The sequence below is a fragment of the Arachis hypogaea genome, chromosome 4, assembly GCF_003086295.3.
Source record: "Arachis hypogaea cultivar Tifrunner chromosome 4, arahy.Tifrunner.gnm2.J5K5, whole genome shotgun sequence".
NCBI classification, from domain to species: Eukaryota; Viridiplantae; Streptophyta; class Magnoliopsida; order Fabales; family Fabaceae; genus Arachis; species Arachis hypogaea.
The window spans coordinates 122,368,567-122,440,655 of NC_092039.1; the positions used below are offsets into that span (position 1 = coordinate 122,368,567).

Consider the following 72,089-nt stretch of genomic DNA (forward strand, 5'->3'; position numbering starts at 1 on the left):
CTAACCTCCTCTAGACCGGATATTGTTCAAAGTGTGGGTGTATGCTCAAGGTTTCAATCTCACCCAAAAGAATCCCATCTTTCAGCCGTTAAGCGCATCATTAGATACATTAAGGGAACTAGTGATTATGGCTTTTGGTATCTAAAATCTAATGATTTTTGTGCAGTAGGGTTTTGTGATGCAGATTATGCGGGAGATAGAGTGGATAGAAGAAGCACATCAGGCATGTGTTGCTTCCTTGGGAGATCACTCAACATGTGGTCAAGCAAAAAATAAGCAACCGTAGCCCTATCCACAGCTGAAGCTGAATATATTTCTGCATCTGCATGTTGTTCACAATTAATTTGGCTAAAAACGCAGTTGGAAGATTACAAATTAAAGATCAATAGTATACCCTTGTTTTGTGATAACATGAGTGCTATAAATATTTTAAAAAATCCTGTTTTGTACTCAAGAACTAAGCACATTGAAATCAAATGTCATTTTATTAGAGAACATGTGCAAAAGGGTACTATTGTTATTCAATTTGTAAAATCTGAAGACCAACTTGCTGACATTTTTATAAAACCCCTCTGTGAAGACAGATTCTGTTTACTAAGAAAAAGCTTGGGAATGATAGATTTGAGTTCTATTGATAACTTGTGAAATTTTGATTCTGTTCAGATTTATCTCGTGGGAAAGCAGGAGATAAAAATCAGAACGTGTGGAATGGGCTTTGAACAAGGGGGAGGCTGTGCAGAATTTAATTTTCATGGGCCCTACCAAATCTCTTTGACCCCACCATGACAGTTCTGTTAGTTTTTTTTTTTAAATCACAATCTCTTTGTTGTCTCATCAAATCTTGTTGGAAGAAGCATGGTGTCAAATCAAATCTTTCCTTTCAACTAATCCCTTGATTCAAGGAAACCACTTTTTAATTTATTTCAAATAAATGAAAAACACCTTGGTCAATAACCGCCCACCTTGTGCATTAACTCCCTCATATTCTCTTTCCACTCAACATTTACTGCGTCCCTAACCTCCCTCTTCACTCACTCAATTCGGTTCCATTCATCCCTTCATCTTCTACCTGTTCATTCTCATTATCATGAAAAAGAAAACTGCACCTAGAAAGAGTGAAAGAATTTGTCTCTCTCAAAAACCTTCCACTCCCCAAACTCACACCCATATACATATTCATTCCACTTCTTCATCCTCTCCCTCACCTTCCACCAAGCAACCCGAGTCCATGAGGCGCAAAGTGATAGCCCAGAAATTCTCTAGAAGGAGGAAAAGTGGAAAGAACAAGGAAACCAGCATTGAACAAGAGGAAGAATCACACACCTCACCGATTCCATCACCACCACCATCTCCACCAAAGAAAGCAACTCCCGGAAGGAGTTCTCAGAAGACCAAAGGTTTCGTGTTGCACGAGACTAGGGAACCAGCGAACCTTGGATCATTGGACTTCAAGAACAGATTTCACAAACCACACTCTCACTATGATCCTTCAAGGTTCTCTACATGTGCATTCTATGAATTCCACTAGGAAGTATTGGAAAAGCGGCATCTGTGTCTCTCATACTTGGTGAATCTTGACTCCCTGACTGCCAAAGGGATCAATTTACATCCTCTGTTTGATCATCTCAAATGGTCTCCATTGCTCCACATTCAGAAAATGGTATACCCAGGGTTGGTGAGACAATTTTATGCTAATCTGAGATTGATTGATGGTAGTCTTCACTCCTATGTGAAGCGTGTGCATATCACTCTGAACGCTGAGACCATCAGCTCTGTCCTTGGATACACGGATGAAGGACCGAGGGTATACATGATTGACAAATGGGATGCACAAGTTGGGGTCACATACAAGCAAGCTCTTCAACATATTTGTGAAAATCTGTCTGGACTAGACGGTACTATTCCTACCCACAAAGCTCTTGGATCAACCAACTCACTGCTGCACCGCATCATAACTCACATTTTGACCCCACAGAGTGGTTCACATAACAGTGTAACTATATCTGATTCTCTCATAATCTTTGCTCTTGTTACCACATCTCCTATTTTATTTGGTTACCTCATGATTAGACACATGTGGGAGTCTATAAAAAGTACCAAAAAGGCTAATTTACCTTATGGAATATTTCTCACGTGTATTTTTGAGTAGTTTAAGGTAGATTTAACAAATGAGGATGTAGAAAACAAAGTGTCTATGATCAAAGGAGGTGGAGCTGTTAAAGGAACCAAGGGCAAGAAATTCGTACCTTCAGATAGCGACTTTGAGAGTCAGCCTGAATCCTCCAAAGCAACCGAATCAATCAAGGAAGTTCTCACTGAATTCTCAAACATGTCTGAGCTAATGGTACAATCCCATAGGGCGGCTCGTAAGCTAGCCTATGAAAATGAAAGGGCTTGGATGAGATGCAAGGATAGAGTGAATCTGATGCTGGAAAACCTTGAGGAGGAGCTGGGAGTTGCTAGTGAAGAAGGCGCTGAGGAATTTGATTTTAATCTCTCTGATGATTAATTACTGTTTTCTTTTTGTTTGTTGATATTTGGCATGTTTAGGCTCAATCTAATACTGTGGTAGTTTATTTTGGTACTATAGACACATGACCCTGTGAAACACTCTTGACATTTTGGATATATTTTGCATATTCTGTTCTATATGTCATCTTTTGCAGGTGCCCCTTGATGACAAAAGGGGAAGAAAGTGCTAAAAATTAAAATCATGAAAACAGGGAATGAAATCTGTGTGGATTTATGATTGTCCTTGTGGAAAATATTGTGTTTTGTTGATATAATGCTTGTGATGCATTTGTTTTTATCATGTGGCTGCCTGGTTGTTAACATGTATTCTTGTGATTGAAGCAATGGATTTATCTTGATGAATATGCTTGCTACTATTGGAATAGGAATATTCTGATTCATCTTGGTAAACATGCTTGCTGAAAACTTTGTTTTTGGCAGTTCCTTTAAGCATTGGGTATGAAAATAAATGTTGAAAATTGATGTGATCATGCCATGATTAAAAATACTTTCTTACCATAAGTATGTTGCTCTGATTTGATTGGAAAATATTTTAAAACGGCAATTTATTTTCAAAGATATTTTTTGGTTAATTATGTTGTGAGTTTGAGCAGAAAATCAAATTATTGATAACAAAAAAGTTTTGATTATCATCCAATTCTGCTCATAAATCAAGCCATTCAACATCTTACATTGAATATGTTAAATAACATTGTTGCCTTAGGCTTGATAAAATTGTTACAGGTTGGAGCTTTCCTTCGTAAAATAACATATATTAAGGGGGAGTCTTGGGACAATTTGAAAGGGGGAGAAATACAAATCTTCAAAGGGAGTATTCTTTACTCAAAATCTTAAATTTCTTTCCATTTCAATTTTAATAATGTTTGTCATCAAGGGGGAGATTGATGAGTTTGGAAAACTCTAAATTAATATTTGTAATGACTAAACATTATTAATATAATTAATTACTGTTACGGCCCGGTCCAGAATCAACTTTGGGCCGACCCGACCCAAACCATACCCGACCCGGACACGCGCCCTCCAACCGACCCGGACACGCGTCCTGTACGGCTCCCACACGGCTGCAGGACAGCGTCCTTGGAAATGTGGGCCTGTCCCATAAGGGGCCCACTACTGACATGTATATAAGGGGAAGATTGGCTCTTCCCCCGAGGTACGTCACCTTACACATCACTTCCCCTGCTTGTACGATTTCTAACTTGGGCGTCGGAGTGTCTTTGCAGGTGGCACCCCCCTTCGTCCATTCACCAGCTCAAGTGCTCGCCAGCTCGGCTAGTCCGCTACCAGTGCGACCCAAGTTAAGACGTCCTCACCTACCCATCTTTCCACCTGTATACCCGACCTGTCCGGAATCCGACAACCGAACATTGGCGCCGTCTGTGGGGACCTCTTTGCCTAAATGGAAGTCGCGCCAGGTCCCGGCGACCGAGCTCGAGCAGCCGGAGCGGAGGGGGCAGCCTCCGTCGCCTCACAAAGGGGAGGCCGGAGATCCCCCCAACAACACGCGAGAACCCGACCATTCGGGGGAACGGGCGGCGATAGCGCCATAATAATGCAGGAGCTACGCCACAGGGTCCAGAACCTAGAACGACAGCTAACCAACCGGGAAAGGGATGGATGGTCTACCGATCCAAGCTACACCCCGTCCCCCGGGGGCGAGGAGGAAGAGAGCTCTCACCGAAGCCACTCACGGCGTATATCTGCATCCCGGATGGAAGCAGAGGAATCACCCATTCCAAGAAGACGGAACGACACGGTCATCTACTCTCGTGGCAGACAATCTCGCCGAACGACAAGAGGTCGTGAGGGCGGAGAAGGGAAATCCGAGAGAACACGACAACCTGTGATAATGGGTGTCACGCCGTTCCACCGATCTATCCTCGAGGTCCGGTTGCCGAAACACTTCGACAAACCAACGGACATGAGGTATGACGGAACTCAAGATCCTCTAGAACATCTCACGGCCTTTGAGGCTAGGATGAACCTAGAGGGAGTAGGCGACGAGGTAAGGTGCCGCGCCTTCCCGGTAACCTTAGCAGGACCAGCGATCAGATGGTTTAATGGCCTCCCTCAAGGTTCCATCTACAGTTTCTCAGACATCAGCCGCGCCTTCCTGGCCCAATTCACAACGCGAATAGCAAAGGCCAAGCACCCTATCAACCTCCTCGGGGTAACCTAGAGACAGGGAGAGCCGACCAGGAGGTACTTAGATCGGTTCAACGACGAATGCTTGGAAATCGACGGCCTGACCGACTCGGTGGCCAGTCTCTGCCTGACGAACGGCCTCCTCAACGAGAACTTCCGGAAACACCTTACCACGAAGCCGGTTTGGACGATGCATGAAATCCAAACGGTGGCCAAAGAGTACATAAACGACGAGGAAGTCAGCCGGGTCGTGGCAGCCAATAAGCGGCAGTCCGGTTACGGCCAGACCCGGCAGTCCGGTGGCGACGGGGAGAGAGCAAAAGAAAAGGTTAGGGAGGAGGCATCGAACAAAGCTCCTAGGCCGTTCCCTCGAGTCGGAAAGTTCACTAACTACACTCCACTCACCCTCCCCATTGTGGAAGTCTATCAACAAATAGCTGAGAAAGGAATTCTTCCGAAGCCCCGACCACTCAAGGACCGCACAGGAGGAAACAAGAACCTTTATTGTGACTACCATAAGGGATATGGCCATCAAACACAGGACTGTTTCGACCTAAAGGATGCATTGGAACAGGCGATAAGGGAAGGGAAGCTAGCAGCGTTCTCCCATCTCATCAGGGAGCCGAGAAGGCGCTATCGCGATCAGGATGAGGAAGGCAAGACACGCTCGATCAAACGGCGACAGGAGCCCGAAGACAGAGACCACGGCCTAACGGTGATAAACGTGGTAACGGCAAAAAACGCTGCACCAAAGTCCCGATCGGCACACAAGAAAGACGCCAGGGTTCTGGCGATCTCATCCACACCGGTGCAGAATACCAAAAAACCTCCGTCCATCTCTTTCGGCCCAGAAGATCAATGGTTCAGCGACGCCCCGGAAAACCCTCCAATGGTCATAACGGCCAGAGTGGGAACCGGCCTCGTCAAGCGGATCCTTGTCGACACCGGGGCTGATTCAAACATCATGTTCCGCAACGTGTTCGACGCACTGGGGCTGAAGGATGCCGACCTGACGACCCACCAGCACGGGGTTATCGGGTTAGGCGACCACTTCATCAAACCAGACGGGGTCATTTCCCTGCCGATCTCGGTAGGCCAGAAGCAAGGCCGAAGATCGGCGATGGCCGAGTTCGTGATCCTCCGAGACTCCACAGCCTACAACATCATCTTGGGAAGAAAAATAATCAATGATTTTGAAGCCATAATCAACACCAAGCTGCTAGTTATGAAGTTTGTCGCCGATGATGGATCCATAGGGACGATAAGAGGAGACCTCGAGACGGCGGTCGCTTGTGACAACGCCAGCCTTTCCCTCAGAAAGAAGTCCAAGGAAGCATCTGGCGTATTCCTGGCCGACCTTGATGCCAGAGTAGAGGACAACCCGAGGCCGGAACCAGAAGGGGACCTGGAGAAATTTAGCATCGGCGACGAAGGGGAAAAGTTCACATTCGTTAACAAGAACCTCCCGCATGAGTTGAAGGAGCCTTTGATTGAAATGATAAGGGCCAACAAGGACCTCTTCGCATGGACGCCAGCCGACATGCCGGGCATTGATCCACAAATCATTTCACATCACTTAGCCGTCAAGCCAGACGCACGCCCAGTGGCTCAGCGAAGGAGAAAGATGTCGGCGGAAAAAGCGGAGGAGGTAGCCAAGCAAACGGCCGGCCTCCTAGAAGCAGGCTTCATACGGGAAGTAGACTACTCGACGTGGCTCTCAAATGTGGTATTAGTGAAAAAACACAATGGCAGGTGGAGAATGTGCGTGGACTACTCTGACCTTAACAAAGCATGCCCCAAAGATTTCTTCCCACTCCCCAACATAGATGCACTCGTCGACGCTGCGGCGGGGTACCGGTATCTGAGTTTCATGGATGCCTACTCTGGTTACAATCAGATACCGATGCACCGACCAGACGAGGACAAAACGGCGTTCATAACGCCAGGAGGAACGTTCTGCTATAAGGTAATGCCATTTGGCTTAAAAAATGCAGGGGCAACGTATCAAAGGCTGATGAACAGGATATTCCACAACCTCATAGGAAAAACGGTCGAAGTTTACGTGGACGACATCCTGGCAAAGACAATACGACCTGATGACCTCCTAAACGACCTGGCAAGCGTATTTGCGTCCCTCCGTCAACATGGCATGAGGCTGAACCCTCTCAAGTGCGCCTTCGCCATGGAAGCCGGCAAGTTCCTGGGATTCATGATAACTCAAAGAGGGGTAGAGGCCAACCCGGAGAAGTGCCAGGCAATACTTCAGATGAAGAGCCCGGGATGTATCAAGGACGTCCAGAGGTTGGCAGGAAGGTTGACATCACTCTCTCGGTTTCTCGGAGCCTCAGCGGCAAAGGCCCTGCCGTTTTTTAACCTCATGAAGAAAGGGATGGCGTTCGAATGGACACCAGCGTGCGAAGAAGCCTTTCGACACTTCAAGGAAATCTTGGCGGCACCCCCCGTTCTCGGGAAGCCAAGAGACGGGGAACCACTATACCTGTATCTCGCCATAACAAGCGAAGCCCTAGCCGCAGTGCTAGTACGAGAGGACGGGAAGACCCAACAGCCAGTCTACTTCATAAGCAGGGCTCTGCAAGGAGCAGAATTAAGATACAGCAAGTTGGAAAAGCTAGCCTTAGCACTCCTAACCTCCTCGAGAAGGTTGAAGCAATACTTCCAGAGTCACCAAGTGGTCGTCAGGACAGACCAAGGGATTAGGCAAGTTCTCCAAAAGCCCGACCTGGCGGGAAGAATGATGACTTGGTCCATTGAACTCTCTCAATATGACATACGATACGAGCCCCGGCAAGCCATCAAGGCGCAGGCCATGGCGGATTTTTTGGTTGAAGTAGCAGGAGATCCAGGCGAAGACATAGGCACACGGTGGAAGCTCCATGTGGACGGAGCCTCCAACCAGACCTACGGAGGAGCCGGGATCATCCTAGAAAGTCCAAACGGGGTTATATACGAACAGTCGGTCAGATTCGAGTTTCCCATCTCGAACAATCAAGCAGAATACGAAGCCCTCATTGGAGGCTTAACCCTAGCAACAGAGGTCGGCGCAAAAAGGCTGGAAGTATGCAGCGATTCCCAAGTCGTCACTTCCCAAGTGAACGGCAGCTACCAAGCCAAGGACCCCTTGTTGCAGAAGTACTTGGAAAAGGTCAAAAGCTTGAGCCAAAAGTTCGACGAGGTCACGATCCAGCATGTACCCAGGGAAAGGAACACACGAGCAGACCTTCTATCAAAATTAGCCAGCACGAAGCCAGGGGAGGGAAACCGGTCTCTCATCCAAGGCATGACAAGGGAACCCGCGATCACACTACACATAACGACCCTAAGTCCTTCATGGCTAGACCCCATCACCAACTACTTAGAACACGGCCAAGTCCCTGGCGACGAAAAGGATGCGGTGAAGTTAAGGAGGGAAGCGGCCAAATACGCCGTCATCCAAGGACAGCTGTTCAGAAAGGGGCTCAGTCAACCCCTACTGAAGTGCCTACACCCTGACCAAACGGACTACGTCCTCAGGGAAGTCCACGAGGGCTGCTGTGGGCACCACATCGGAGGGAAAGCCCTAGCGAGGAAGTTGATCCGAGCTGGGTACTACTGGCCGACGATGATGGCAGATTCCAAAGAGTTTGTCAAAAAATGCATAAAGTGCCAACAGAACGCCAATTTTGCCAAAACACCGGCAAACGAGTTAAGCTTGCTGACGACTTCTCGGCCGTTCGCTCAATGGGGAGTCGACCTCTTAGGGCCCTTCCCTGTCGGCCCTGGGCAGGTCAAATATCTCATAGTGGCAATCGATTACTATACCAAGTGGATAGAAGCCGAACCATTGGCTAGCATATCCTCAGCCAATTGCAGAAAATTCATGTGGAGGCAGGTGATAACACGGTTCGGGATACCAGAAGTCGTCATCTCGGACAACGGCACACAATTTACTGACAAAAAGTTCACGGGATTTCTCAACGGCCTAGGAGTAAGGCAAAAGTTCTCTTCGGTAGAACACCCTCGGACGAATGGACAAGTGGAGTCCGCCAACAAGGTTATCCTTTCAGGGCTAAAGAGGAGGTTGGACAACAAAAAGGGTGCTTGGGCCGATGAACTGGCATCAGTTCTCTGGTCTTACCGAACGACCGAGCAGTCCTCCACCAAAGAAACTCCTTTCCGATTAACGTACGGGGTGGACGCGGTGATACCCGTAGAAATCGGAGAACCAAGCCCACGACTTCTTTTGAAAGGAGTGGAGGAAGCCGTAGAAAAGGACCTGATAGAAGAAGCCCGAGAAATGGCCCACTTGACAGAAACGGCGCTAAAACAAAGAGTGGCGCTCCGCTACAACACCAAAGTACTCAAGAGGGAATTCGAGCCAAACGACCTCGTCCTGAGGCGAAATGATATCGGCCTGCCGACCCCCGGAGAAGGCAAGCTGGCGGCCAACTGGGAAGGCCCATTTAGAGTCAAGAAAGTGATGGGAAAAGGAGCATACAAACTAGAAAGACTCGACGGCAAGGAAGTCCCGAGAACTTGGAATGCGGACAACCTTAGAAGATTCTACTCCTAGAAGACGGAGTGACCTGCCGACTAATCTAGCTAAGTAGTTAATTCGTCATTTGAACTTCATAGTAACTTTCAAGTCTTTTATGTGGATACCGAATAATATATACTTGTGCAAATTTTCTCTCCTATTTTGTCACTTAATTTTCCAGATAGACCACCACGTCCAACGACGGCATACGTCCCTGGGACTGATCACCCCGGGAACCCGTCAATCACAATCAACGACAACACAAAAGGCCATGAGCCATTGATATAAGCGAAGACGATAAACCAAAAAACGGTTAAAAGAAACGACAACACGAGCAAACGATAAAACGGTCGTTGATAAAAAGCCAACATAAAACGGCTAAACACCAAAAGCGTTAAACTGCTCGCAAGCCAAAAACGGCTAAAATTAAAATAGTTTACAAGTCATAACAAAGCGGCTACACAAAAGCTGTAAACACAAATTCACTTCTTAGGGACGTCGACGACCTTGCCATCAAGAATAACCTTGCGGACCCCGATTGCCGACGTGTCGAACTCAGGAGCAACAATCTTAATCTGAGCTTTGAGGGCTTCCTCAGTACCCAAGATTGCAGCCTTGCCCTGCTTCACGACATCTTTATACTTCGACTTCCATGTCGACAGCTCGGCCTCCACGGCCCGCTTTTCTTCTTCAACTTCGGCCACCCGCTTTTGCGCTGCGCCGACCTGTCCTTCCAGAGCCATCTCACGCTCAAGCAAACGTTCAATCGTTGCGTCCGACTCTTTTTGTTTCTTCTCGGCGGCCGCTAACTTTTGTTCAGCGGCGGTAGCTTTCTGTTCAGCAGTGGTGGCCTTCTTCTCGGCGGCATCCAACTTTCCCGAAGACTGAGTCACCTGCTCCCGGAGAGTTTCCACTTCTGTTTTTAATTCATTATTGGCCTTCCCAGTAGCCTCCAACCTCCTGCGAAGAGACTCCATCCCGGACAGCTCGAACTCGGCCTTCCGGGCTATCACGGCCCCACGCAAGAGAGTACGATACATCCACCTCGCCTGTCCGGCAAGGGATGACTCGTGGAAATACTCCTCGGTGCCAGGGATCAGTTGGGTGTCTATAAAGTTGGATGCATCAAAATTCCTCTCCATGACGGTGAGTACCCCTTCGGGACTTGAAGACGCTTTCCTTTTTCTTTTGGGGGTAGGGACGACCACCTCCACATCATCGTCAGGGGCAGACGTCGAACCCCCTTGACCTACCACTTCACGAGGAGGGGAGGAATGAACCGGTTTCTCGACCTCGACCTGGCCGGCTTGGGTCGAGGCCCCGGTTCCCCCAACCACGGCCCCCTGCCTCGGAGCTGTGCTGTCCTCGGGAGGAGCTGTAGACGTCTCAGCGGCAGACTGGTCATTATCTTCTTCTTCTTCACCGCCGCCAAGAAAAGTCTGAAACAAGTCGGGAAGACCCGTCACCGACGCAGACATATCCACTGCAAGAAAGTTGAAAGGAGGTTGGTTAATCGTCACAAAATATCAACAAAAGGGAAAAAAGACAAAGGGAAAAGTAAAAAGCTTCTCACAAATATAGTTACGGCCGGACTCCCGGTCACCCATAAGGAGATGGGGATTTACCGGGTTCTTCCCAAAAACCGCGTTTAGCACCTCGGCAATCTGCTGATCTACTGCCGACATGTTTTTATAAACTACCTTAATAAAACTATTGGCTCCTGCCCCGAAGCTCCAATAAGTCGGGATGAGCCGTACCCCCTCCAGAGACAACCAAAAGGGGTGACGACCTTTGGCCGGGCGGACCTTAAAATACTTGTCCTTAAACCCATGGTAAGAATCTTCGAACAAACCGAAAATCTTCCGACCCTGGGCAGCCCGGAAGGACATGAACCCCTTCCTATGTTTCCCCTCCTTGGAAGGGTTTGTGAGGTTGAAGAAAAAGAGAAAAACATCCACGGACACCGGCAGGTCGAGGTATTCACAGACCATCTCGAAACATCGGATCGAAGCCCAATTGTTCGGATGCAACTGCGACGGTGACACGGAAATTCGGTTTAAGAGCGCCATTTGAAAGGCTGAGAACGGAATGCGAACTCCGACTTGAGTGAACATGGTTTTGTAGAACCAAATCCAGTCGGCGACCTGGCGGGGTTGGAAGTTGATTTCATACAACCGCTCGTGAGCAGCCGGGACGAAGGTGTCATAATTGGCCTCCTCGTCGGTCCCGCCACACAGGTACCCGGCTCGTCGGAACTCGGTGAGCTCCTCTTCGCCCATCTGATTGGGTGACTCCCTTATATCAGAGACGACCCAAGCATATTGGTCGTACGCCGCGGGGTTAACGGATGCCCGGGAGACCGTGCGAGCCATACCTACATGGGGGTACCATCCAGTTAGTCTAAGAGATCGGCTGCTCAAGCCGAACACACACACCACCCTCACGACTTCCCGACTAAGACCAAACAGGACTAAATGGCTAAAAGAGCGAGAGAAAACCTACCCTGGAATGGTACTTTTCCCCCCAACACATCTACTCGTGACCAAAAAGCTACACAGTAACATCAAAAGAACCAAGGCAACAAGCATACCAAAAATAATGCACAAAGAGAGGAATGATTCGAGAGTTACCTAAATTGATGGAAAAAGATGATTGCGAATCTGGAGAAAATGCAAGAAACACGAACGGAGGCACCACAGCAACACCTTGAAACCTAGTAGCAAGGAGGAAGAAAGGAAGAGCAGGGAGTGTAGGGAGTGTGAAAAAGCGTAAAAACGTCGAAATCAATCGTTTGAAAACGGCCCCCAAAGCGCGAAACTGCTGGGGGTAAAATAGTCTTTTCGAACGGGGTTTTTACCCCATTATGAGCATTCAATGATCGGCGCAGGAAACGAAGCGATGAAACGGTTGTTTGAGCAACCAAGAGACGCGCGTTGAGGGGCACATCCTCCCCACGAGCGGCCGACCAGACGAGATGCGAGACGACACGCCATTGGTAGTTCCCACGACTACCATTGGCGCGTGGGGGCACTGTTACGGCCCGGTCCAGAATCAACTTTGGGCCGACCCGACCCAAACCATACCCGACCCGGACACGCGCCCTCCAACTGACCCGAACACGCGTCCTGTACGGCTCCCACACGGCTGCAGGACAGCGTCCTTGGAAATGTGGGCCTGTCCCATAAGGGGCCCACTACTGACATGTATATAAGGGGAAGATTGGCTCTTCCCCCAAGGTACGTCACCTTACACATCACTTCCCCTGCTTGTACGATTTCTGACTTGGGCGTCGGAGTGTCTTTGCAGGTGGCACCCCCCTTCGTCCATTCACCAGCTCAAGTGCTCGCCAGCTCGGCTAGTCCGCTACCAGTGCGACCCAAGTTAAGACGTCCTCACCTACCCATCTTTCCACCTGTATACCCGACCTGTCCGGAATCCGACAACCGAACAATTACAAAATTAATTTTGGATTAAATGTTGATTAAAATAATTTTGCAATACAGGTTTATATTGGGTCGAAAATTAAATGATATGATGCAAACCCAAGTATGAATTTATTCAGCATTGATATAAAAAATAAAATTGATTCTATGGCTGAATATTTGTTTTGGTATTTGGGTCAGTTTTTGTGATACAGGCCCAACTTAAATACTTATTACTAGACCATTGAAGATTGGTCCGAAATCAAGAGGAAATTGGGCCAGAATGAATTTTGTTGTTACTAGCCCAAAATTAAAATTGCATGAAGGTAAGCATGATTGGTCCGAAACCATTAAGCAAAGAAAACAAAGTTTCATTGCTTCCAATGGATCTCTTCTTTAATCATGTGATGGAAATCAAAATTTTATTGAGAAGAGTTAATGCAGTTCTTGGGACAATGAGAGAGAAAGTGTGATTGACATGATGGTGATAATCAATGCTACACGCTACTCAATCAAAGGGAAGTAAAAGCAACCCATTTTAATTAATTGATTCAAACACATTAATTGCTTTTCTTCCTATTCTCTCTTCTCTTTCTACTTGCTTCTCACCTTCGGTCATATCAACACAGAGAAAGCATGGAGGCTATGGCTACACACTGAAGAAAGAAGGAGCTACATGCATCAAGACCATCGAGCTGATGGCAAGAAAACATAAAAAATGTAGTGGCTGAGATTCTTATCACTTATGGTAAGATATGGTGATGAGATCTTGACTTCTCCATACCAAAAATGGTTGAAGGAGATTTCGGCCAGTAAGGAGAAGATCTTTGGGTTGGCTTGTCTTTGCTTTTGGGTTCACTCATCACAGAAGGTAGCTAGGGTGGCTACATGAGGGAGGAAGCAAAAGTGGAGCAGATGAAGCTATCATCATCATGAAGCATCAAGGGCTAGAAATTCATCTTGGAGAGCAAGCCAAGGATGGAGCGTTCGGATTGATGACCAAGGAAAGACTAGAGGTAATTGCATGTTGGGTTTTGCATAGGTTATCTCTTCTCTCTCTCTCTAGCCGAACCGGTTTTGTTCTTGGAGAAGAAGAAGTTGGCTTGGTTTTTGGCTTCAAATGTGGAGGCTTCCCTCTTCTATAAAAAGAGAGAATAGTCACGGTTTGGAGTAAGGAGAAAGTGTGAGAGTGCAAGGCACAGTGTTCTCAGAGCTACCTGAGCTAACAGATTTCTCTTCTCCTTTAACGTATTTTGTTTTGTCATTTTTCTGTTTAATTTTGTCATGTCTTGAGTCTCATGGAAAAAGGCAAACAGTGAGGTTTGTATGAAAAAGCCATAGAGCGGAAAAAGGCGGAGAGTGCAAAATTAAAAGAAAAGCCATAGATGTTCTTAGAGTTCCTTTGTACATCTGTGTTGTGTTTCATGATTCTGTGAGAATCCCCTTGTAAGTTGGGTTAGCACTTTACAGTTTGTAATCAAGAAGATTATAGTGAAATTCCATCATTGTTGTGATGAAGACTGGATGTAGGCTGCACTGCACTTAGCAGCTGAATCAGGATATATTTGGGTGTAATTTTCTCTCTTCTCTATTCCATTTCTATTTTTACTGCACAGGAGCTAAAACTGAAAAATATCTCGTGCAAAGTGATGAGACAAAAATAAAAGTCTCATGGCTATGGACGAGACAAAAATCAAAAAGTCCCCTGAAGTCATTTCAAAGACCAGCAAGTGTTACTGAGCAAAAAAGGGGGTTAAGATTCAACCCCCCTTCTCTTAGCCACTGAAAACCATCAATATCTATCTACAAAAATAAAGGGGATATATAAATTAAAGATGCAAAAATTATAGAGGGATCAAACTCATGAGTCAAACCATGAAATTATAGAAAAAGGTGATAGAACGGAGGTTGACACAAGTAACAGAGAATCAATTTGACTTTATACCAGGCAGATCCACCACTGAAGCTACATACTGTTAAGATGCACATGATGGAGCAGTATCCTAGTAATAAAAGGGATCTATATATGGTGTTTATTAATTTGAAAAAAGTGTACGATAGGGTGCCAAGGAAAGTCTTATGGAAGGTTTTGGAAAGGAAAAGAGTAAGGATCGCATATATTCGTGCAATTAAAAATATGTATGATGGAGTTACAACTAGTGTGAAGACTCAAGGTGGTGTATGTGACAGAGGAATTTTCTATCAGTATAGGATTACACCAGGGATCATCTTTAAGTCCATATTTTTTTTACATTAGTCTTAGAAGTACTCACAGAATATATCGAAGAGCCTATACCATGGTGCATGCTTTTTGCCGATGATATCGTTCAAATGAGAGAGTCAATGGAAGATCTAAATAAGAAGTTGGATTTATAGAGAGAGGCTCTAGAAGTGTATGGTCTGCGCATAAGTCGTAGCAAGATGGAATATATGGAATGTAAATTTGGCCGCCGAAGAAAAAATCCTAATACATATGTGAATATTGGAGAAAATATCCTACAAAAAATTAAAAGTTAAGTATCTTAGATCCATCATACAATATAATAAAGAGATTGAGCATGATGTAAATCGTAGGATCCAAGCAGGTTGGCCAAAAGGCGGAGTGCGTTAGGTTTCATATGTGACAAAAAAAGTGCCTTTAAAATTTAAAGGTAAATTCTATCGCACTGCTATTAGACTGGTTATGCTTTATAGTATAGAGTATTAGGCGGCCAAAGGGGAGCATGAACATAAATTAAGTGTGTCTGAGACGAAGATGTTGAGATCGATAAGTGGTCATACGCATTGGATAGAATAAGGAACGAAGATATAAGAGAGAGTTGGAGTAACACCTATTGTGGAAAAGATGGTAGAATTGCGTCTCAAGTGATTTGGACATGTGAGAAGAAGACTGACAAAGCGTCTAGTCAAGAAGGTGAGTGAGATGAAAGATGGACAAAGAGTGAAAGGCATATGATGACCTAGAAAGATCATCTATGAGATGATCAAACGAGATCTACATATAAACAGTCTCTCTGTAGACATGATACATGATAGAGCTCAATAACGTCATTTGATCCATATAGCCTACTCTATCTAATGGGACAAGACTTTGTTGTTATAGTAATAGCATGTTTAATATTATTGCCAATAAAATTATAATTTTTTTACACTTAATTTACAACCATAAATCATTAAATAGCAGGGTTGACATGTGATTAGAAAGAAATTAAATTAAATTAAATTAAATCTTTCTATGAAATTTATTTCAATTATAACTTAAGCAACAAAAAACTTTGTTATTCTGTTTGATTAGATAGACATAATTGACAGATTGCTTTGAGGTCTATTTATTTATTCCTTTTTTTTAAATAATTCATTTAATTTGTACCTTCTTTTTGCTAACAGTAGTGTTTTGATTTTCATCCTTTTACTTTTTAGTTTTTTCAACTCCAAAACTAAATTCATGGTGCAAGAGATGCTTCACAATTATAAATTCTATAGAGACTATAAATTCTATAGAGACTTTATTTTTAATAGATGTAAAACTTGTAATAATGGCATAAATACTAATAACATAAACTATACAAGTAAGCATGGCATGTAATAATGAACAAGGAATTCATGATGCTATTGAAGCTAAATAAAATATTTGCTCGGTTTTATTAATGATACTTGACTACTTGTTAATAATCAAAAGAATAGAATGAAGAAATCAAAGGTGAATAATCACGTATCCAGCAACATATAGGCCATGACCCCCAACTTTATGGGAAATGTGACACAAGATACATCGTAAGAACAGTATTTTAGAATAAAGGTTTAATTATGTTAGTTCTTATTTTTTTTATTAAATTTGTAACTAGATTTTTATATTTTTATTTTTTTTAATTAAATTTTTATACTATTTTTAATTTTATAATTTAATAATTTCTAATATAAAAATATCAGAATTAATTGAATATTTTTTTGTAAATTGAAAAAATTCATAATTAAAAAAAATCTAATTAGATCTTTGGCGGCATATATTTTAAAAGAAATATTCTGTTAATTTTAATATTTTTAACATTATGAAAAGGACTTAGGCACAATTTGGATAAACAACTTAATTAAACTATTTTGAGAAAAAAAACTTAAAGAGTATATACCTATTTTGGTCCTCAAAGGATTTCAGACTGGACACTTTAGTCCCCAATTAAAATTAATTACTCGATTGGTTCCTAACAATTAACTCCGTCAGTCACTTAGGTCCTTTACTCCGTTAATTCTAATGGAGGACAAAATAGTCCCTGACAACTCTAACAGGGGGACAAAATGGTCCCTGATCTCCTCTGTTCGAAAACGACATTGTTCTCTTCAAATTTTCATCATATCTCGCATAACACTAACAATCTAACACTGTAACTTCAAACTACACAATGCACACTCTATAAATTTAATGTTCACAAGGAAAAAAATTCTCAACTTGTTCTCGACCAATTCATACTCAGGAAACTAATTCCTATGTCTCTCAACTAGTTGTCGTCTTCGATGGATCCCATGAATCTTGATAGCAAGTATGATTTATTAAGACTCGTCGTCGTCATTGCCATCTCTCTCCTCCTATGCCCTAACATCTCCATGACCACATTGTCCACCACTCTGATCGCTTCCTTCAGCTTCTTCTCCGAACCAATGTTCGATAATCGCTTCAGTTTCCATATGAGCGGCAACGGCGACATTGCTCGTTGTAATAGCTTGGATGCGAGGTTGAAGCTGTCTGCCAACTTGGACTCTGGGAAAGAAGGAATGAAGCACTCGATATCTATTTCAAATGAGAATTTACATATGATGTCGAAGGAGAATCTTCTCATGATGTCCTAATGTCTAACAATCTATATTGCTTGCCAGAGAGTGGAGAAAGGCGTGCCCTTGGAGTAGTTGTAGAACTTGATCTTGAGGATGTTGTGGACGTTGTCGGGGTTGGAGGTGATGTTATCAAAGACGTAGAAGTGGATGCTTTTGGTGGGTGAAGTGCAGAGGAGATGGATGTACCAGTCACAAAGATTTAGGAAGTGTGTGGTCCATGACATGTTGAGGTAGGTGCGACACGTGTGACAATTGCACCATGGCTTAATCTTAGAGTTAAAGAGGAGGAAGGAAAAGATAGAAAAGAAGACTGTGAAGGTGAAGAAGGAGAGTATGAATGTTAGAGTTATGCGAGATATGATAAAAATTGGAGAAGAACAATGTCGTTTTCGAATAAAGGGGTCAGGGATCATTTTGTCTCTTGTTAGAGTTGTCAGGGATCATCTTATCCCATGTTAAAGTTTTTAGGGTCCATCTTGTTTTCCGTTAGAGATGACGGAGCCAAGGACCTAAGTGACTGATGGAATTAATTGTTAGAGACCAATCGAGTAATTAATTTTAGTTAGGGACTAAAATGTCTGGTTTAAAATTCTTTGAGGATCAAAATGAGTATATACTCAAACTTAAAATATAAGGACTTATATTAAAATAGCTCATAAATAGGTTATTTTGTGTTTGGATAAACAACTTAATTAAACTCTTTTTAATAAATGAGAGTAATAAAACAACTTCTAAAAAGGAGTGTCACGGTCCAAAATGAATCATGACTGGCACTCAAAAAAATTGTCTCCTAACAAGCCTAACAAATTTAAATATAAGTTGAATAAAAAAGTTACAAATACTTTTAATAAATTTACAATTACTAAAATGAATAGTTACATATTACTTTTAACAAAAGCATAAAATAGATCAATATGGTTGGATATAACATTTAGGAACTCGACAAGAACTAGGTATCCATTGCAGATCATTATTCTTGAATAGAAAGTCTCATGTTCGAATATTCATTCTTGAAAAATATTTTTAGAAAAATGGAATGAATTTTGCAACTCAGTGACTAGACAATATTTCTATAATCCACATGAACCATATTATCCAAAATATATTTTATTTAAAAAATAGTAATCTATTCTTAAATCTTAATATATAAAAGTAGAAACATAAGTTTACCCATATTACTTTTAAAATATCATTTTCTTTCTACTAATGCCATGTCAGCAACATCGCTTACTTGGCAAAATATTAGAATCAACCACTCAATTTTTGCTAAATTAACTATTATTTTTAAATCAGTAAAAAAATAAAATATAAAAAAATTTATAATCAAATTTGTAACCTACAAAGACATTCAATTCATATCCATATGTTTATTATATCTCACCGTTATAAACAATACAATAAATTTATAACTCCAATAATTAATTTGTTAATTTCTATAAATAACTCAATAAATATAATAAATATTCATATTACAAATGTAATAATAATATTAATAATCATAATAAATTTTACGTTACAAATATTCAAATTCCATACTATTTGAACTACTTATATAGGTTTTTTATCACTATTCCTTCAAATGACATCAAATTTAGCACAAAAAATTTATTTTCGAACTACACAACATCTCAAACTTACTCAATGGAGTATCATTCTTTGGATAATATCACCAAACAAAAAGACAATTGGTTTATCAAAGTTTATGTGATTCATCTGTAGGAAATATTAACACCCACAAATGAAGAAGAATCTCTTTACTTAGAAATGATTATATTAGATGAAAAGGTACAAAACAAACATATTTATTATATTTTTAAATTGAATTTACGAAAAAATTACTTTAATTATTTTTGCTTTTTATACAAGAAAAAAAAATCTATACTATAAAAAATTTATAAATAGAAAATGCAAATGATTTATACAGGCCAATTAAAGATACAATAAAAGCAAACTTTTTACTCACAACTGTGAAAGACATTAAAGATTCAATTTTGAACATTTTCTAAGACTATTTTGAATTTGCATCATTTGAGACATTATCTGACAGAGTGGGTCAAAGAAAAATACTAACAGGTAATTTCATTTTATACTATTTTAATTATTCTTATTAAAAATAATTTATTCAAAAAATAATCTACACATTTTTGTTCTTTTTATTGTAGACATCATTGGAAAACTACATCAGGAGATTAAGAAGAAAGAAAATCATACAAATTCAAAATACATCTTTGGAAGAAAAACATACATGCAAAGATGGAACAAACAACATAATAGAAAGTGCATACAACTCAACAATTCATAAATAATATGCCTTCACAATAACCTACGACAGAAAGAAGAAAGCAATAATTCTAATAATAACCAATAAAAAAAAAGGAGGACGAGTGCCAGAAAACTAAGTCCATCAATTAAAATAAATACAAAAATCAAATCACTAAATAAAAATTTTACTTTGTACAATTCTAACATCTAAATCTTTTGTACTACAAATTATTTTAAATAAAATACTTTTTAAATTTAACTTTAATTTACACATATTTAATTTAATTCTATAAAACATAACTATTTTTAATATTTATTATATAATATTATTAATTTACCGTCCGCATAATACGCAGGTCTTATTCTAGTTAGAGTAATGTGACATTTTTCAGGGGGCTAAGTTGATATATTATAAACTTGTAAGGAACCAAACCGATGTCAAATATTTTTGAGGAATCAACTAGATAATTTGGTTTATAATATGCTTCTTGAAATATTTTAAAAAAGCTCAATTTTTCATAATAAGATTTTCTATATATTGGTTTTAGTATATATATATATATATATATATATATATATATATTTGTTGTAATGAGTGTTGAGATTCAGTATTTTTTGTTGAAATAAATATCTTGGTAAGAGTGTATTGTTTAGAACATTTTTTAAGATTAAAATCATTTACATTGACTTCAAATATAAGTGAAGTTGCACAAATTTTTTCAATTGAGGTGGTGTTTCAATGTCATTACTTTTTTGGAGTGCCATTAAATTTGAAACAGTTATACCCAACAATTTTTTTGCTTCGCCATCAAATAGTACAAAAGTTGTTGTACCATTTTGATTTGAAACCTTTAATTGAATTTCGAACCTAAAATAAGTATTGAGTTAGTAACTAATAATTTGATAGATGGGATTATGAAAAATATATATAGTTACCTTATTGTTGGATAGTGTCGTGGTGTTTGATTACATATGCCACAAATGTAGTTATTTCCTTTCTTCTTACGCTTTTTACATTCAACATAATTATCTCCATTGAGTAAGTTTGAGATGGTGTATAGTTCGAAAATAAATTTTTTGTGCTAAATTTGATGTTATTTTAAGGAATAGTAATAAGAAACTTATATAAGTAGTTCAAATAGTATGAAATTTGAATATTTGTAACGTAAAATTTATTATGATTAATAATATTATTATGACATTTGTAATATGTGATGAGTTTGGAAAACTCCAAATTAATACTTGTGATGAACAAACATTATTAAAAAATATTTAATTGCAAAATTATTAGTTCAATCTTCATTAATTATATGCTAACTAATAATTTTGTGATGCAGGTTTTTAATTGGGCCAGAATGAATTTTATTGATACAAGCCCAAATGCTTTCTTGTGTGTTTAGTGTTTGATTCAAACTTACCAGAAAAGCAAATGCTTTTATTGGGCCAAAGTTCAATAAGTCAAATGTGTTTTATGCATGCTGTGGTCCGAAAATACTCTTGGGCCAATTTAAATCCTAACATTACCAAGCCCAAACATTGCTTTGATGAAAGCTTCCAAGTCTGGCCCGAAACCAAGTTTAAAATGAAAGCATAAAGGCTTCTTGCTCTCCAACGGATTCCATTGCTTGCTAAGAATGGATTTCAAAATTAATATGCTAGTCTTGGAACTATGAGAGAGAAATTGACTTTGATGTGATGGGAATCATTATGATTAATGTTACACGTTAATCCACCAGGGGAGTAAAAGCAACTCTTTTAACTTGCTACATATCATTTTAGTGCTTTTACTCTAACTTCATATTCTCTCTCATCTCTTTCTTCTTCTCTCTTCGGTTAATACACAGGAAACAATGGCTTCCTTGAAATCAAAATGGAGCTACCGAAGCAAGGGAAGGATAAGCTACAAGTCCATCACAATGATGGCAAGAAAACAAAAAGTATGCAGTGGCTGAGATAACCACCAAATATGGTTAGATTTGGTGAGTTAATCTCGGATCCTCCATACCCAAAAAAGAAAGAAGAAGATTCGGCCAGCAGAAAGATCTTGGAGGCGTGACTTGTCTTCGTTTCTGATCAACCACCACAGGGAGTAGCTAGAGTGGCGAAGTGATGGTTGAAGGCAGAGATTGAAGCAGATGAAGTCATCTTCATCATGAAGCATCAAGGGCCAGAAATCCATCTTGGAGAGGAAGCCAAGGATGGAGCGCTCGGATTGATGAAGAGTGGTGACCAAGGAAGGAACAGAGGTATTTGCATGTTGGTTTTTGCATTAGTTACCTCTTCTCTCTGTGTGGCCGAACCGGTTTTTGTTGAAGGAAAAGAAGCTGAGTTCAGGTTCTATGTTTTTCAAACTGTGAAGACTTCACTTCTCTATAAAAGAGGTGAACAGTCATGGTTTGATTCAAGGAGTAAGATTTGAGAGTGCAAGGCACAGAGTTCTCAGAGCTACCTAAGCTAGCAGTTCTTCTTCTCCTTCAATGTTTTCTGTTTTGTATTTTTCTGTTTAATTTTGTCATGTCTTGAGTCTCATGGAAAAAGGCAAACAGTGAGGTTTGTAAGAAAAAACCATAGAGCGGAAAAAGGCAGAGAGTGCAAAATTAAAAGAAAAGCCATTGATGTCCTATAGTTCCTTTGTACATCTTTGTTGTGTATCATGATTCTGTGAGAATCCCCTTGTAAGTTGGGTTAGCACTTTACAAGTTGTAATCTGGATGATTATAGTGAAATTTCATCATTGTTGTGATGGAGACTGGATGTAGGCTGCACTGCACTTAGCAGCTGAACCAGGATATATCTGGGTGTAATCTTCTTTCTTTCTTCCTACTTCAATTCTGTTTTTTTACTGTTCAGATGAAGAATCAAAAATGTCTCGTGTCAAGTGACGAGACAAAATGAAAATGTCTCGTGGCTAGGGACGAGATAAAACAGAAAAGTCTCTTCTAAGTCCAGCCAGTTTTAAGCAAGAAAAAAGGGGCTAAGATTCAACCCCCCTTCTCTTAGCCACTGAAACCATCAATTGGTATCAGAGCTTGGTCTCAAAGAGATCAAGCTTTGCAGCTTGGAGTAAAGATCCTCATGGCAGAAAACAGTGGCGCAAGCGTGGTGTCTTACAATCTGGTTGAAGGTCAATCAAGCAACAGACCTCCTCTTTTCAATGGGAAAAACTATACCTATTGGAAGGAGAGGATGAAGATATTTGTACAAGCCGTAGATTACAGACTTTGGAAGATCATCTTGGAAGGCCCTACATTTCCAACTACCACAAATGCTCAAGGAGTAACTTCTCTCAAACCAGAAGCAAGCTGGACCGAAGAAGATAGGAAGAAGGTGGAGTTAAATGCCAAGGAAACAAATCTGCTCAATTGTGCCATCAGCTTTGAGGAGTACCGACGAGTATCACGATGTACAACGGCAAAGGAAATCTGGGATAAGTTGCAAATCACTCATGAGGGAACCACTCTTGTAAAGAAGACTCGGACTGACATGTTAAACAGGGAATATGAGATGTTTGCAATGAAGGAAGGAGAGTCCATTGATGAACTGTTTGAACAGTTCAATATCATCACTGTTGGCTTAGATGCTCTTGGAATCACACATTCAGAATCTGTGCTAGTGAGAAGAGTGTTGAGATGTCTCACAAAAGAGTGGGAAACAAAAGCTTTAATTATTTCTGAAAGTAGTAACTTAGATTCCATGACACTTGATGATTTGAGAGGAAATCTACTTGCTTTTAAAAACTCCTATTTAAAAAAGGATTCAAAAAAGAAAGGAATTGCTTTTTCTTCTGTGACTAACCCTCTGGATGATGAATCCAGTGATAACTCTTCTGAAAATGAGTTTGTGTTGTTTGCAAAAAAATTCAGGAAAATGGCAAAGCTCAAAGGCAAAGGCAGCAGCTCAAGGAGGATGAAGAAAGACCTTAGCAAAGTAACTTGTTACAATTGCAAGGAAGTTGGTCATTTCAAATCTGATTGTCCCAAATTGAAAAAAGAAGAAAAGCCGAAAAAAGTAAAGAAGAAGGGACTGATGGCCACATGGGAAGATTTGGAGAATGACTTAGATGATGATGATGAAGAGTCTGAGATTAAATCACAGCACTGCCTCATGGCAAATGAGATAGATCAGGTATCATTTCAAAACTCTAACACCGAAGACCTTCATCTCATGATAGATCACCTTTCTGAAAAAATAAGATGTTTTCTGACTGAGAATCAAGATCTTGAACAACAAAATTTCATTCTTAAAGCTGAAAATGATTTCCTCAAAGAAAAACTGAGAGAGGCCGAGACTGCTTGTGATCTTGTGGAAGAAAACAAGCAGTTAAAAGCCCAAGTTAGAAGCTGTGAAAGTGATCATTCTGTTCTTGCATATGTGAACTGTTTTAAGCAAAATGAAGAGTTGCTCAAAGAGGTTAAAAGACTTAAAGATGACTTAGCCAAGTTCACCCAAAGTTCTGAAAATTTGAACCAAATCTTAGCTAGTCAAAAACCTCTTTATGATAAAGCTGGGTTGGGATTTTATAAATCTGAAAAATCACATTTTGAAAATATTGCCTCATCTTCAAATGATGCAACATATCAAGACCCAACTCACTTTAACAAAGCTGCAACTCCAAGATTTTGTAGAATATGCAACCGAAGTGGTCATTTTCCAGTTCAATGCTTCTTTGGTGAAAGAATGATTGGTGACAAAGTCTACAAAGTTGTTTTTGATTACAATGATTTGGGACATAAGAGATGGTTTAACGTGAAAGGATCCAAGAAAATTTGGATACCTAAGGTCACTTAAGTTTATTTTGCAGGTATGCCTAGCATCCAAGAAGAAAGAAAATATGTGGTACATGGATAGTGGATGCTCTAGGCACATGACCGGGAAGACAACCTTCTTCATAAAGCTGGATGAATATGATGGAGGATTTGTCACATTTGGTGATGATGCAAAAGGAAAAATAGTGGCTGTTGGGAAAGTGGGTAAAAATTTCTCATCTTGTATAAATGATGTCCATCTTGTACATGGCTTGAAACATAATTTGCTTAGTGTTAGTCAATTGTGTGATTTAGGTTTTGATGTTATTTTTAAGAAGTTTGTTTGTTTGGTTGTTTGTGAGAAAATTGGGGATATTTTATTTGAAGCCAAGAGATGCAACAACGTGTATGGATTAACTCTTGAGGATTTAAAGGAACAAAATGTAACATGTTTTACTTCATTTGAATCTGAAAAATGGCTTTGGCATAGAAAGTTGGGGCATGCTAGCATGTATCAAATTTCTAAGCTAGTTAAAAGGAATTTGGTTAGGGGAATTCCAAACATCAAGTTTGATAAGGATCTTACTTGTGATGCATGTCAATTAGGCAAGCAAGTAAAATCATCTTTCAAATCAAAAGATGGAATTTCAACCAAAAGGCCATTAGAAATGTTACATATTGATCTCTTTGGTCCTACTAGAACTCAAAGTTTAGGAGGTAAACACTATGGTCTTGTGGTGGTGGATGATTATTCTAGATTTGGGTGGGTACTTTTCCTTGCTCATAAGAATGATGCATTTTATGCTTTTTCCACCCTTTGTAAGAAAATTCAAAATGAAAAGGATTTGAAAATTGCCCATTTAAGAAGTGATCATGGAAGAGAATTTGAAAATCAAGACTTTGAAAAATTCTGTGATGACTTAGGAATCTCTCATAATTTTTCATGCCCTAGAACCCCCAACAAAATGGGGTGGTTGAAAGAAGGAATCGAAGCCTTCAAGAAATGACTAGGGCTATGCTATGTGAGAATGAAATTCCTAAATTCTTATGGGCTGAAGCTGTGAACACAGCTTGTTATATTTTGAATAGAACAATCATTAGAAAAGGGTTAAAGAAAACTCCTTATGAGCTATGGAAAGGAACCCCTCCAAATCTTAAGTACTTTCATGTCTTTGGATGCAAATGCTTTGTACTTAACAATAAAGAAAATCTTGGAAAATTTGATCCAAAATCCTATGAAGGAATGTTTGTTGGATATTCTACCACAAGTAAGGCCTATAGAGTTTATCTCAAAGAACATAGAACCATAGAGGAATCCATGCACGTTACTTTCTGTGATTCTAACTTATTTCCCAGTACTGTAAAGGATAATGAATCAGATGGAGAAGAAGATGGAACAAATAAAGAAAATCCCAAATCTGTGCAAAATGAAGAATCTGTCAACCCAATTTTGTCTCGTCAGATCGAAGGAGAAACTTCCATTTTGTCTCCTGAGCAGACACGAGCAACTGAAACAGTGAGACCACCAGAAGATCATCAAAGCCCAACACCTGTCCGAAAACCTAGAGAATGGAAATCCATGAGGGGTTATCCTCATGACTTCATCATTGGTGATCCTTCTCAAGGTATAATCACAAGATCCTCTACCAAAAGGCCAACCGAACCTAGCAACTTTGCTCTCTTGTCACAAATGGAGCCAAACAATGTCAAGCAAGCCCTTGAAGATCCATCTTGGGTTAAGGCCATGCAAGAGGAGCTTGCTCAATTTGACAAGAATGAGGTTTGGACATTAGTACCTCATCCGGATGGTAAGAAAGTAACTGGTACTAAATGGGTATTTAAAAATAAGCTTGGTGAGGATGGACAAGTTGTTCGTAACAAGGCTAGATTAGTGGCCCAAGGTTACGATCAAGAAGAGGGAATTGATTTTGATGAGTCTTTTGCTCCGGTAGCTAGAATGGAAGCAATTAGGTTGCTTCTTGCCTATGCTGCCCATAAGGGTTTCAAAATGTTTCAAATGGATGTTAAATGTGCTTTCCTTAATGGCTTTATTGATAGAGAAGTGTATGTGGCTCAACCCCCCGGTTTTGAACATAAAGATTTTCCTAATCATGTTTTTAAACTATCAAAGGCTCTTTATGGCCTTAGACAAGCTCCTAGAGCTTGGTATGAAAGGCTTAGTGCCTTCCTAGTGGAAAATCATTTTCAAAGGGGAACCACCGACACTACTTTGTTCATTAAAGTTTCTAATGATGACATCCTTCTTGTTCAAGTTTATGTGGATGATATTGTGTTTGGATCGGCCAATGAGACCTTGTGTGAAGAGTTTGGAAAACTCATGACTAGTGAGTTTGAAATGAGTTTAATGGGAGAGCTAACCTTCTTTCTTGGCCTCCAAATTAAACAAACTCCTAGTGGTACCTTTATTCACCAAGGCAAGTATGCAAAAGAATTGATAAAGAAATTTGGCTTAGAAAATTCCAAACCAATGGGAACTCCAATGCATCCTAATACTAAACTTGAAAAAGATGATGATGGCCTAGATGTGGATGAGACACGGTATAGAGGAATGATTGGCTCATTAATGTATCTTACATCCTCTAGACCGGATATTGTTCAAAGTGTGGGTGTATGTTCAAGATTTCAATCTCACCCAAAAGAATCCCATTTAACGGCTGTTAAGCGCATCATTAGGTATATTAAGGGAACATGTGATTATGGCTTGTGGTATCCAAAATCTGATGATTTCTGTGCAGTAGGTTTTTGTGATGCAGATTATGCGGTAGATCGAGTGGATAGAAGAAGCATCTCGGGCATGTGTTGCTTCCTTGGAAGCTCACTCAACATGTGGTCAAGCAAGAAACAAGCCACAGTGGCTCTATCCACGGCTGAAGCTGAATATATATCCGCATCTGCTTGTTGTTCACAATTAATTTGGTTAAAAACTCAATTGGAAGATTACAAATTAAAAATCAATAGTATACCCTTATTTTGTGATAACATGAGTGCAATAAATATTTCTAAGAATCCTGTTCTGCACTCAAGAACAAAGCACATTGAAATTAAATATCATTTTATTAGAGAACATGTGCAAAAGGGTACTATTGATATTCAATTTGTAAAATCTGAAGAACAACTTGCTGATATTTTTACAAAACCTCTCTGTGAAGATAGATTCTGTTTGTTAAGAAAAAGTTTGGGGATGTTTGATTGAAACATGTTGAAAACTTGTGAATTTCTGATTCTGTCCGGTTTTATCTCGTAGGAATGGACGAGATAAAAATAAGGCGTGATGGAGGAGCTATGATTAAGGGGGAGGCGGCACAGACTTAGCTTTTAATGGGCCCCACATAATCAAGTTTGACCCCTCATTGAATTTTGAAATGGTTCCTCATTTTATGATGATAAAATCTTTTGAGTGTCATTTCAAATCTCATTGGAAGTAGTTAATGTCAAATCAAATCTCTTTCTCTCCAACTAATCCCTTGATTCAAGGAATCTTCCTTTCAAATTCTTGGGAAACCGCCTTGGTTAATAACCGCACATAATGACCATTAACCACTCCCATCATCTCTCTCTCAAATCAACATTTAATGCTCCCTTAACCTCCCTCCAATTCTCACCTTCGGCCAACCTTTCTTCTTCCACCCCCATTGTCTCTCTCCATAATGAAAAAGAAAACCGCTTCAAGAAAAAGTGGAAGGATCAATCTCTCTCAAAAACCATTCACTCCACAAACACACACTCATATTCACATTCACTCTACATCCTCTTCCTCTCCCTCTCAATCGGTCAAGCAACCACCCACCATGAGAAAGAAGATTGCTCACAAGAGTTCTGGCCGTGGCAAAAACAAGGAGCCAAGTGTTGATGAAGAGTCGTCTCAGACCTCACCCGTTCCATCTCCACCTCCGCGATCACCAAAGAAGGCAACACCACACACATCAGGAAAAAGCTCTCAGAAGCCCAAAGGTTTCGTGTTGCATGAAACTAGGGAACCAGCAAACCTTGAGTCACTGGAGTTCAAGAACAGGTTTAACAAACCACATTCTCACTTTGATCCATCCAGATTTCTAACATGTGCATGTTATGAATTTCATCAAGAAATTCTGGAAAAGAGGCATATCTGTCTTTCCTATCTGGTGAACCTTGATTATCTGTCAACTAAAGGAATTATTTTGCATCCCCTGTTCGATAACCTCAAGTGGACCCCTCTGCTACACATTCACAAAATGGTATACCCAAAACTGGTTAGGCAATTTTATGCGAACCTCAGAATGATTGATGGTGCTCTTCACTCTTATGTGAAACGTGTGCATATGGTTCTGAACTCGGAAACCATCAGTGCTGCCCTTGGGTACACGGACGAGGGACCAAGGGTATACATGAATGACAAATGGGATGATCATGTTGGGATGACTTACAAGCAGATTCTCTTCCATATTTGTGCAAATATGTCTGGATTAGATGGCACGGTTCCGACTCATAAAGCTCTTGGACCAACCAATTCATTGTTGCATCGCATCATTACCCTCATTTTAACTCCACAGAGTGGTTCTCACAATAGGGTAACTGTATCTGATTCCTTAATAATTTTTGCCCTTGTTACTTCTACTCCTATTTCATTTGCTTATCTTATGATTAGACATATGTGGGACTGTGTAAGAAGTACAAAAAAGGCTAATTTACCTTATGGAATGTTTCTCACGTGTATTTTTGAGTACTATAAGGTAGATTTAACCAATGAGTCTGTGGAGAACAAAACTTCCATGATCAAAGGTGGTGGTGCAGTAAAAGGAACAAAGAGCAAGAAACCGATGCCAATGGACAGTGACCTAGAAAGCCAGTTTGAATTTCCTAAAGCAACTGAGTCATCAAGGGAAATTCTCACTGAATTCTCTAACATGTCCACTCTCATGATTCAATTCCATCGAGCTGCTCGAAAGCTAGCCTCTGAAAATGAACGTGCCTGGAGTAGATGTAAAGAGCGAGTGGGTATGATGCTGGAAAATTTGGAAAAGGATCTGGGTGCTGGCAGTGAAGAAAATGCTGCAGATTCTGATTACAATCTGTCTGATGATTAGTGTCTCTGTTATTTTACTTGATATTGGCTCAAGTAGGCTCAATCTTTTTTTTGTTGTATGAGTGAAACTTCAAACTCCCTACTCTGTGATACTTTGAAACACTCATGTTATTTTGTTGCCTTGTTACTATGTTTATCCTGTGGTATTCTTCATATTTTGTGCAGGTGCCCCCCCCCCCCCCCCCCGTGATGACAAAAGGGGGAGGAAAATATGTTTCCAAAATTGAAATTGGGAACAAAGAAAAACAGGGGATGAGAAGAAGGATAAGAACAGGGATGAAATTTTCAAATTTGAAAATTCATGATCTCCCTTGTTCGAAAATGCATATTAGTTGTTGATAAGATCTGCATTGTTCCAATTGCATTTGGTTTATCATGTCTTGTTAATTCTGATTTGGCATCTGGTTCATAATTATGCTTGATTTTTTTTATGCCTGGATGTTAATTAATTATTGATAGACTTATTGCTTTGAAAATATATTTTTGGCAGTTCCTGTAAATTGTTTAAAATATCCAAAACTGCCTTATTTTGCTCTACAAATATTTTCCTTCATGTTATTTTGCTCTGATATGTTGAACAGGAAAATGTTTGGATTTTTGTTGAAGTTTGTAATTTTTAAAGTTTGAGCAGAAAATCAATTATGATAACAAATGAGTTTTGATCATCACCAAACTCTGCTCATAAATCAAGCATTCAACATTCTCAAATAAATATGTTGAATAACATTGTTATTTTTTGGAGCTTGATTAAAATGTTACAGGTTTATGCTTCCCTTGGTAAAAGTAGCATATATTTAGGGGGAGCCATGTGACACTTTGAAAGGGAAGAAATTCAATCCTCAAAGGGAGTACTTGTACTCTAATCTTTAATTTCTTTCCATTTCAATTTTAATAATGTTTGTCATCAAGGGGGAGATTGATGAGTTTGGAAAACTCCAAATTAATACTTGTGATGAACAAACATTATTAAAAATATTTAATTACAAAATTATTAGTTCAATCTTCATTAATTATATGCTAACTAATAATTTTGTGATGCAGGTTTTTAATTGGGCCAGAATGAATTTTATTGATACAAGCCCAAATGCTTTCTTGTGTGTTTAGTGTTTGATTCAAACTTACCAGGAAAGCAAATGCTTTTATTGGGCCAAAGTTCAATAAGCCAAATGTGTTTTATGCATGCTGTGGTCCGAAAATACTCTTGGGCCAATTTAAATCCTAACATTACCAAGCCCAAACATTGCTTTGATGAAAGCTTCCAAGTCTGGCCCGAAACCAAGTTTAAAATGAAAGCATAAAGGCTTCTTGCTCTCCAACGGATTCCATTGCTTGCTAAGAATGGATTTCAAAATTAATATGCTAGTCTTGGAACTATGAGAGAGAAATTGACTTTGATGTGATGGGAATCATTATGATTAATGTTACACGTTAATCCACCAGGGGAGTAAAAGCAACTCTTTTAACTTGCTACATATCATTTTAGTGCTTTTACTCTAACTTCATATTCTCTCTCATCTCTTTCTTCTTCTCTCTTCGGTTAATACACAGGAAACAATGGCTTCCTTGAAATCAAAATGGAGCTACCGAAGCAAGGGAAGGACAAGCTACAAGTCCATCACAATGATGGCAAGAAAACAAAAAGTATGCAGTGGCTGAGATAACCACCAAATATGGTTAGATTTGGTGAGTTAATCTCGGATCCTCCATACCCAAAAAAGAAAGAAGAAGATTCGGCCAGCAGAAAGATCTTGGAGGCGTGACTTGTCTTCGTTTCTGATCAACCACCACAGGGAGTAGCTAGAGTGGCGAAGTGATGGTTGAAGGCAGAGATTGAAGCAGATGAAGTCATCTTCATCATGAAGCATCAAGGGCCAGAAATCCATCTTGGAGAGGAAGCCAAGGATGGAGCGCTCGGATTGATGAAGAGTGGTGACCAAGGAAGGAACAGAGGTATTTGCATGTTGGTTTTTGCATGAGTTACCTCTTCTCTCTGTGTGGCCGAACCGGTTTTTGTTGAAGGAAAAGAAGCTGAGTTCGGGTTCTGTGTTTTTCAAACTGTGAAGACTTCACTTCTCTATAAAAGAGGTGAACAGTCATGGTTTGATTCAAGGAGTAAGATTTGAGAGTGCAAGGCACAGAGTTCTCAGAGCTACCTAAGCTAGCAGTTCTTCTTCTCCTTCAATGTTTTCTGTTTTGTATTTTTCTGTTTAATTTTGTCATGTCTTGAGTCTCATGGAAAAAGGCAAACAGTGAGGTTTGTAAGAAAAAATCATAGAGCGGAAAAAGGCAGAGAGTGCAAAATTAAAAGAAAAGCCATTGATGTCTTAGAGTTCCTTTGTACATCTTTGTTGTGTATCATGATTCTGTGGGAATCCCCTTGTAAGTTGGGTTAGCACTTTACAAGTTGTAATCTGGATGATTATAGTGAAATTCCATCATTGTTGTGATGGAGACTGGATGTAGGCTGCACTGCACTTAGCAGCTGAACCAGGATATATCTGGGTGTAATCTTCTTTCTTTCTTCCTACTTCAATTCTGTTTTTTTACTGTTCAGATGAAGAATCAAAAATGTCTCGTGTCAAGTGACGAGACAAAATGAAAATGTCTCGTGGCTAGGGACGAGATAAAACAGAAAAGTCTCTTCTAAGTCCAGCCAGTTTTAAGCAAGAAAAAAGGGGCTAAGATTCAACCCCCCTTCTCTTAGCCACTGAAACCATCAATATGGATGTTTATTACATTGAATAAGTTATTTATAGAAACTAATTCTTAGAATTATAAATTTATTGTATTGTTTACAACGGTAAAATATAATAAATATAGAAATATAGATTTAATGTCTTTGTAAGTTACAAATTTTGTTAGACGCTATTAATTTCTAATTATTGTGGTTGGTAATTATTGTATTATTTTTTGTATATTTTATATTATTTTTCATTTTTTTTGCTGATTTGAAAATAATATATGATTTGACAAAAATTGAGTGGTTGATTCTAAAATTTTGTCAAGTAAGCGACAAGGTATTAGTATGAGAAGAAAGATGTCTTAAAAGTAATATGGATAAATTTATGTATCTACTTTTATATATTAAGAATAGACAGTGATGATTAACCATTACTACATTGTCCATACTAATCGTAACACCAATAAAATGTTTTCATACCCTTTGAATCTTCTATCAACATGTTAGTGATATGTGTCTCCATAGCAATGGTTGCTAGTGTAGTTCTTCTTTGGAGCAAGAAACAAAATGCAAAAGAAGCAACGGTACAAAATATGGAGGGGTCAAATCCTTTCCCATGCTACAGATGTGCACTATGTTGCAAGACCTGACCTAAGAATTGGGCAATTTAATATGTATTTTGTAAACTATAACACTAATTACCTTTATAAATATAACATTAACCTCAAGTGAAGGGCATTTTATTTTAAACTATAGCCTAGAGACATCAAGGGAATGAAATTGCTCTCTTTACTTTTCTCTTTACTTTTTTTTTGTGTTTTTTTTCTTTTATTTTTTCTTTTTTGAAGGATTACTATTGGAACTGAAAGGCTCAAATGTGGGAATTCTTGTTTCTGGACACAAGGAAATGAGGCAGGAGGTAGCAGCTGTTTCCTCATCTAATTTGACTGAAAATCTGCATTTTGAGTCCTTTAGCTTTAACTGGTGATTTTACATATATTGTTAAAAGTATGTAAAATGCTTAACTATTAGCAAGAGTTGATCTTAGCTAGCTTATTTTGAGTTAGAATTTTTGTTATTTTTTGATAGTGTAAATTGGTTATGTAACAAAAGTTAGAGCCTAGTCCCTAGCTTCTAAATACTTATAGTCTCTTTTTCTTCTTAGAAAATAAAATCTGTCATAACGAACACAAAAAAAGGTAAAAAGGTTTTCAGTTTCGTATCTTTTTCTAGAACATTAACATACAAACAGTTTATATTTTATAAATTCAAATCGTTTCATGCATGGTTACATCAAACTCAAATTTACATAACACCAGATGCAGATTAACAACATGGACTGAAGTTGTGCATTGCTAAGGCTTCCACAGCTTTTAAGAACTGATGTTTCATGTTTCCAGACCCAGAAAAATGAGATCAATTTAGTTTTTGCCCAAACTCGTATCTGTATACTTCAGCTTCTTCAAAAACTAATCAAAATTGGAAAAAAATGTGAAAATGTTATTAGCTTTCAAAGTTGATTCTTCTGACAAAATTAAATAGTGCTCTTGGGAAATGGCCATACCTTTCTTCCCTGCCAAAGTTGTTCAGTTCACTCACATATATCCATTATCTCAATGCTTTTGTTCAAGTCAAATAGACTCTGTCCTTCATTTCTTTGCCTTTCAATCTCACTTTGGTTCAAATCTTCAATCTCGTTGATGCACGCCAAGCCAGTGCTCAATACTTTGGCTTGATAACAAGGAATATGTTCAAACTCTTCAGAATCATATTCACCATACTCAACCTCCGGCCGAAGCAATAATTTAAACACCATATCTTGTTGAAATTCTTCCCCGAAGTAATCATTGGTCAAGCAGAGAATGTAAAGGTGATAGCCATCACACATTCTATATGTTCTCCAAGGAATGATGCACCTATTACCATTGCTAACAGACAAATTCAACTTCACTGATTTATCAAATCCCCAAAACTTTGTATAAAACAGGAAACATACTGCAATACCCTTTATATTTTTAATCCAACGGCAAACACTTGGATATGGGACTATTGCTGAATGGTAATCCTTCAGAGGAAAGTGGCCAAACAAAGATGGAATTTCGGTACTTGGGATTAGCATTTCCAAGACCACACCTTGATTTTCTTGATCCTGGCCACTAGAATATTTAAAGGCAGTGAAAATGGTTGACAAAACATTGGATTCAAATATGTTCAGTGATCTACACCCATATGCTTCTAATTCTCTAATACTAGATGGAATTTTTGGCAGAAACTGAAGACGGCAACATCCATTTAGCTTAAGGGACCTAAGCTTGGAGAGTTCATGAATGCTTATTGGGATATTAGCAAACCAGTGACCACTTAGATCCAAATGCATCAATGAAGGCAAGTAGCAAAATAGATCATGAGAGAAAGATATTTCACTCTGGTAACATCCACTCAAATTTAGATTACTCAGCAAGGGGAGGCTTGACATTGAAGATGGCAATCCATGAAGGTTAAAACAAGAGCCAAGATCCAAGTTCTTGAGGGACTTTAACCTATGAATGGTATCAGGAACAGAATCAAGTTTTCCACAACCCTTTATGTTCAAATCTTCAAGGCCAACTAAATTTCCAAGTGATGAGGGTAACTTCCCTATAGGAGTTCCACTTAGAGAAAGTCTTGACAATTTTCTCATGCATTCTCCAAACTCTGGGGGATTTTCAAAACTCTGACAATGCTCAATGATCAACTCCTTCAAGGAACTCATCTCTAATTTACCTGGAAGAGTTTTAAGCATTTCGCAGTAGCTTAGATTTAAGTGAACAAGGTTCTTGTGGTGTATGAGGGATATGTGAACCTCAGTTAGGCTATCACAACCTTGGAGATCAAGTGTTTCAAGGATGGGAACCCCGGAAATATCAGGTGTCTGCTTTAGGTTGCGGGAGCTACTCAAATCCAGGTACTTCAGCTTTTCCAAAAACTGATTAAAAAGAAAAAAAAAACACATATTTCAAAATATTAGTCTTTCATAAGTCAATATAGTAGTAAAATCAAATTTAAAAGATCTCTTGATGAAATTATCTAACCTTTTTTCCATGCCAAACTTGTTCAAGATTGCTACGTTGCATTTTGATTTCAACAGCTTGATATTGTTGATTTAACAAGGGGAGAGTTTCCAAAGGACAAAAATCCCAATGCAGAACTCTTACTGAACTAGGGAAGTGGTTGAGGCCAAGGGGAAGTTCCATGTATGGTAAACTGAGATATCTTAACTGTGTTGTCTTTGAGAAAGCTTCCATGCTCCAATGTGCTGAGAATGGCTTACTCCGGAACCAATAAAATTTATCATGTCCAAAGTTTAGAACCATACTTTGAATAGCTTCTGTTCCCTGAATAAAATAAACATGACAAATAATAAATTTTACAATCAACTAAGATACCTAAAACATGAACTTAAGAAATAGAAGGAAACTTGGACATTGATAAAACTTGAGGAAATAAAACAAATAAATGTTTATTTTTATATCAGATCAATCAGTTGTAAAGGAAGTTTCACCTACCAGATCATTTGTCAACACTTGATGAATGTCATCTTTAGACCACAGCCTGCTACGCTTGCCTGGGTTACTTGGAGATTCTTCATACACAATATGCCTCCCCATTTCTTGAAGCAAATCATGCATTTCTAACTTATTATTTTGATCTAAAGTTACCAAAGCTTTATCAATCAATGTAACAATTCCGCTTCCAATATCACTTCCAACTCCAACATAAAAATCACACATTCTTAATATATGTATTGCCTCATCTTTTTTCATTCCTTTGAAGAAACAAGCAATATCAAGAAAAATATTCTTCTCTGTTGTCATCAAATGATTGTAGCTTATTTTCAATGCATTGAGAACTTCAAAATGTGGAAAATTCATTATTTCTCTAATGGTACTATGCCAAAAGTCAGCATTTCTTCTATATAGATAGGAACCTAAAACCTCAACTGCCAAAGGAAGACCTTTAGTATATTTCACTACTTCTTTACACAGAGAAGAATATCCTTCTTTAGGTTCAAGTTGTTTAAAGGCTTTCAAACAAAACAGATTATAAGCTTCTTCTTGATCTAACCCTTTAACTTCATAAGTTCCATGGACTCCATGTATATCTAGCAAGTGCATATCTCTGGCTGTGATTATTATTCTACTTCCTTGTCCAAACCAATCTTGATTCTCCGCTAAATTCTCTAATTGGTTTAGCTCACTTACATCGTCAAGAACAAGAAGAACTTTCTTATTGCACAAAGCACTTTTTATCGTTGTTTTTCCATCTTCTATGTCATGAAAATAGCTACTTATGTTTAGACACGCAAGAAGGTCTCTTTGCAACTGAACAAAACCATTTTTTGCAGACAACTCTCTAACATTTCTCATGAAGCAACAAACTTTGAATTCACCTCGGATGGCTTCATATACTGCTCTCGCTATAGTTGTCTTTCCTATGCCACCCATTCCCCATATCCCTACAAAGCGAACATCATTCAACCCAATACCTATGAGATTAATCACTTCCTCCAACCTTGAAGCAATCCCAACACGATTCTTAGTGCAAGATGGCAATTTCGGAATTAGCTTTCTATGTATGTGTTCAGAAATGCTTTCCACAAATCTTGCCTCAAGTCTAAAAAGATCATAAAGTCAAGAAAAGTCATACATCTTGCTTGTCACTCAAGAAACACTAGCAAAATAGTGTAACCGGTGTTTTAGTTTCCAAAATTAAGCAAAGTTATAATTTTCTAACAAAAATACGTAGTATAAATATTATAACTTGATGAACAATCATTCCGAAAAAAGAAATAGCACTTCAGCAATTAGATGGTTATCATTTACACCAAAACATTTAATTACCATAATATGTTGATTGTATTTTAATTTTGATTGTAACAAACATCTTGCTAACCAATGTTATAGTGATAAGTACTAGTGTGTATTCAGATTAACATAGTAGAAAATAAACGAAGAATTACTTACTGATGTTTGGAATCCCAACCAGAATAACTAGCAATTTGTGTGAAAGCATCTCTCCACCTTCTAAGCTTCTCACTGCCTTCTCCAAATCTGTGTTCATGTTTTCTGAAAGCTTCAGCAAATGTTCCTTTTTGGTGCCTCACATCAGAGGGCTCAACACCATAGAAGACTGGCACAATCTGTAGTCCCAGGTTGTGTTTGCACTCAACAATCTTTTGAAGCTCATCCAAGCACCAAGCAGAGGAAGCATAGTTTGGCGAGAGAACAACGACGGCAAACATAGACTCTTGAATTGCTCTGAGGAGTTCAAGAGAGATAACTTGACCTCTCTCAAGGTCCTTGTCATCCCTGAATGTTGTGATTCCCTTCCTTTCAAGCGAGGCACATAAATGATCAGTGAAGCCTGTGCGAGTGTCTTCACCCCTGAAACTCAAGAACACGTGATAGGTCCATGATCTTGGTGAAGGAGGAGTGGAGAAAGAAGAGGCTTCAGCAGCTAAAGATGCCATTGCCATGTATATGGGAAGGTGTAATAACAGATTGTGTTTTGTGGTGTGTATATTTTTTTTAGCAGTGTTGTGTTTAGTAAGTATTGTTGACATAGATTGAATAGCAAATAAATATCATGGTTTAATGCGTGTGAATAGAGAGGAAAGTGAGCAGAAGCTGCTTGGGTAGCTTCCATGACAGGATAGGAGAAAGCCAGGAAGGAGTGCAAACCATTTTCTTTAAAGATATGGCCTACACACTCCAGGGAAAGGAGAGGGTGCAGAATAGCTGAATAAGCGTTTACTTTGGTAATTTGTGTGGAAATTAAAATAAAGGTGAATCGTTAATAAATAATTAAAAAGGTGAATTGGGTTGTTGCATCTAGATAAGACCATATTGGTCTCCCATTTGCTATGTCTTCTTTTAACTATAACGGAATAACTCATGACAAAAATCTTCTTCATATGTATCCAGAAATTCTAAATTATAATGATATATTTATATCAAAAATTTCATCATTCGTATTTAATTTTACTTTTATTTAGTTAGTGTATTTAATATTTCCAAAAAAAAGCAATATCAAGAAAAATGTTCTGCTTTATTAGCATTAAATAGTCATAACTTATTTTCAATGCCTTGAAAATTTTGATTTGCAGACCACTTTTTTATTTCATTAATAGTACCATGCCAGAAATCATCATTTTTTCCACATAAGTGGGAACCCAAACCAATCCTTCTTAGCATTCCAACACAGTTCTCTGTGCAAGATGGTAACTTTGGAATCAACTTTTTATGCATGTGTTCAGCAATGCTTTCCAGGAGTTTTGCTTCATGGCTGCAAATGAATTAAGAAGAGAAGTAAAGTCATAGTTACAGTCTAGTTTATACAAATAAGTGAATCAATAAGGAAGTTCTCAATACCAGGTTAAAAGCTATCATTTGTGAGATGATAGCTTGCACCTGAGTCTGAATTCATTGATGGTGTAGCAAGAAAGGTTTGTGGTTGATAAAAAGATGTAGAGGGTAGAGGTGGTTGGCATGATTGAAGAGAGCCTTGATAGCTATGATCAAATCAAAAATAGCAATTTATAGCAATGTGACCTGGTCTATTACAGACTTGACAGATTTGCCTATCGTTGAGTTGCCAAGAACTCCTTCCACCTTTAAAGAACCTACCTCCATGATTGCCTCCTCTTCTTCCACCAAATCCTCTAGCATAACTTCTTTGTGTGGATGAAAAATTCTGAGCAAAATTGGCTTGAACCAAAAAGAGAGATATTGATCGAAAATTCTCAAGAGTGTCCTCATGAGAGAGTAGCAGATTTTTTACTTCTCCTATGCTAAATAGTTCAGGTTTTGCTTGAACAAAGGTGATGCAGCTTGAATAATCTTCAGGAATCCCTTTGCAAATAGCTTCAATGTAATCCTCATTAGTAATCTGATATCCAATAGCAATTAAAGAGTCTACCAATTTTTTTATCTGAAAAAGGTATTCTATAATTTCAAGATTCTTTTTCTTCACCGCTTAAGTTGATTCTTTAATTGCTTGATCTTGGATTTTGTGATTTCAGCAAATTGCAATTGAAGAGTCTACCAGATTTCTAATGCTGATGCACAATGTGCAACTCAATTCTTGAATGATGAATCCACCGAAGCAAGAATCCAAGAGCTAAAATTGTAATCTTGTAACATCCATTTTGTGTATTTTGAAGAGACAGTGCCAGCAACTTTCAAAATTTCAGAATCAAACTGAGATGGAGTTTTACCTTTAATGATATAATATTTAAGATTTTGTCCTCTGATTATGAACAAAGCATGTTGCTTCCAAATAACAAAGTTAGATTCATCTAACTTGTCTAGAATTGAGAAGAGAGAAATCTTTGAATTTCCGGAATTAATTGCTAAGGCCATGATCGAACCTTGCTCTTGATACCATGTAAGAAGAGTTCAACGCTCTTTTGAGGAGAAGATAAACAACAGAGCCAAAAAGTAAACACTTAGTTATTCTATTATTATTGAGATATGCCTTATTGGTCCTTACACATATCTATAATTCTATTTAGTATTTATACACTAAATAATACCCGAAACTTCTATGTTCTCTACAAGGTTATTGTCCCTATTGACAGGGGGTGTTGTAATTTTATTTTCTATAATCCTTCAATTCCTATGAAAAAAATTAGTTCTCTTACTATAAAAAAGAGATATTGATCATTGTTGTTTCTTCTTTCTTCTATGGTGTTGTTGACTTTTCTTCTTGAAAAAAAAAAAAGAAAGAAAGGAAAGCATAAGAATTTCCTGTTTTTGTTAGCAACATTTTTTATAAAATGATTTTTGTTTTCTATATTTCTATATTAATATTTTTTTTTCCTTCTCACACATTTAGGATTTTGATGTCGAATGTAATTTTAGTTTTATTGAAAAACCTGATTTTTGTTATTATTGTTGGCTCAATTGATCAACTTATAATCTTTTTTATATCATAGAATACAAAGTATGACTTTTCTTATTTCAAAAAAAAAAACAAAAAAACAAAATAGATATATAACATATTATATTTATCTTTTTATCTTGCCTAATTTTATTTGGGTTTACATATAGCTGACTCTTACATAAGAAAAACACAACAATTTTAAATGCAAGCACAAAAATAAAAATAATATAAGATTACACACATGAAAAGACCAACACCTAGACTTGTGACTTAAAAGATCTTTTGCAGCAACCTATAAACATCTACAGCGAAAGCATTTCCCAGTGCTAACCCAGCAACAAGGCCACCCCCATATCCAATTAGAATTACCATCCAATACAATTCAAAGAAAGATCCTGACTCAGAATCTTGATCACCATCAGGTTTTTGCAATGGAGGCTTAGGAGGATCTTCACATTTCTTCAACAATTGAATCCCGCACAAATCCTTGTTTCCTTCAAATGAATTATTATCAAATGTGGAAAGTTGTCCATTTTCTGGAATTGGACCTGAGAGATTGTTGAAAGACACATTGAAGAAATCCAAGAAGGTTAGCCCTGTGAGTTGTTGAGGAATATTTCCTGAGAGGCTATTGAGAGAAAGGTCCAAGACTTCAAGATTTGAAAGCTTTCCAAAGGAAGATGGGATGCTGCCAGTAAACATGTTATTGGACAAATTGAGCACGACAAGGCTATTCAAACTTCCCATGATATCCGGAATCTCACCATAAATTTTGTTACTTGAAAGATCAATGGCTACCATATGATGAAGGTATTGACTCCCAAGATAATCCATGACAACTCCTTTGTTGGACATTGAAAATGAAGACGAATCAATATCCAGGAACATATTCTTACTAAGAATCAAGTCCTTGAAATCCAGTTGTCTTTTGTCAGATATGATCATCGATTTGAAGCACATGATTATTTCTGATGTTAATTTTGTTGAAAAACCATTGTGAGAAAGATCAATGATTCGAAGCTGAGGAAATGTGTATTTCAATGGACACATTATAGCTCCGTGAAATTGATTATCACGTAAAGAAACAGCCTTTAACTTAGGAAGAGATCCTAACCAGAAAGGGAATGAGTCATTGAAATGGTTATGTCTCACATCAAGAAACTCAAGCATTCTGCAATTGACAAGTGCTCTTGGTAATTGACCATACAACTTGTTAGAACTAAAATCAATGAACTGAAGGGCATTTCCTTTCTCATAAGTTTGAGGAATATTGCCAATCAGTTTGTTTCCTGCGAGCGACAAATATTGAAGAGATTGACTGAAGCTTCCCAAACATGATGGAATCATCCCAATTAAGTAGTTGAAAGATAAATCAAGATATATAAGGGATTGTAGATTGCATATCAAGGGGGATATTTCTCCTATTAACAGGTTGTTGGAAATTTCCCAAAACTGAAGAGTTGTTTTATTCCATATCCAACTCGGTATAGTCTTTATGCTATTCTGTTTTATGTGAAGATCAGTCAACTCTTGCAAGTGCTGTATAAAATTGGGAAAATGAACTAAGTTACATGACCCTAAATCCAATGATTGAATTTGAGGAGGAAATGTTACGTTGGTAGTGTTCTTCCCTTCAACAAAAGACAATTTGTTGCCTCCGCCTAAACCAAGAAAAGTAAGCTTTTGGAGCTTTGAAAGCATGCCAAGCTCAATCTGTCCTTCCAACATATTAGCACCTAGATCAAGACCTGTAAGATTCTCTAACTTGAAGAGGAAATATGGAATTTCACCTTGAAGATTATTGTAATGAAGATTCAAGACATTTAAAGTGGTTAAGTTCATTATCCAAGTTGGAATTTCTCCATTTAAATTGCATTCACTCAATCCTAACCATTGAATTGGAGGAAGGATTGTCACATTGACAGTCCTATTTTGTGACAACAAAGACAATTTGTTGATAGACAAGTCAAGAACATTAAGCATCTTTAGCTTCAAAAACATGTCAAGTGCTAGTTGCCCTTCAAAGAAATTATACGACAGAGACAAAATTTCAAGATTTTCGAGTCTAAAAAGAGACTGCGGGATTTCACCATGAAAGCTATTATCTTCAAGATACAAGAAAGCTAAATTGGTTAGGTTTCCAATGGATGCAGGTAATGTGCCCTGGAGATTTTGGTTGTCCCCGAAACTCAAGACTGTTATGTTTGGGAGATGGAATATTCCGACTGGAAACTCACCATATAGTTCACATTGGCGAAAAGAAAGCTTTTGCAAAGACGTAAGGTTTGTGAGAGTATGAGGTAAAGATGATGAAATGGTCACAAAACTCAGACGAAGGTATTCAAGTCTAGTCGAGTTTTGTGTTAAGCTTGTGAGAGTGGATGCCTTTAGTTGCAAATGGTTGATTAGATTATATGGAAGCGGCTGAAGAGTATAGCTGCGAAGATCAAGGGACAACAAGTTGGACAATTGTGAAACTTGAGGTGGAACTTCACCAGAGAATGTGTTTTCATTGCCATGAGAAAGATCCAGATGTCTTAGCTGTGAAAGCTCACCTATCTTGGCAGGAATTTGTGAGTGATTGAAATCATTGTCTGAAAGATCAAGGCTTTGAAGATGCACAAGTGAGAAAAGGGTGCTATTGGCATCCATGGAACCATAGAGCAGGCTGCTACTAAGATCAATGGAAATGACATGACCTGTGAGCTCATCGCATTGAATGCCATCCCAGGAGCAGCAATCTGTGGAAGGACTCCAAGAAAGAGTTTTAGGATAACTGAAAGGATTGTAAGAAGCAGACTTACTTATTAAGAAGCTTTGTTTAAAGCTGAGCAAGGCATTGCTTTCATGTTGATGGCACTCATGATGATGAGTTGTAGTTGAATGATTCAAAGTAAAACAGTTTGTGAAGAGGGAAGATGAGAAGAGAAGAAGAAACTGTATGGAGAAAGTAAGAGAACATAAGAACCCCATTATTGTGATCGTATAGCAGTAGGTTTCAGTGGATGGAATGTTTGGGACACTCTAATGGGTTTTTATAGTGAAGCAGTGATGGTGATGCTAAATTCCAATAGACAATAGTGATGATAAGTCATACTCATAAGTGCGTTTCGGCAGACCCTTTCAAATTTCAAAGCATATGCAGAGGAATTCTATCGTTAGACTTAATTTTTTCTCTTCAATTTGTTTCATATCATTGACTCTAAGTAAACTCACTGTGGCTTATACAGGAAGAGAGTTCAGATATCTTTGCATTGGTGCTTTAATTTTAACTAGAGTGAGACCAGCGCGCGGAGAAGTAGATTATTTATACTATATACTATATTTTAATAAATATTATATTAAAAATATTTTAGAGAACATATTATAAATAGATTTTGAATTTATTTATTTTTAAAAAAGACATAAGTTATTTATATTAGAGTTATACAAAACTGTATTTTCCTTTTTTTTCATTTTTCGATTTGCATTAATGGCTATTCTTTGTCTTTTCTGCGGTTTTTTTGTTTGTAAATAATTAAAAGAATAAATCAATGAGAATGAAAAACATATAAAAATATTACATTAAATTTAATAAATTTTTGACAATTAGTATGAGAGATTAAGAAATGAAGAGTAGTAAGAATCTTAATATGTATAAGTTGTAGAATTTGAATATTTGTAACTGAAATTTTTTATAATTATTATTATAACACTTTTAATGTATGTTTATTGTATTTAATTAGTACTTGATGTTTCAATTGAATAATAATAAATAAGAGTTTTTGTTTTAATTTTTTTAAAACATTTTATTAAATAGTGATTGGTTGATTTTCATCTTTTGTACTAACTTGAAGTGGAAAGTAAATTGGCACTCCTCTTTGACGGAAGATATTGCTTTCTCCTCATCCTTGCTTGTCTAAATTGGATAGATCTTGTGTTTCTACATTTTTAAAATAGGCATCAAAATCACCTTATGAATCAATTTACAATAAAATAAGGAAGGTGCAATAAAAATTATGTTAAACAAACCAAGCTGCATCATCATATGCTGGAGGCACATATCGTCTTGTTTTCCTTTTTTTTTTTTGACAGGATTGCTCAACAGAACAAAATATGTTATAAGACTCTTTTTGTACTAACCTGAAGTAGAAGCTAAATTGGCATTCCTCTTTGATCGAAGATATTGCTTTCTCTTCATCCTTACTTGTCTAAATTGGATAGATCTAAGTGTTTTAAATAATTGTGTTTCTACATTTTCAAAATAGACATCAAAATTACCTTATAAATCAATTTACAATAAAATAAGAAAGGTGCAATAAAAATTATGTTAAACAAACTAAGTTGCTCTCCGCCTCTTTAATCTAGAAATTTTGGGTATTAACTCTTTCCATTTGTCATTACCACTGCAAATTCTTTTACAACAAAGAGAATAAGACTCTTCCTTTTTTTGGAAGGATTGTTCTCCTTTAATCTAGCAATTTTGGGTATTAACTCTTTTCATCTGCCATTATCACTGCAAATCCTTCTACAACAAAGAGAATAAAACATGGTCAAAGAATGATAAAAAAAGAGGAACACATAAATGTAAATTGTGGAAGCACATTAATTTTGGTTGTGACTATTAGACAGAACCGTTTAAAAAAGAGGAATACATAAACCTGTGCTACTTGCAAATTATTTATAACAAATAAATAGGACTATTGGTCAAAGTTAAAAATCTTTAAGAAGTTACCTCAGACGAATTTTTTACGTTGGCGGCATCGAATGATGACGTTGGTCTGAGACCCAGAATCGAACTCCGGCAGAAAACCGCAACCAGGAGGAATGGAGTGTTACAATTGAAAAGAAAAAAGAAAAAGAGGAGGGGCACGTGAAAAGCACGTGACCCCATTAACCCCTTTATTTCCTGGAAGAAGGCTCCCGAACCCCAGCATTTCTCCTTCCTTTCTCAGTCTCATCTCTCTCCTTTCTCATCTCTCTTACCTTCTTAATCTCTTCTATCTTCTCATCTCTTCTTCTTGTAATTACATACCATTATCAAACTCATCTTCTTCATTTTACTTCCTTCTCTTTTTCTATTCAATCTCTATTTATTCAAAATCTCATTTTCTCAAAATCTCCAACTCATGGAGTTTAAACTTAATGAGTGAAGGAAGCATTTAACTTTGATTTCCAATTATTATTGAAGTTTCAAGGTAACTCTTTGACTCAATAATTAGTCATATTTTCAATTTTTGTTATCTCTATATTTATGGGTATGTATAAATCCGAATTAGGGTTATTAGGGTTAGAAAATTTGGGGCTTTTGTCAAGGTGAGTAAGATTATGTTAATTGACAATATTAGTAGCTCACAAATATCATTATTGTCATATTTCTAGAGTTGTAGAATTATTGGACATTAATTGGTAGCTCGTTGACGCGCTCAGAGTTGCTTCCGGTTTTTTGGAATCAAGTTGTGAGTGGATATTATGTCTATAATTGTTTTTAAATATATTATTATCAATATTTATGTTGAATCATTATTTTCGTAGTTTGAAAATATTTAATTATTGTGATACTGTGTAGCAGACATGCAGCAAGTAACGTCACATGCATTTGTATTATTCCGAGTGTGATATTGCTGCTCATTTCGTGGAAGAAAAGAAAGATAGTGATCCTTGTCATGGCTGGTTCTGCGGACTTTTGAAACCACATACTGGTTTAGCATAATTTGCATAATATGGCCAATCATGTGATTTTAACTATCCTAAGATTTTTTTCATACTAACTTTGAGTATCTTTTTTTAGAGGCAATTTTATTCGAGTATTTGAGATCCCATATATAGGGGCATGGTTCTTCTAGCACTCGACACCACTGGTTAAGCAAAATAAGTATTTGCAAGTTGCAACTTCAACCGAGCATATATTGATTTCTGTATACTTTGTTTTTTTTTTCTAACTTTTTTATGCAGAGTAACTTCTCTGCTTCATTCCATACCTTCCGCAAACTGAACTTACTTGTCTCTTGTTACAGCTTGATAGTGAAGTTCCTTGATAGTATATTTTTGTCACTACTATTTGACTTTGTTAATAACTTGCATTGACGTCCTTGATGCTTCATTTTCTCGTTATCTTTATCTTTCTTTAAGTAACGCAGTTGCATAAGTGACATGTATGTATTATTCCTAATGCCAATAGTGATGATAAATCATACTCATGAGAGTGTGATATGGCATTGCCGTTCATTCAGGGGAAAACAAGAAAACTATTGATTGTGGCGGCTTCTGCAGACCCTTTCAAAGTTCAAAGCACATGCAGGAAGTCTGACACATTCATGTCACATACAAAACCTCTCAGCTTGCTTATTATCCTCCACAAACTTATTTAATACTTTTATTCCTAAGGACTTATATGATATGGCAAACTTTTTCATAACTTAGTTGTCTTATTACCTTTTTTTGAAGGACACATAAACCATTAATTAGTGGGGTTAGCAGGTGATTAGAAAGAAACTAAATTAGATTAAAATTTGTTTATTTGTTTATTTGTTTGAAGGACACATAAACCATCAGATTTTTTTGGTGCTTTAATTTTAATATTATCAGAAGAAAATAACTTTTTTTTTATAAATAATAGAAAAAATAGGTCTTTAACAAATTTTGAAGTAGACTTATACAGTTATACCTTATTTTGAAAAAAAAAATACCAAATAAATTCTTTAAGAATTGAAATTATAAATTTATAGGTCCAAGAAAAATTACAATGCTAAACACGATTTATCAATTTCATTCTACTAAAAGTTTTCAATCAGGTATATAAGGTCCACTGTTACAATTTTTTGGGGATATGATACAAGTCCATCACAAAATGAGTTTAATTTTTATATAATAGTTTAATTACAATTGTTATTTTAAATGATCATTTACGCAATTAATGTAAAAATGAGATTTTTTTTATGTCGTTATGTATTTAAATATATGTCTAAAAAATCATTTGATACTTTTTATTCCTTTAGGACTTTTAAGTATCGCAAAATTTTTCAGAACTACTTGTTTTATTACTTTTTTGTTATCAAATACATGTGACTAGGGGTGTTCATGGTGCGGTTTGGATTGGATGACTTTAAAAAAAATCCGATCCGATCCGATCCAATTTCAAGCGGTTTGGATTGGATTGGATTTGCGATTTTGTAAATTAAAAAAATTAAATACATATAAGAAGTCTTAACATCAAATTTTAAATAATCAATAATGGCATAGTAAGTTTTAACAATATCTTAAAAAGTCAAGAATAACATAACAATAGAAATAAAATTATATGTTAGTTAAAATAAATAAATAATATTTTTAACATAAAATATTTATTAAATCATAATAATACATGAATAATAGAAAAATGTATAACAAATTGAACATGTTTAAGTATAATTGTAAATATAATAATAAAATAATAATATTATAGCACATTATGCGGTTTGGATTGGATTTGATTGGTTATGGAAAGTAGATCCGAAATCCGATCCAATTCAGCGGTTTACAAAAAATAGAATCCAATTAAATTCGAATTAGTACGGTTTTAATCGATTTTCGCTTTAGATTGAATTGAATGAGCGGTTTAATTTAAATCGGTTTGGATTTGAACACCCTACATATGACTGGAAAAGTTAATGCTAAAATTTGCCATATTATGATATATACTATTGAAAAAAAGAATTGTGTATTTTTATGGTTGAATATTTGAGGATGAGCAAGATTTATTATTTTTTATCATTAGTTAATTATTAATATTTAAAAATGTGGACTAAAAATATATTATTGAAATACTTAGTGTACAACTATAAACAATTAATTAGTGGAGTTAGCAAGTGAATAGAAGGAAATTAAATTAAAATTCGTTTATGAAATTTCAATAATTAGAACTCAAGCACCAAAACTTATGTTGTTCAGTTTGATCTGCTAATTTAACAGACATACATAGATGGATGGGTTGGTTTGATATATATATATATATATATATATATATATATATATATATATATATATATATATATATATATATATATATTAATTTCTTTTATTTGTATGGTTCTTTTTGCTAACTGATGTGTTTTGAGTTTCATTCTATCTCTTACTTTTTGGAACATGCATTGCAATTGGACATTGGTGTTAGAGTTTTATGTATTGCATATTAGTATTTGAAAGGGTTAATAGTCAAATTCATTTTTAAAAAAGATTACTTATTTTTTAAATTAATTTTTAAATAATTTTTTTAGTTATATTAATATTTGAAAGATAAAATGTAAGTCAAATTGGTCTTTCTATCAGTTAGACGATGACGTGTCACATTAAGTGTCATATGACATAATGATATGATAGGTTAATACCACATGTCACAAGATGATTGGTTGACATGTCAGATTAGTGACACTTAACATGTCACATGTCACTTGACATGTAAAAAAAAATTATTTATAATCAAAATAGTACTTGAAAGTTTTAACGTAAGTCATTTTCATCATTAAAATTTTAAAAATTAATCAAATTAGTCCTTATATATATATATATATATTAATTTTTTCATAATATTAAATTTAAAATATTTTTTATACTACTAATTTTAATATTGATGATTTTCAGTGGCTAAGAGAAGGGGGGTTGAATCTTAGCCCCTTTTTACTTGATTGCACTTGCTGGTCTTTGAGAAGACTTTTTGATTTTTGTCTCGTCCCTAGCCACGAGACTTGTCTTTTTGTCTCGCCACTTGGCACGAGATATTTTTAGTTTTATCTCCTGTGCAGTAGAAACAGAAATGGAGTAGAAGAGAGAGAAAATTACACCCAGATATATCCTGGTTCAGCTGTTAAGTGCAGTGCAGCCTATATCCAGTCTCCATCACAACAATGATGGAATTTCACTATAATCTTCTTGATTATAGACTGTAAAGTGCTAACCCAACTTACAAGGGGATTCCCACAGAATCATGAAACACAACATAGATGTACAAAGGAACTCTAAGGATATCTATGGCTTTTTCTTTTAATTTTACACTCTCTACCTTTTTTCGCTCTATGGCTTTTTCATACAAACCTCGCTGTTTGCCTTTTCCATGAGACTCAAGACATGACAAAATTAAACAGAAAAACACAAAACAGAATACATTGAAGGAGAAGAAAATCTGTAAGCTTAGGTAGCTATGAGAATCCTGTGCCTTGCACTCTCACTGCTTACTTCTAACTCCTTGAATCAAACCGTGACTGTTTACCCTTTTTATAGAAGAGGGGAGTCTCCACAGTTAAAACCAAAACCCAAGCTTAACTTCTTTTCCTTCACACATAACCAGTTCGGCCAGAGAGAGAGAGAAGAGGTAACTCATGCAAAACCCAACATGCAAATACCTTTAGTTCTTCCTTGGTCATCAGACTTCATCAATCCGAGCGCTCCATCCTTGGCTTGCTCTCCAAGATGGATTTCTGGCCCTTGATGCTTCATAATGATAATGGCTTCATCTGCTCCAATCTCTGCCTCTTCCATCATGTAGCCACCCTAGCTACCTTCTGTGGTGGTTGAGTAGAATCAGAGACAAGCCAAGCTTCCAAGAATCTCCTCCTCGTTGGTCGAGATCTTCTTCTTTCTTTTTGGGTATGAAGAGCTCGAGATTACCTCACCAAATCTTACCATTTTTGGTGAAAATCTCAACCACATCATACTTTATGTTTTCTTTTTCTTGCCATCATTGTGATGGTCTTTGTTGAGTGTTCTTCATCTCTTCGGTGTCTAGCCATAGCCTCCATGCTTTCTCTGTGATGATATGACCGAAGGTAGAAGAAAGATGAGAGAGAGGAGAGAGCGAGAAATTTGAACTCTAGCTAACGGGTAATGATAAAGTAAAATTAAAGTTCAACTTCCCTTGCATAAGATAGCGTGTAGAGTTATTGAAGCCATCAAATCAATTACTCTCTCTCTCATTTATATTTCCAATGCTAGCAAATTAGATTTTGAAGTCCATCCATAATAACAAATGGAATCGTTGGAAGGCACAAGACAAATGATAACATTTGCTTTTTCTGATGAATTATTTTTCGGATCATGCATTGGGGTAACTAGCAAAATCTTGGGCTTGTAACAATAATAGATCAATTTGGCCCATAATAACAACTTGCTTCAGCTAAAATTAATTTGGACATTTTGTTTCAAGGCTGAGCTACAAGTAACACACTTGGGCTTGCCAATTTCTTTTATTTCGACCCAAATAGAACCTGCATTGTAAAAATAATTTAATCATTCAATCCAATATCAATTTAATAATTTTTGCAATTAATCATATTAATAATGTTTGATCATCACTTAATTAGAAATAGAGTTTTCCAAACTCATCAATCTCCCCCTTGATGACAAACACTATTAAAATTGAAATGGAAAAAAAATTTAAGACAGAGTAAAGAATACTCCCTTTGAATTTTTGAATTTCTCCCCCTTTCAAATTGTCACATGGCTCCCCCTTGATATATGCCATTTTTACCAAGGGAAGCACTAACCTGTAACATTTTAATCAAGTTTCAAGTAACAATGTTATTTAGCATATTTATTACATGATGCTAAATATTTGATTTATGAGCAGAGTTGGATTGATAATCAAAACTCATTTGTTATCATAAATTAATTTTCTGCTCAAACTAGATCAATCAAAAAGTCTTTTGAAAAATTACTGTTTTAAAAATATTTTCCAATCAAATCAGAGCAACATACTTATGGAAAGAAAATATTTTTAATCATGGCATGATCATAGCAAATTTTTTCAGCATTTATTTTCATACCCAATGCTTTAAAGAAACTGCCAAAAAAATAAAGTATTTAGCAAACATGTTTACCAAGATGAATCAGAATATTCCTATTTCACTAGTAGCAAACATATTCATCAAGATAAAGTTATCACAAGAATACATATTAATAACCAACCAGGCAGCCACATGATCAAAACAAATGCATTACAATTATAATCAACCAAGCATTATTAGTATGCATTATCAAGCATCAGGTGTATCCTTTTTAACAAGGGTGATCATGAATTCTCAAAAGAGAATTTCATCCCCTATTTTCTAGTTTCAATTTCTCTATTTTTCAGTTTCAATTTTCAGCACTTTCTCCCCCTTTTGTCATCAAAGGGGCACCTGCAAAAAGAATTTGACATAAAAAACAGAATATGCAAAATATAACCCAAAAGTATCCACAAAGTACCACAAGGTTATGGTACTAACAGCATCCAACCTAACAAAACAGAGTATCAAATTGAGCCTAAAAGTGCCAATATCAAAGAAAACAATAATTAATCATCAGAGAGATTAAAATCAGAGTCTTCAGCGCCTTCTTCACTACCAATGCCCAGATCCTTCTCCAAGTTTTCCAGCATTAGACCCACTCTATCTTTACATCTCCCCTAAGCCCTTTCATTTTCATAGGCTAGCTTGCGAGCCGCCCTATGAGATTGCACCATTAGCTCAGACATATTGGAGAATTCAGTGAGAATTTCCCTTATTGATTCGGTTGCTTTGGAGGATTCAGGCTGACTCTCAAAGTCGCTATCCGAAGGCATAGATTTCTTACCCTTGGTTCTTTTAACAGCTCTGCCTCCTTTGATCATAGAGAATTTGTTTTCTACATCCTCATTTATTAAATCTACCTTAAAGTACTCAAAAATACACGTGAGAAACATTCCATAAGGTAAATTAGCCTTCTTGGTACTTTTTACAGACTCACACATATGTCTAATCATGAGATAAGCAAATGAAATAGGAGATGAAGTAACAAGAGCAAATATGATGAGAGAATCAGATATTGTTGCCCTGTTGTGAGAACCACTCTGCGGGGTCAAAATGTGAGTTATGATACGGTGCAGTAGTGAGCTGGTTGGTCCAAGAGTTTTGTGAGTAGGAACAGTACCGTCCAATCCAGACATATTTTCACAGATATGAGAAAGAACTTGCTTGTATGTAAACCTGACGTGTGAGTCCCATTTGTTAGTCATGTAAACCCTCGGTCCTTCATCCGTGTAGCCAAGTTCAGCGCCGATGGTCTGACGATTGGATTTTTGACGGTTTAGAATTTCACTAATAAAATCTCGTTGTAAAGTATAGTTTCTAAACCAAACAATAATCCTTTCGTACAAAAAGTTGTTTGTCACTAGTACAAACCCCTAAATTTATAAACCGAAGTATTCAAACCTCGGGTCGTTCTCCCTAGGAATTGTAATGAAGTGTCTTGTTATTGGTTGTGATGTGTTTTGGGGTTTTGGATAAGAGGCATGAAAGATAAATGGCAAGAAAGTAAACTGACAACTATAAAAGGCTCTTGGCAAGGTAGGAGAGCTAGAAGTTCTATCCTAGTTATCCTTCTCAATTGTGATGAGAATTATCCATTACTCCCACTTAGTTAACCTCTAACCATGGAGGAAAGTCAAGTGGATGAATCAATTTGATTCCTCAAGTCCTAATCAACTCCTAAAGGAAAGACTAGCTTTAGAGATATTCAAATCAATTAGCAACTTCTAATTATCAATCAACAAAGGAATTAGATAACTCAAGAGTCACTAATTACTCTACCTAGGCCAAGAGGGACAAAATCTACACTAAAATCCAACCAAGCATTTCATCAAACACTTGGAAGGCATAAAAGGAAAGCATGGTAAATTGACAACAAGAATAGAATCTAGCTACAATTATTGCAAAGAATTAATCAACAACAATCAACAACATCACAATCACATGAATTATCTCAAATTGCATTATTGAAAGGAAATAAAGGAACAACAATCTATCCAAAACAAAATGAAGAATTACAATTATTAAAACACATGACTAGAAAGAGGAAGAGAAGAAGATTGAGAATTGATAAAGGAAAATTGAATCAAAGTATGAATTAAACCTAGATCTAAGAAGAGAGATTAACCTAAACCTAATCCTAATTCTAATTCTAGAGAGAAGTGGGAGCTTCTCTCTCTAGAAACTAAAACTAAACTAATCCTAGTGAGTGTGTGTACCCTAGTTCATTCTCTAATTTGCCTTCCCCTTAATCCTTCATCCTTTTATTCTTCTTCCTTAGCATTTGGCGCCAAAATGGGTTCAGAAACCCTCTCAAATCGCCAGGCACGTGTTGCATTAGTGAGGTCATGTGCCTTCATCGGCACGTGCGCGCACGGTACGCGTGCGCGTCCTTGGCCTACTTCGCAATGTGTGCGCGAGCGCCTTGTGCGCGTACGCGTGCATGGCCTGGATCAATTCTTTGGCTTTTTGTGCTTCTCTCCACTTGTATGCTTCCTTCCTTGCTTCCTTTGATCCATGCCTATCCTATTTCAATCCTGTAATTACTAGCAAACACATCAAGGCATCTTATGGAATCAAAGAGAAATTAGAATTCATCAAGATAAAGCTTAAAAAGCATGTTTTTATACTTAGGCACAAATATGGGAGAGATAACAAAACCATGCTAATTCATAGGCTAAATGTGACAAAAGGTTATCAAAATACTCTAAATTCAATACACAACAAACCGTCAAATTGGGGTTTGTCATGGTCTCAGCGTTCAGAGTGATATGCACACGCTTCACATAAGAGCAGGGGTGGCAAACGGGCCTGAACCCGCCAGGCCGGCCCGCGTAACCCGCCAAAAAAGGCGGGTTGGGATAGAAAATTGGGACCGCCAAATAGCAAAAGCCCGCTTAAACCGCGGGTTTTGGCGGGCTTTGGCGGAGCGGGGTGGGGCGGGCTTCCCCGCCGGGCTTAGTATTTTTTAGCAAGGGGGTATTTTTACAATATCTTTTTACCAAAATCCAACTTCTTCCAACCCAACTTACAAGAAAATGAAGATGAAAATTGAGTGTTTTGGATTATGTTTATTTTGTTTTAGAGACAATATTTATAATTATGTTTTGGATTATGTTTATTTTGCTTTGGGAACAATATTTATAATTATGTTTTGGATGAAAACTTAGTTTATAATTATGTTTATTAGATATTTATAATTACAAAGACTTTAGTGTTTGTGAATATAAAAATTATAATTTGTTTATACTTTTAGAAATTATAATAGTTAAAAGTAAAAAAATAAAAGAGATTTTTTTATATCTTTATATATATTATTTAATATTTAAAAGTAAAAAAAAGGATATTTGGCGGGCTTGGCCCGCCGGCCCGCCAGCCCGCCGTTAGGCGGGGCGGGCTGGGATTCTGGGACCGCCTCACTAGGCGGGACGAGGCGGGCCAGCCCGCCTAAGGGCGGGCTTCCCCGCTTGCCACCCCTACATAAGAGTGAAGACTACCATCAATCAGTCGCAGATTAGCATAAAATTGCCTTACCAATCCTGGATAAACCATTTGTGAATGAGAAGTAATGGGGACCATTTGAGATTGTCAAACAGAGGATGTAGGTTGATCCCTTTGGCAGCCATAGAATCAAGTTTCACTAAGTATGAGAGACACATATGCCTCTTTTCCAAAACTTCCTGGTGGAATTCATAGAATGCACATGTAGAGAACCTTGATGGATCATAGTGAGAGTGTGGCTTGTGAAATTTGTTCTTGAATTCTAATGATTCAAGGTTTGCGGGTTCCCTGGTCTCATGCAACACGAAACCTTTGGTCTTCTGAGAACTCTTTCCGGGAGTGGCTTTCTTTGGTGGAGAAGGTGGCGGTGATGAAATCGGTGATGTGTGCGATTCTTCTTCTTGGTCAACGCTGGGTTCCTTGTTCTTTTCACTTTTCCTCCTTCCAGAGGATTTCTGTGCTATTACCTTGCGCCTCATGGATTCGGGTTGCTTGGTGGAAGGTGAGGGAGAAGATGAAGTGGAGTGAATATGTATGTGGGTGTGAGTTTGGGGAGTGGAAGGTTTTTGAGAGAGATGAATTCTTTCACTCTTTCTTGGTGCAGTTTTTTTTCATTATGTAAAGAAGATGAATGGGGATGGAGGTTGAAGAGAAGGCCAAAGGGTGAGGTGAGTGGAAGAAGGTTAGAGGGGCATTAAATGCTGATTGGAGAGAGATAGTGGGAGAAGTTAATGACCATCATGAGCGCCGTTATTAACCAGGAGGTTTCCAAGAATTTGAAAAAGTGATTTCCTTAAATCAAAGGATTAGTTGAAAGGAAAGATTTGATTTGACACTATGCTTCTTTCAACTAGATATGATAAGACTTCAAAAAGATTGTGATTTTCAAGAATGAGGAACTAACAAAACGGTCATGATGGAGTCAAAAAGATTTGGTATGGCCCACGAAGATGAATTTCTGCATAGCCTCCCCCTTTATCACATCCCTTCCATCATCCTTATTTTTATCTCGTCCATTCCTACGAGACAAAACTGGGCAGAATCAGAATTTCACAAATTATCAATAGAGACAAGATCAATCATTCCCAAGCTTTTTCTTAATGAACAGAATCTGTTTTCACAGAGGATTTTTGTAAAAATGTCAGCAAGTTGGTCTTCCGATTTTACAAATTGAATATTAATAGTACCCTTTTGCACATGTTCTCTAATGAAATGATATTTAATTTCAATTTGCTTGGTTCTTGAGTGCAAAATAGGATTTTTTGAAATATTTATAGCACTCATGTTATCACAAAATAATGGTATACTATTGATCTTTAATTTGTAATCTTCCAACTGCGTTTTTAACCAAATTAATTGTGAACAACATGCAAATGCGGATATGTATTCAGCTTCAGCTGTGGATAGAGCTACTGTGGCTTGTTTTTTACTTGACCACATGTTGAGTGAGCTTCCAAGGAAGCAACACATGCCGGAGGTGCTCCTTCTATCCACTCTATCTCCCGCATAATCTGCATCACAAAACCCTACTGCACAAAAGTCATCAGATTTTGGATACCACAAGCCATAATCACTAGTTCCCTTAATATATCTAATGATGCGCTTAATAACCGAAAGATGGGATTCCTTTGGGTGAGATTAAAACCTTGAACATACACCCACACTTTGAATGATATCCGGTCTAGAGGAGGTAAGATACATTAGTGAACCAATCATTCCTCTATACTGTGTTTCATCCACATCTTTGCCATCATCATCTTTTTCAAGTTTAGTGTTTGGATGCATTGGTGTTCCCATTGGTTTAGAGTTTTCTAGGCCAAATTTTTTGATAAGTTCTTTTGCATACTTTCCTTTGTGAAGAGGGAAGATGAGAAGAGAAGAAGAAACTGTATGGAGAAAGTAAGAGAACATAAGAACCCCATTATTGTGATCGTATAGCAGTAGGTTTCAATGGATGGAATGTTTGGGACACTCTAATCGGTTTTTATAGTGAAGCAGTGATGGTGATACTGTGTAGCAGACATGCAGCAAGTAACGTCACATGCATTTGTATTATTCCGAGTGTGATATTGCTGCTCATTTCGTGGAAGAAAAGAAAGATAGTGATCCTTGTCATGGCTGGTTCTGCGGACTTTTGAAACCACATACTGGTTTAGCATAATTTGCATAATATGGCCAATCATGTGATTTTAACTATCCTAAGATTTTTTTCATACTAACTTTGAGTATTTTTTTTAGAGGCAATTTTATTCGAGTATTTGAGATCCCATATATAGGGGCATGGTTCTTCTAGCACTCGACACCACTGGTTAAGCAAAATAAGTATTTGCAAGTTGCAACTTCAACCGAGCATATATTGATTTCTGTATACTTTGTTTTTTTTTTCTAACTTTTTTATGCAGAGTAACTTCTCTGCTTCATTCCATACCTTCCGCAAACTGAACTTACTTGTCTCTTGTTACAGCTTGATAGTGAAGTTCCTTGATAGTATATTTTTGTCACTACTATTTGACTTTGTTAATAACTTGCATTGACGTCCTTGATGCTTCATTTTCTCGTTATCTTTATCTTTCTTTAAGTAACGCAGTTGCATAAGTGACATGTATGTATTATTCCTAATGCCAATAGTGATGATAAATCATACTCATGAGAGTGTGATATGGCATTGCCGTTCATTCAGGGGAAAACAAGAAAACTATTGATTGTGGCGGCTTCTGCAGACCCTTTCAAAGTTCAAAGCACATGCAGGAAGTCTGACACATTCATGTCACATACAAAACCTCTCAGCTTGCTTATTATCCTCCACAAACTTATTTAATACTTTTATTCCTAAGGACTTATATGATATGGCAAACTTTTTCATAACTTAGTTGTCTTATTACCTTTTTTTGAAGGACACATAAACCATTAATTAGTGGGGTTAGCAGGTGATTAGAAAGAAACTAAATTAGATTAAAATTTGTTTATTTATTTATTTGTTTGAAGGACACATAAACCATCAGATTTTTTTGGTGCTTTAATTTTAATATTATCAGAAGAAAATAACTTTTTTTTTATAAATAATAGAAAAAATAGGTCTTTAACAAATTTTGAAGTAGACTTATACAGTTATACCTTATTTTGAAAAAAAAAATACCAAATAAATTCTTTAAGAATTGAAATTATAAATTTATAGGTCCAAGAAAAATTACAATGCTAAACACGATTTATCAATTTCATTCTACTAAAAGTTTTCAATCAGGTATATAAGGTCCACTGTTACAATTTTTTGGGGATATGATACAAGTCCATCACAAAATGAGTTTAATTTTTATATAATAGTTTAATTACAATCGTTATTTTAAATGATCATTTACGCAATTAATGTAAAAATGAGATTTTTTTTATGTCGTTATGTATTTAAATATATGTCTAAAAAATCATTTGATACTTTTTATTCCTTTAGGACTTTTAAGTATCGCAAAATTTTTCAGAACTACTTGTTTTATTACTTTTTTGTTATCAAATACATGTGACTAGGGGTGTTCATGGTGCGGTTTGGATTGGATGACTTTAAAAAAAATCCGATCCGATCCGATCCAATTTCAAGCGGTTTGGATTGGATTGGATTTGCGATTTTGTAAATTAAAAAAATTAAATACATATAAGAAGTCTTAACATCAAATTTTAAATAATCAATAATGGCATAGTAAGTTTTAACAATATCTTAAAAAGTCAAGAATAACATAACAATAGAAATAAAATTATATGTTAGTTAAAATAAATAAATAATATTTTTAACATAAAATATTTATTAAATCATAATAATACATGAATAATAGAAAAATGTATAACAAATTGAACATGTTTAAGTATAATTGTAAATATAATAATAAAATAATAATATTATAGCACATTATGCGGTTTGGATTGGATTTGATTGGTTATGGAAAGTAGATCCGAAATCCGATCCAATTCAGCGGTTTACAAAAAATAGAATCCAATTAAATTCGAATTAGTACGGTTTTAATCGATTTTCGCTTTAGATTGAATTGAATGAGCGGTTTAATTTAAATCGGTTTGGATTTGAACACCCTACATATGACTGGAAAAGTTAATGCTAAAATTTGCCATATTATGATATATACTATTGAAAAAAAGAATTGTGTATTTTTATGGTTGAATATTTGAGGATGAGCAAGATTTATTATTTTTTATCATTAGTTAATTATTAATATTTAAAAATGTGGACTAAAAATATATTATTGAAATACTTAGTGTACAACTATAAACAATTAATTAGTGGAGTTAGCAAGTGAATAGAAGGAAATTAAATTAAAATTCGTTTATGAAATTTCAATAATTAGAACTCAAGCACCAAAACTTATGTTGTTCAGTTTGATCTGCTAATTTAACAGACATACATAGATGGATGGGTTGGTTTGAGATATATATATATATATATATATATATATATATATATATATATTAATTTCTTTTATTTGTATGGTTCTTTTTGCTAACTGATGTGTTTTGAGTTTCATTCTATCTCTTACTTTTTGGAACATGCATTGCAATTGGACATTGGTGTTAGAGTTTTATGTATTGCATATTAGTATTTGAAAGGGTTAATAGTCAAATTCATTTTTAAAAAAGATTACTTATTTTTTAAATTAATTTTTAAATAATTTTTTTAGTTATATTAATATTTGAAAGATAAAATGTAAGTCAAATTGGTCTTTCTATCAGTTAGACGATGACGTGTCACATTAAGTGTCATATGACATAATGATATGATAGGTTAATACCACATGTCACAAGATGATTGGTTGACATGTCAGATTAGTGACACTTAACATGTCACATGTCACTTGACATGTAAAAAAAAATTATTTATAATCAAAATAGTACTTGAAAGTTTTAACGTAAGTCATTTTCATCATTAAAATTTTAAAAATTAATCAAATTAGTCCTTATATATATATATATATATATATATTAATTTTTTCATAATATTAAATTTAAAATATTTTTTATACTACTAATTTTAATATTGATGATTTTCAGTGGCTAAGAGAAGGGGGGTTGAATCTTAGCCCCTTTTTACTTGATTGCACTTGCTGGTCTTTGAGAAGACTTTTTGATTTTTGTCTCGTCCCTAGCCACGAGACTTGTCTTTTTGTCTCGCCACTTGGCACGAGATATTTTTAGTTTTATCTCCTGTGCAGTAGAAACAGAAATGGAGTAGAAGAGAGAGAAAATTACACCCAGATATATCCTGGTTCAGCTGTTAAGTGCAGTGCAGCCTACATCCAGTCTCCATCACAACAATGATGGAATTTCACTATAATCTTCTTGATTACAGACTGTAAAGTGCTAACCCAACTTACAAGGGGATTCCCACAGAATCATGAAACACAACATAGATGTACAAAGGAACTCTAAGGATATCTATGGCTTTTTCTTTTAATTTTACACTCTCTACCTTTTTTCGCTCTATGGCTTTTTCATACAAACCTCGCTGTTTGCCTTTTCCATGAGACTCAAGACATGACAAAATTAAACAGAAAAACACAAAACAGAATACATTGAAGGAGAAGAAAATCTGTAAGCTTAGGTAGCTATGAGAATCCTGTGCCTTGCACTCTCACTGCTTACTTCTAACTCCTTGAATCAAACCGTGACTGTTTACCCTTTTTATAGAAGAGGGGAGTCTCCACAGTTAAAACCAAAACCCAAGCTTAACTTCTTTTCCTTCACACATAACCAGTTCGGCCAGAGAGAGAGAGAAGAGGTAACTCATGCAAAACCCAACATGCAAATACCTTTAGTTCTTCCTTGGTCATCAGACTTCATCAATCCGAGCGCTCCATCCTTGGCTTGCTCTCCAAGATGGATTTCTGGCCCTTGATGCTTCATAATGATAATGGCTTCATCTGCTCCAATCTCTGCCTCTTCCATCATGTAGCCACCCTAGCTACCTTCTGTGGTGGTTGAGTAGAATCAGAGACAAGCCAAGCTTCCAAGAATCTCCTCCTCGTTGGTCGAGATCTTCTTCTTTCTTTTTGGGTATGAAGAGCTCGAGATTACCTCACCAAATCTTACCATTTTTGGTGAAAATCTCAACCACATCATACTTTATGTTTTCTTTTTCTTGCCATCATTGTGATGGTCTTTGTTGAGTGTTCTTCATCTCTTCGGTGTCTAGCCATAGCCTCCATGCTTTCTCTGTGATGATATGACCGAAGGTAGAAGAAAGATGAGAGAGAGGAGAGAGCGAGAAATTTGAACTCTAGCTAACGGGTAATGATAAAGTAAAATTAAAGTTCAACTTCCCTTGCATAAGATAGCGTGTAGAGTTATTGAAGCCATCAAATCAATTACTCTCTCTCTCATTTATATTTCCAATGCTAGCAAATTAGATTTTGAAGTCCATCCATAATAACAAATGGAATCGTTGGAAGGCACAAGACAAATGATAACATTTGCTTTTTCTGATGAATTATTTTTCGGATCATGCATTGGGGTAACTAGCAAAATCTTGGGCTTGTAACAATAATAGATCAATTTGGCCCATAATAACAACTTGCTTCAGCTAAAATTAATTTGGACATTTTGTTTCAAGGCTGAGCTACAAGTAACACACTTGGGCTTGCCAATTTCTTTTATTTCGACCCAAATAGAACCTGCATTGTAAAAATAATTTAATCATTCAATCCAATATCAATTTAATAATTTTTGCAATTAATCATATTAATAATGTTTGATCATCACTTAATTAGAAATAGAGTTTTCCAAACTCATCAATCTCCCCCTTGATGACAAACACTATTAAAATTGAAATGGAAAAAAAATTTAAGACAGAGTAAAGAATACTCCCTTTGAATTTTTGAATTTCTCCCCCTTTCAAATTGTCACATGGCTCCCCCTTGATATATGCCATTTTTACCAAGGGAAGCACTAACCTGTAACATTTTAATCAAGTTTCAAGTAACAATGTTATTTAGCATATTTATTACATGATGCTAAATATTTGATTTATGAGCAGAGTTGGATTGATAATCAAAACTCATTTGTTATCATAAATTAATTTTCTGCTCAAACTAGATCAATCAAAAAGTCTTTTGAAAAATTACTGTTTTAAAAATATTTTCCAATCAAATCAGAGCAACATACTTATGGAAAGAAAATATTTTTAATCATGGCATGATCATAGCAAATTTTTTCAGCATTTATTTTCATACCCAATGCTTTAAAGAAACTGCCAAAAAAATAAAGTATTTAGCAAACATGTTTACCAAGATGAATCAGAATATTCCTATTTCACTAGTAGCAAACATATTCATCAAGATAAAGTTATCACAAGAATACATATTAATAACCAACCAGGCAGCCACATGATCAAAACAAATGCATTACAATTATAATCAACCAAGCATTATTAGTATGCATTATCAAGCATCAGGTGTATCTTTTTTAACAAGGGTGATCATGAATTCTCAAAAGAGAATTTCATCCCCTATTTTCTAGTTTCAATTTCTCTATTTTTCAGTTTCAATTTTCAGCACTTTCTCCCCCTTTTGTCATCAAAGGGGCACCTGCAAAAAGAATTTGACATAAAAAACAGAATATGCAAAATATAACCCAAAAGTATCCACAAAGTACCACAAGGTTATGGTACTAACAGCATCCAACCTAACAAAACAGAGTATCAAATTGAGCCTAAAAGTGCCAATATCAAAGAAAACAATAATTAATCATCAGAGAGATTAAAATCAGAGTCTTCAGCGCCTTCTTCACTACCAATGCCCAGATCCTTCTCCAAGTTTTCCAGCATTAGACCCACTCTATCTTTACATCTCCCCTAAGCCCTTTCATTTTCATAGGCTAGCTTGCGAGCCGCCCTATGAGATTGCACCATTAGCTCAGACATATTGGAGAATTCAGTGAGAATTTCCCTTATTGATTCGGTTGCTTTGGAGGATTCAGGCTGACTCTCAAAGTCGCTATCCGAAGGCATAGATTTCTTACCCTTGGTTCTTTTAACAGCTCTGCCTCCTTTGATCATAGAGAATTTGTTTTCTACATCCTCATTTATTAAATCTACCTTAAAGTACTCAAAAATACACGTGAGAAACATTCCATAAGGTAAATTAGCCTTCTTGGTACTTTTTACAGACTCACACATATGTCTAATCATGAGATAAGCAAATGAAATAGGAGATGAAGTAACAAGAGCAAATATGATGAGAGAATCAGATATTGTTGCCCTGTTGTGAGAACCACTCTGCGGGGTCAAAATGTGAGTTATGATACGGTGCAGTAGTGAGCTGGTTGGTCCAAGAGTTTTGTGAGTAGGAACAGTACCGTCCAATCCAGACATATTTTCACAGATATGAGAAAGAACTTGCTTGTATGTAAACCTGACGTGTGAGTCCCATTTGTTAGTCATGTAAACCCTCGGTCCTTCATCCGTGTAGCCAAGTTCAGCGCCGATGGTCTGACGATTGGATTTTTGACGGTTTAGAATTTCACTAATAAAATCTCGTTGTAAAGTATAGTTTCTAAACCAAACAATAATCCTTTCGTACAAAAAGTTGTTTGTCACTAGTACAAACCCCTAAATTTATAAACCGAAGTATTCAAACCTCGGGTCGTTCTCCCTAGGAATTGTAATGAAGTGTCTTGTTATTGGTTGTGATGTGTTTTGGGGTTTTGGATAAGAGGCATGAAAGATAAATGGCAAGAAAGTAAACTGACAACTATAAAAGGCTCTTGGCAAGGTAGGAGAGCTAGAAGTTCTATCCTAGTTATCCTTCTCAATTGTGATGAGAATTATCCATTACTCCCACTTAGTTAACCTCTAACCATGGAGGAAAGTCAAGTGGATGAATCAATTTGATTCCTCAAGTCCTAATCAACTCCTAAAGGAAAGACTAGCTTTAGAGATATTCAAATCAATTAGCAACTTCTAATTATCAATCAACAAAGGAATTAGATAACTCAAGAGTCACTAATTACTCTACCTAGGCCAAGAGGGACAAAATCTACACTAAAATCCAACCAAGCATTTCATCAAACACTTGGAAGGCATAAAAGGAAAGCATGGTAAATTGACAACAAGAATAGAATCTAGCTACAATTATTGCAAAGAATTAATCAACAACAATCAACAACATCACAATCACATGAATTATCTCAAATTGCATTATTGAAAGGAAATAAAGGAACAACAATCTATCCAAAACAAAATGAAGAATTACAATTATTAAAACACATGACTAGAAAGAGGAAGAGAAGAAGATTGAGAATTGATAAAGGAAAATTGAATCAAAGTATGAATTAAACCTAGATCTAAGAAGAGAGATTAACCTAAACCTAATCCTAATTCTAATTCTAGAGAGAAGTGGGAGCTTCTCTCTCTAGAAACTAAAACTAAACTAATCCTAGTGAGTGTGTGTACCCTAGTTCATTCTCTAATTTGCCTTCCCCTTAATCCTTCATCCTTTTATTCTTCTTCCTTAGCATTTGGCGCCAAAATGGGTTCAGAAACCCTCTCAAATCGCCAGGCACGTGTTGCATTAGTGAGGTCATGTGCCTTCATCGGCGCGTGCGCGCACGGTACGCGTGCGCGTCCTTGGCCTACTTCGCAATGTGTGCGCGAGCGCCTTGTGCGCGTACGCGTGCATGGCCTGGATCAATTCTTTGGCTTTTTGTGCTTCTCTCCACTTGTATGCTTCCTTCCTTGCTTCCTTTGATCCATGCCTATCCTATTTCAATCCTGTAATTACTAGCAAACACATCAAGGCATCTTATGGAATCAAAGAGAAATTAGAATTCATCAAGATAAAGCTTAAAAAGCATGTTTTTACACTTAGGCACAAATATGGGAGAGATAACAAAACCATGCTAATTCATAGGCTAAATGTGACAAAAGGTTATCAAAATACTCTAAATTCAATACACAACAAACCGTCAAATTGGGGTTTGTCATGGTCTCAGCGTTCAGAGTGATATGCACACGCTTCACATAAGAGCAGGGGTGGCAAACGGGCCTGAACCCGCCAGGCCGGCCCGCGTAACCCGCCAAAAAAGGCGGGTTGGGATAGAAAATTGGGACCGCCAAATAGCAAAAGCCCGCTTAAACCGCGGGTTTTGGCGGGCTTTGGCGGAGCGGGGTGGGGCGGGCTTCCCCGCCGGGCTTAGTATTTTTTAGCAAGGGGGTATTTTTACAATATCTTTTTACCAAAATCCAACTTCTTCCAACCCAACTTACAAGAAAATGAAGATGAAAATTGAGTGTTTTGGATTATGTTTATTTTGTTTTAGAGACAATATTTATAATTATGTTTTGGATTATGTTTATTTTGCTTTGGGAACAATATTTATAATTATGTTTTGGATGAAAACTTAGTTTATAATTATGTTTATTAGATATTTATAATTACAAAGACTTTAGTGTTTGTGAATATAAAAATTATAATTTGTTTATACTTTTAGAAATTATAATAGTTAAAAGTAAAAAAATAAAAGAGATTTTTTTATATCTTTATATATATTATTTAATATTTAAAAGTAAAAAAAAGGATATTTGGCGGGCTTGGCCCGCCGGCCCGCCAGCCCGCCGTTAGGCGGGGCGGGCTGGGATTCTGGGACCGCCTCACTAGGCGGGACGAGGCGGGCCAGCCCGCCTAAGGGCGGGCTTCCCCGCTTGCCACCCCTACATAAGAGTGAAGACTACCATCAATCAGTCGCAGATTAGCATAAAATTGCCTTACCAATCCTGGATAAACCATTTGTGAATGAGAAGTAATGGGGACCATTTGAGATTGTCAAACAGAGGATGTAGGTTGATCCCTTTGGCAGCCATAGAATCAAGTTTCACTAAGTATGAGAGACACATATGCCTCTTTTCCAAAACTTCCTGGTGGAATTCATAGAATGCACATGTAGAGAACCTTGATGGATCATAGTGAGAGTGTGGCTTGTGAAATTTGTTCTTGAATTCTAATGATTCAAGGTTTGCGGGTTCCCTGGTCTCATGCAACACGAAACCTTTGGTCTTCTGAGAACTCTTTCCGGGAGTGGCTTTCTTTGGTGGAGAAGGTGGCGGTGATGAAATCGGTGATGTGTGCGATTCTTCTTCTTGGTCAACGCTGGGTTCCTTGTTCTTTTCACTTTTCCTCCTTCCAGAGGATTTCTGTGCTATTACCTTGCGCCTCATGGATTCGGGTTGCTTGGTGGAAGGTGAGGGAGAAGATGAAGTGGAGTGAATATGTATGTGGGTGTGAGTTTGGGGAGTGGAAGGTTTTTGAGAGAGATGAATTCTTTCACTCTTTCTTGGTGCAGTTTTTTTTCATTATGTAAAGAAGATGAATGGGGATGGAGGTTGAAGAGAAGGCCAAAGGGTGAGGTGAGTGGAAGAAGGTTAGAGGGGCATTAAATGCTGATTGGAGAGAGATAGTGGGAGAAGTTAATGACCATCATGAGCGCCGTTATTAACCAGGAGGTTTCCAAGAATTTGAAAAAGTGATTTCCTTAAATCAAAGGATTAGTTGAAAGGAAAGATTTGATTTGACACTATGCTTCTTTCAACTAGATATGATAAGACTTCAAAAAGATTGTGATTTTCAAGAATGAGGAACTAACAAAACGGTCATGATGGAGTCAAAAAGATTTGGTATGGCCCACGAAGATGAATTTCTGCATAGCCTCCCCCTTTATCACATCCCTTCCATCATCCTTATTTTTATCTCGTCCATTCCTACGAGACAAAACTGGGCAGAATCAGAATTTCACAAATTATCAATAGAGACAAGATCAATCATTCCCAAGCTTTTTCTTAATGAACAGAATCTGTTTTCACAGAGGATTTTTGTAAAAATGTCAGCAAGTTGGTCTTCCGATTTTACAAATTGAATATTAATAGTACCCTTTTGCACATGTTCTCTAATGAAATGATATTTAATTTCAATTTGCTTGGTTCTTGAGTGCAAAATAGGATTTTTTGAAATATTTATAGCACTCATGTTATCACAAAATAATGGTATACTATTGATCTTTAATTTGTAATCTTCCAACTGCGTTTTTAACCAAATTAATTGTGAACAACATGCAAATGCGGATATGTATTCAGCTTCAGCTGTGGATAGAGCTACTGTGGCTTGTTTTTTACTTGACCACATGTTGAGTGAGCTTCCAAGGAAGCAACACATGCCGGAGGTGCTCCTTCTATCCACTCTATCTCCCGCATAATCTGCATCACAAAACCCTACTGCACAAAAGTCATCAGATTTTGGATACCACAAGCCATAATCACTAGTTCCCTTAATATATCTAATGATGCGCTTAATAACCGAAAGATGGGATTCCTTTGGGTGAGATTAAAACCTTGAACATACACCCACACTTTGAACGATATCCGGTCTAGAGGAGGTAAGATACATTAGTGAACCAATCATTCCTCTATACTGTGTTTCATCCACATCTTTGCCATCATCATCTTTTTCAAGTTTAGTGTTTGGATGCATTGGTGTTCCCATTGGTTTAGAGTTTTCTAGGCCAAATTTTTTGATAAGTTCTTTTGCATACTTTCCTTTGTGAAGAGGGAAGATGAGAAGAGAAGAAGAAACTGTATGGAGAAAGTAAGAGAACATAAGAACCCCATTATTGTGATCGTATAGCAGTAGGTTTCAATGGATGGAATGTTTGGGACACTCTAATCGGTTTTTATAGTGAAGCAGTGATGGTGATACTGTGTAGCAGACATGCAGCAAGTAACGTCACATGCATTTGTATTATTCCGAGTGTGATATTGCTGCTCATTTCGTGGAAGAAAAGAAAGATAGTGATCCTTGTCATGGCTGGTTCTGCGGACTTTTGAAACCACATACTGGTTTAGCATAATTTGCATAATATGGCCAATCATGTGATTTTAACTATCCTAAGATTTTTTTCATACTAACTTTGAGTATCTTTTTTTAGAGGCAATTTTATTCGAGTATTTGAGATCCCATATATAGGGGCATGGTTCTTCTAGCACTCGACACCACTGGTTAAGCAAAATAAGTATTTGCAAGTTGCAACTTCAACCGAGCATATATTGATTTCTGTATACTTTGTTTTTTTTTTCTAACTTTTTTATGCAGAGTAACTTCTCTGCTTCATTCCATACCTTCCGCAAACTGAACTTACTTGTCTCTTGTTACAGCTTGATAGTGAAGTTCCTTGATAGTATATTTTTGTCACTACTATTTGACTTTGTTAATAACTTGCATTGACGTCCTTGATGCTTCATTTTCTCGTTATCTTTATCTTTCTTTAAGTAACGCAGTTGCATAAGTGACATGTATGTATTATTCCTAATGCCAATAGTGATGATAAATCATACTCATGAGAGTGTGATATGGCATTGCCGTTCATTCAGGGGAAAACAAGAAAACTATTGATTGTGGCGGCTTCTGCAGACCCTTTCAAAGTTCAAAGCACATGCAGGAAGTCTGACACATTCATGTCACATACAAAACCTCTCAGCTTGCTTATTATCCTCCACAAACTTATTTAATACTTTTATTCCTAAGGACTTATATGATATGGCAAACTTTTTCATAACTTAGTTGTCTTATTACCTTTTTTTGAAGGACACATAAACCATTAATTAGTGGGGTTAGCAGGTGATTAGAAAGAAACTAAATTAGATTAAAATTTGTTTATTTGTTTATTTGTTTGAAGGACACATAAACCATCAGATTTTTTTGGTGCTTTAATTTTAATATTATCAGAAGAAAATAACTTTTTTTTATAAATAATAGAAAAAATAGGTCTTTAACAAATTTTGAAGTAGACTTATACAGTTATACCTTATTTTGAAAAAAAAAATACCAAATAAATTCTTTAAGAATTGAAATTATAAATTTATAGGTCCAAGAAAAATTACAATACTAAACACGATTTATCAATTTCATTCTACTAAAAGTTTTCAATCAGGTATATAAGGTCCACTGTTACAATTTTTTGGGGATATGATACAAGTCCATCACAAAATGAGTTTAATTTTTATATAATAGTTTAATTACAATCGTTATTTTAAATGATCATTTACGCAATTAATGTAAAAATGAGATTTTTTTATGTCGTTATGTATTTAAATATATGTCTAAAAAATCATTTGATACTTTTTATTCCTTTAGGACTTTTAAGTATCGCAAAATTTTTCAGAACTACTTGTTTTATTACTTTTTTGTTATCAAATACATGTGACTAGGGGTGTTCATGGTGCGGTTTGGATTGGATGACTTTAAAAAAAATCCGATCCGATCCGATCCAATTTCAAGCGGTTTGGATTGGATTGGATTTGCGATTTTGTAAATTAAAAAAATTAAATACATATAAGAAGTCTTAACATCAAATTTTAAATAATCAATAATGGCATAGTAAGTTTTAACAATATCTTAAAAAGTCAAGAATAACATAACAATAGAAATAAAATTATATGTTAGTTAAAATAAATAAATAATATTTTTAACATAAAATATTTATTAAATCATAATAATACATGAATAATAGAAAAATGTATAACAAATTGAACATGTTTAAGTATAATTGTAAATATAATAATAAAATAATAATATTATAGCACATTATGCGGTTTGGATTGGATTTGATTGGTTATGGAAAGTAGATCCGAAATCCGATCCAATTCAGCGGTTTACAAAAAATAGAATCCAATTAAATTCGAATTAGTACGGTTTTAATCGATTTTCGCTTTAGATTGAATTGAATGAGCGGTTTAATTTAAATCGGTTTGGATTTGAACACCCTACATATGACTGGAAAAGTTAATGCTAAAATTTGCCATATTATGATATATACTATTGAAAAAAAGAATTGTGTATTTTTATGGTTGAATATTTGAGGATGAGCAAGATTTATTATTTTTTATCATTAGTTAATTATTAATATTTAAAAATGTGGACTAAAAATATATTATTGAAATACTTAGTGTACAACTATAAACAATTAATTAGTGGAGTTAGCAAGTGAATAGAAGGAAATTAAATTAAAATTCGTTTATGAAATTTCAATAATTAGAACTCAAGCACCAAAACTTATGTTGTTCAGTTTGATCTGCTAATTTAACAGACATACATAGATGGATGGGTTGGTTTGAGATATATATATATATATATATATATATATATATATATATATATTAATTTCTTTTATTTGTATGGTTCTTTTTGCTAACTGATGTGTTTTGAGTTTCATTCTATCTCTTACTTTTTGGAACATGCATTGCAATTGGACATTGGTGTTAGAGTTTTATGTATTGCATATTAGTATTTGAAAGGGTTAATAGTCAAATTCATTTTTAAAAAAGATTACTTATTTTTTAAATTAATTTTTAAATAATTTTTTTAGTTATATTAATATTTGAAAGATAAAATGTAAGTCAAATTGGTCTTTCTATCAGTTAGACGATGACGTGTCACATTAAGTGTCATATGACATAATGATATGATAGGTTAATACCACATGTCACAAGATGATTGGTTGACATGTCAGATTAGTGACACTTAACATGTCACATGTCACTTGACATGTAAAAAAAAATTATTTATAATCAAAATAGTACTTGAAAGTTTTAACGTAAGTCATTTTCATCATTAAAATTTTAAAAATTAATCAAATTAGTCCTTATATATATATATATATTAATTTTTTCATAATATTAAATTTAAAATATTTTTTATACTACTAATTTTAATATTGATGATTTTCAGTGGCTAAGAGAAGGGGGGTTGAATCTTAGCCCCTTTTTACTTGATTGCACTTGCTGGTCTTTGAGAAGACTTTTTGATTTTTGTCTCGTCCCTAGCCACGAGACTTGTCTTTTTGTCTCGCCACTTGGCACGAGATATTTTTAGTTTTATCTCCTGTGCAGTAGAAACAGAAATGGAGTAGAAGAGAGAGAAAATTACACCCAGATATATCCTGGTTCAGCTGTTAAGTGCAGTGCAGCCTACATCCAGTCTCCATCACAACAATGATGGAATTTCACTATAATCTTCTTGATTACAGACTGTAAAGTGCTAACCCAACTTACAAGGGGATTCCCACAGAATCATGAAACACAACATAGATGTACAAAGGAACTCTAAGGATATCTATGGCTTTTTCTTTTAATTTTACACTCTCTACCTTTTTTCGCTCTATGGCTTTTTCATACAAACCTCGCTGTTTGCCTTTTCCATGAGACTCAAGACATGACAAAATTAAACAGAAAAACACAAAACAGAATACATTGAAGGAGAAGAAAATCTGTAAGCTTAGGTAGCTATGAGAATCCTGTGCCTTGCACTCTCACTGCTTACTTCTAACTCCTTGAATCAAACCGTGACTGTTTACCCTTTTTATAGAAGAGGGGAGTCTCCACAGTTAAAACCAAAACCCAAGCTTAACTTCTTTTCCTTCACACATAACCAGTTCGGCCAGAGAGAGAGAGAAGAGGTAACTCATGCAAAACCCAACATGCAAATACCTTTAGTTCTTCCTTGGTCATCAGACTTCATCAATCCGAGCGCTCCATCCTTGGCTTGCTCTCCAAGATGGATTTCTGGCCCTTGATGCTTCATAATGATAATGGCTTCATCTGCTCCAATCTCTGCCTCTTCCATCATGTAGCCACCCTAGCTACCTTCTGTGGTGGTTGAGTAGAATCAGAGACAAGCCAAGCTTCCAAGAATCTCCTCCTCGTTGGTCGAGATCTTCTTCTTTCTTTTTGGGTATGAAGAGCTCGAGATTACCTCACCAAATCTTACCATTTTTGGTGAAAATCTCAACCACATCATACTTTATGTTTTCTTTTTCTTGCCATCATTGTGATGGTCTTTGTTGAGTGTTCTTCATCTCTTCGGTGTCTAGCCATAGCCTCCATGCTTTCTCTGTGATGATATGACCGAAGGTAGAAGAAAGATGAGAGAGAGGAGAGAGCGAGAAATTTGAACTCTAGCTAACGGGTAATGATAAAGTAAAATTAAAGTTCAACTTCCCTTGCATAAGATAGCGTGTAGAGTTATTGAAGCCATCAAATCAATTACTCTCTCTCTCATTTATATTTCCAATGCTAGCAAATTAGATTTTGAAGTCCATCCATAATAACAAATGGAATCGTTGGAAGGCACAAGACAAATGATAACATTTGCTTTTTCTGATGAATTATTTTTCGGATCATGCATTGGGGTAACTAGCAAAATCTTGGGCTTGTAACAATAATAGATCAATTTGGCCCATAATAACAACTTGCTTCAGCTAAAATTAATTTGGACATTTTGTTTCAAGGCTGAGCTACAAGTAACACACTTGGGCTTGCCAATTTCTTTTATTTCGACCCAAATAGAACCTGCATTGTAAAAATAATTTAATCATTCAATCCAATATCAATTTAATAATTTTTGCAATTAATCATATTAATAATGTTTGATCATCACTTAATTAGAAATAGAGTTTTCCAAACTCATCAATCTCCCCCTTGATGACAAACACTATTAAAATTGAAATGGAAAAAAAATTTAAGACAGAGTAAAGAATACTCCCTTTGAATTTTTGAATTTCTCCCCCTTTCAAATTGTCACATGGCTCCCCCTTGATATATGCCATTTTTACCAAGGGAAGCACTAACC

General features: G+C 36.6%; 2 protein-coding genes and 1 long non-coding RNA gene across 3 annotated transcripts; 1 reads left to right on the forward strand and 2 right to left on the reverse strand.

The window, feature by feature from the left end:
* Positions 1-33,467: 33,467 nt before the first annotated feature.
* LOC112797743 (TMV resistance protein N-like) lies at positions 33,468-39,697 on the reverse strand. Its single transcript, XM_025840822.3, has 6 exons — positions 38,641-39,697; positions 37,234-38,554; positions 35,776-36,883; positions 35,302-35,604; positions 33,795-35,195; positions 33,468-33,699 (listed from the first exon to the last, which is right to left on the reverse strand). The coding sequence occupies exons 2-5, from the start codon at positions 37,830-37,832 to the stop codon at positions 33,822-33,824; spliced, it is 3,384 nt and encodes a 1,127-aa protein (XP_025696607.3). The 5' UTR covers positions 37,833-38,554; positions 38,641-39,697; the 3' UTR covers positions 33,468-33,699; positions 33,795-33,821.
* A 561-nt stretch (positions 39,698-40,258) lies between these two features.
* LOC112797744 (receptor-like protein 7) lies at positions 40,259-43,322 on the reverse strand. The gene has a single exon (XM_025840823.3). It carries the CDS (start codon positions 43,124-43,126, stop codon positions 40,424-40,426), a length of 2,703 nt encoding a protein of 900 aa, XP_025696608.1. The 5' UTR covers positions 43,127-43,322; the 3' UTR covers positions 40,259-40,423.
* A 1,765-nt stretch (positions 43,323-45,087) lies between these two features.
* Positions 45,088-46,186, forward strand: LOC112797746 (uncharacterized). The gene is made up of 3 exons (XR_003199858.2): positions 45,088-45,330; positions 45,515-45,591; positions 45,705-46,186. It is a non-coding gene; the product is annotated as an uncharacterized lncRNA (long non-coding RNA).
* The last annotated feature ends 25,903 nt before the right edge of the window (positions 46,187-72,089 follow it).

Bases quoted from the DNA above. Each gene is read 5' to 3' on its own strand.
- LOC112797743 (XM_025840822.3), bottom strand. From the start codon at position 37,832: ATGTCAACAATACTTACTAAACACAACACTGCTAAAAAAAATATACAC. The intron at 35,605-35,775 runs GTAGGTGAAACT...TATTTTATTCAG, and splicing joins AAGTGTTGACAAATGATCTG to GGAACAGAAGCTATTCAAAG. The intron at 35,196-35,301 runs GTTAGATAATTT...CTTTTTAATCAG, and splicing joins AAGTTTGGCATGGAAAAAAG to TTTTTGGAAAAGCTGAAGTA.
- LOC112797744 (XM_025840823.3), bottom strand. From the start codon at position 43,126: ATGGGGTTCTTATGTTCTCTTACTTTCTCCATACAGTTTCTTCTTCTC.